Source organism: Vipera ursinii (genome assembly GCF_947247035.1).
Source record: "Vipera ursinii genome assembly, chromosome: 1".
NCBI classification, from domain to species: domain Eukaryota; kingdom Metazoa; phylum Chordata; class Lepidosauria; order Squamata; family Viperidae; genus Vipera; species Vipera ursinii.
The window spans coordinates 100,355,197-100,427,285 of record NC_139512.1 but is presented as its reverse complement, the minus strand read 5'-3'; the positions used below and the strand labels follow the sequence as shown (position 1 = coordinate 100,427,285).

The 72,089-nt window shown below is 39.2% G+C and overlaps 1 protein-coding gene across 1 annotated transcript; it reads right to left on the bottom strand.

Moving 5' to 3' along the window:
* Nucleotides 1-12,708: 12,708 nt before the first annotated feature.
* LMO1 (LIM domain only 1) lies at nucleotides 12,709-70,733 on the bottom strand (the record flags this gene model as incomplete). Its single annotated transcript, XM_083350304.1, has 3 exons — nucleotides 70,522-70,733; nucleotides 32,010-32,135; nucleotides 12,709-12,814 (listed from the first exon to the last, which is right to left on the bottom strand). Exons 1-3 carry the CDS (start codon nucleotides 70,725-70,727, stop codon nucleotides 12,709-12,711), a joined length of 438 nt encoding a protein of 145 aa, XP_083206430.1. The 5' UTR covers nucleotides 70,728-70,733.
* Between the last annotated feature and the right edge of the window lie 1,356 nt (nucleotides 70,734-72,089).

The following is a 72,089-nucleotide window of genomic DNA, read 5'->3' as shown; positions in this document are numbered from 1 at the left end:
TGAAAATCCAGAAAAGATATCGACAACTTGTAAAAAGGAAAAGGTTTCTTATACAACACAGAAGGAACTAGAGGATCTAGAAAAAGAACAGTTGGATGAAAAGACAAATAATTCAGAACAACCACATCAATATGGAAGAAGAGACGACCCACTAGACCTACAAGTCCTCTCAAAAAAAATGGCGACCAGATGATTTTCCCAACATCAATTAATAAACATGATATTACAAGGAGATTGGTTTGATGACCCAAAAACAAGGACATGGAAGGTGATTTGGCAAAGGAAAAAAGCCAGAATAAGACTCAAGAAGAATGGAGTTTTGACCATCTTATTGAAATCTGAAACAGAATGTACTTAAATAGATAAGGTGTGCATGTTGAACACAAGACATTGTTATGAACTGAGATAAAGAAAAAAATTTGGTTATTAAAATTTAGCAGTATAAATATTAATAGCTAATTTGAATATTGATTTGTGCATAAAGGTCATGTAATGGTGAATAATGTAGATAAGCTAACAGCTTATTGTTGAAAGTAATAATTAGGTCTCTATGGACCATTAAAAACGAACATTATCAGTTTAAGCAAGAGATAGCAGATACAAAGAGGAAGAGAGGAAGTATTAAATACTGAAATAAAAAAGAAATTTTGATTACTACTTAAAAAACAAAACTGAAAATTAGCAAAAAGGAAGGATATCATATTGTATCCTTAATTAGTTGACATAGAGGGTGAGAAGTTAAGTAAATGGGATGTGTATTTTGAATATTAGATTTTGTGAGGAATGGTGATAGATGAATTGGGAGTATATTAAAAAATTTGGGAATGATAAATATCAAATGTTAAATCTAAATGTTAGTGGAAATTAAAATTGAAAAATTTATTAGGTCATTGATTGTCTAAAAGATTGTATGTTAAAACAACTAGAATATGTGTAAACTAAAACTATGGCTATATATAAGAAAGTTATTTTTTATGTGATTTATAGGATAAAACTTGTCTTTAAATTTACAAATAGACAGTACATATGAAGGGAAAAAGAGAGGAAATGTTTATGGTAGCAATCTGAAGTCTGTACTAATGATATTTGTATATAATTGAATTACTACTACCCAGCCACCATGCTGCTTTTCAAATATGTAAATGTGATATTAGAAAATCAATAAAATTTGTAAAAAAAGGGAAAAAGAAATCAACAGCACAAGTATGGAATGGATGATGCTTTTTCTGTAATAGCACATGTGTAAAAGGTTTTGGAATTGTGACTGATCAGCTGTAACATAGCTGTTATAAAGTCAAATACAGTTTTAAGCTGCATCAATAGGAAATAATAGATTTAATATACTGAGCATTACATCGAGTTCTAGGAACCACATTTATGAGAGATTTAGAGAAACTGGAGAAAGTGGAACAAAAGGCAATGGGGATGATCAGGGAAATGGGAAGCAAACCACAGGAGGAGATTATGTCAGTGGTGTCCATAACAAGACGGAAAATATTGAAAAGACATGTGCTTCGTGATATCATTATGAAAATGAGGCACTGTAGTGCAGATTTATGTTCTATGACTTTTGCTTCATGACACATATGTGACACGTGTCATCATTTGCTCTTCTGTCTCTCCCAGACCTCCATCAACTTGCTGTGTTGACCTTTGTGATGAGATGACTGAGCTTGACAGAAACTTGATGGCATTTTTCAAGTATCAGAAGATGTGTCACACAAGAAACAGTCAAGATTTGTCCTCCGTTTTCCCAGTATGGTCTTACATGACTAGAAGAGGGATTACAATTTAATATTATGAAAAGCTTCCTAATGATAAGAGCAGTTTGATAATGGAACCACTAACTAAAGACATGAGAAACTGCCTTTTGCTGAATGTGTAAAAGCAGAAGTTACACATCAATTTGTCAATCGTTAATTTGAATTCTTGCATTGAGCTGGGATTTGATTAGATTTCAGAGGGCTTTCCAACTTAATGATTTGATGTTTTATGTTTATGTTAAGATTTATTTCTCATGTTTAGATCTGCTAGTATTGTTGAGTATGCATATGTGAATAACTATTCTAAAGCCAGCAGTCAGTTTTCTATATCTAGACTTGACTAGGGTTCTCCCCAGTGTTAAGTCCAGTGCCTATCTATCAAACCACACTGGCTGGCTATAATATAGGAGTATTAAAGCTAATATACAATTCTTTTATGCTCCCCTGGATTTTCCTTATGAGCTGCTTTATCTCTTAAGTTCTGAATCCAGAAGCCACTGGAATCTAGTGTAAATATCTTGTTAATCAGATTTGCTTTCCTCAATTCTACAAGGTTAGTTCCCCAAATACATCTAACTGTATGTAATGGTGTGGATTGCTCTTGACCAGCTTGCCATATTGAAATGTGCTTAATCATTGAGTGGTGGTGGTAGTGGCAGAACTCTGCCATGATTACTTTAGATGTAGAAAAAGGAACTGATTGTGCAAGAAATGTCTGAAAGTTAATGACATCATGCTAAGGATAGCTCTTTCATATAAGTGGAATGGAGTTTCTTTCACTATCCCAAATGACCATTAAATATGGAATGATTTCCCAGGATGCAGATTTTGTTGAGTTTCTGCCATCCTTTGCAGTTTGCTCAGCTTTGCTGCTACTGCCTGATAAAGTGGGTCACCTGCTCATTAACTTTCATCATTAAATGAAGGTAAAAATAAATCAGTTAATAACTTGAAAAATGTGTTGATAGTTTTCATTTTTAAAATATTTAGTCAACATGACTTCAATTTACTTTTATGAATGGAGGCCCTCAATTTCCTTTGAACAGTAGAATGAGTTTGGCACTGAAGAATCACAACTGATTTGAAAGGGAAAGGTCATTTCCTGCAAAAATGAAATATTAAACCCATCAAACGTCACTGCCACAAATGATGATCTAATTCTCATCAAAATGGTAGACCAATATATACTTTGTGTTATGGAAAATGGCTTGTATGATTCCTGCTGTTCCATGAGAGAAATTTTCTTCAACAGAGAAAACTATTATGGTTAAGGGGGAAAGGCTAAATTTGAAAACTTGTCATTAGCTTCTACTTTTTTTTTAAGGGAAAGACCGGATTTAAAATTTGTTATTAGCATCTAGTTTTCTGATATGCTGTTCCATGAATTTTAAAGTGGTGTAACCTGGGCACCTTTGCCACCTCATTGATATCTAGGCCCATAATATGCATAGAAGCACGACTCTGCACTGTTGGTATGACTGATAAAGGTTCTGGCAACCTATGGAACTAGGCTTTGAAATCAGTGTCTAGCTAGTAGTTAGTAGCTAGCTGACCTTCATTGAATTGGAAAAGGTAAAGTAATTGGGTCTGGTTAGTACTCAGATGGAGGAACCACCTGGAGTAGCAGGGCTGGCAAGTCCAAGAAGAAGACCGTGACCAATTACCTCCATATTTTTGGAAAGGAAACTACAGGAATGTCGCTAGAAGTTAACTTTCATTTTTGAATCTATAATTTTTATTGGAGTAATATTTTTTTTCTGGATATACAAATGAATGCAAATGAAGTAGATTCCTAGGCAACATGAATGAATGAATGAATGAATGAATGAATGAATGAATGAATGAATGAATGAATGAACAAGTTATGGGCTTTTATGGGACAGGGCGCAAGTATGTGGTTCAGTATGAAGATGCTGTGACTTACATTTTCATATCAGATACCAGGATGCAAGTCTGTAAGGAGGGGGGATATGCATGATGATACTATTGTAGCCATGCCATTGTTTTAGCATCATGGTGGCTTGTTTGGTGAAGGCCACAAGGTAATCCAAGAAAAAGGATGGATGGTTTTCAAGCAATATCAACCTTAGCAGCTTCTGTAGATTATGCTAGCATATGAGCTGATGCTGGGACTGATTGCTCCTATTCCAATTACCTCATTGGGAAGTCCAATCCAAATTGTACAGGCTGCCTAATACATCTTGAAAGCTGTATTTCCCCCCCCCCAAAAGTGTCACATATTGACATCAGTTTCTCTGTCCTTTGACAACAAGGTTGCTTTGGTTCAACGAAAGACTGTTGTTAAAAGGACTAGAAAGGATTTTTTCCTCTTTCACCCAAATTGACTTCCAGGAAAGTGAATTGTCATTCCTTGCATCACAGAACTCTTGTGAATATATGAGTTTGGGCTTTGCTTCGGAACTGTCTTGTTGTTTTACCTCAATATCTGTGATCTTCTGTGGCTAAGTTTACAATGCCAGATTCTCATACCTATATTTAATAGAAACAGAAGCTGGAAGCTGACACTGATATGTGGGTTTTGATGAGAGCAGAATTTTATTAGATAGAACTAACTCTGGCCAGCAGGATCACTGGGCCTGGATGGCACAGTGGTTAGAATGCAGCACTGCAGGCTAACTCACTGCTCAATCCAGGAGTTCGATCCTGACCAGCTCAAGGTTGACTCAGCCTTCCATCCTTCCGAGGTCAGTAAAATGAGGCCCCAGATTGTTGGGGAAAACATGCTGATGCTGTAAACTTCTTAGAGAGGGCTGTAAAGCACTGTGAAGTGGTATATAACTCTAAATGCTATTGTTATTGCTAAGAAATCAAGCTGTATGGCTATCCAGTGCCTAGCCATTTAAACTCAGTTCAAGTATGGCTCATTGGCATCAGACGACAGCAATCTTTCTACCATATAAATTCAGTGCAAAGATCTGAAAATGGACTGAAATTGCATTTAGGTGAAATATATATATATATATATATATATATATATATATATATATATATATATATATATATATATATATATATATATATATATATAGAGAGAGAGAGAGAGAGAGAGAGAGAGAGAGAGAGAGAGAGAGAGAGAGAGAGAGAGAGAGAGAGAGAGAGAGAGAGTATCTATGCTTAGAAACGTCAGTGAACCAGGATGGTTTTGGTATAATTTTCAGCAAAGCATGCTTGTATTTCCATTTCAGATATCCATTTAGAAAGTGTAAAGCTCATAACAAACAATTCTCTCTGTGCATGTTGTGTAGCTCTGTACAGCTATGCCTCCAAACTTCCTTAGCACTGCATGCGAGTAAACAAAATATTAGCATATATTTTTGAGCCAAAAAGATGTTGAGACTTTGAATAAACAGACTGTCTCATACACCAACTGTACTTATCAGTAAAATTGTCCACTCCATAGTTCATCAAGGGAAATTATCTTGAGACTGCTCTGAGGCTGATGATGATGAAAGTGAAAAAATATTGAGAGCTACAGTATGAAACACAGAAAAAGAACAAAAATGAACCAGCTGCTCTAAAAAAACTAGCTTTGGATCAGAACTACAATAAAACATTAGATGTTATATTTAGATTATATGTTGGCTCCTAAGTTTGAGTAAGTTGTTTATTATATAATTTTCAGAGTGCTTTGTTGGTGCATATGAATGATGTATTTTAGTATTCCAGTGTTTTGTGATTACAAATATGGCTGTTGATAATGGGAACCAAATGTATTTCTTATGTTTAGTTCACGGATGCCTAACCTTTGCTCATCTGGGCTGCAGGGAGTAACGAAGAATTGTCTTGGGCCATTTATAAAATATATAATAGTGTATATGTATGTGTATTTGTGTGTATCAAACTTCCTTTTTTGGATTGTGTGGTCCCCTTGTGGGGCCACATTATTAGCGCTCCAGAGCCTCGTATGGTCCATGGGCCACAGGTTGAATGCACCTGGTTTAGAAATTACATGCAAAAATTCCAAACGTTACATTGCAAAACCTAGATGAACATGGAGTTCCCCTGGATTTTCACTGCCCAGGTATGGTGTGCTTAAGTTGTATCAATGTATATGTCTCAAAAACTATGAACACCAAATTAAGACCAAGAGGACTTGTGAAAGGACATTTGATGAATTTCTTGTTCATTCAAAAACATTTAACTGAAAGGACAAAGGGATTCTTGTTTAAAGTGCTAATATATATACCATCTTGTTTAGAACCTTGCCAGCACTGTCTTGAAATTTTAGGATACATGCTGATTGAGAGTAATTTTAAAGTAGTGCCATCTGTGGATTAACTTCATAGTCAGCTCCTGATATCATCCTAAACGTATTTAAAACTAATTCTATGCACAAAGAGTGCCAAACCAGCCTCCCAGCATTTTAAAAGACTTTCAAGAGAACTCTTGTGCTTAATATAAGCATTTTAACTCAGCTCTAAGACTGATCTAAACTTCAGCTGACCTCTAAAATTATTCTTAGATTCTTTCTTAATACTATATGTGCTGTATTCATCTTTCTAGTTTTTTTTAAATAGCCAGAGTTCCTTGATCTATTCCTTGAATAATCTAAAGCAGGGCTTTTCAACCAGTGGTACGGGTACCACCTGTGGTACATTGGCACCTGGCAGGTGGTACGCAACCATCCTAGAAAATTGGTAGTGGGGGAGGAGAATGAGCTGAAATGATGGCAGCACCACACAAGCCTGAGCAAGAGACGGTTGGAGATGCAGGGCTGTCAGGGCTCAGAGGAAGCACCAGGATTAGCGCCAGGCTCCAGCTGGAGCTCGGCACTAATCCTGGCGCTTCTGAGTCCAGAAGAAGCGCCAATCAGCTGGAATGCTGCAGCATCTTCAGGGTCTTGTGATTTACATTCAAATGCTTGGCAACTGATTCATGTTTATGACGGTCACAGTGTCCCAGGGTCATGTGAAGTGACCAAAACCTGCTGCAACCACCCAGCAGAGGTGGGGTGGAATAAAAACCAAACACGCCCACCCCTCCCCCGCTGCCAATCTTCAACAGAAATGCTCACAACAATGAAAACCTCGGACAGGAGGAAGAACGCCGCTGGGTGGGCAGGCAGGTGTCTTGCTCAGCTGTGGCTTGGGGGGCACTTTTTTCAGTGCCATTGTAACTCCGAACAGTCACTAAGCCAACTGTTGTAAGTCGAGGACTACCTGTACTTCATCACTTTTTTCCTTTTTTTTTGGTCATCATGTTTTTGACACCTTGCTAGGTGACTGGTGGTACTCGGATGTTGCCATATCCTAAAAGTGGTACAATGGGTGAAAAGGTTGAAAAGCCCTGATCTAAAGAGATGTGTTTCCTTTGTACACAGGGGAAAAAAATCTCTTTTACTTCCAATTGAACCCATACACTTCTTCCTTGTAATTTTAGAATTCTGCAGGAAGTCAGTTCTTATGGACCAGTTCCTAATTCTGCTACTTATAGTGATCAAACAAGGAATGAAGCACATTGAAGAAATGGCTGTCTAGGTGCCAACCCTGCCATTTCTTGGACTTGTTCATATAGCCACATTTATTTCTCAGTAATAACTTAGCAGCATGTTAAGCATATTTTGAATGTCCCATTTAAAGAGGATTATGCTAAAACTGGCATTAGATACAAAAGTTCTATCGCTAAGTCTTTGAAAGCTAAATGGCAGATAAAGGTCCCTCACTGCTTTATGATGCATTCATTTACAGATAAGCAGTCTATGTACACTATATTCAGTTCTCAGAAGTCATCTGCATCATATCATGGATGAATGAATATGGAAGTACTTATGTGTTTTCAATATTTAAATTGCAATGCTAACAAAATAAATTAAGTTCTGGTGATGTCAGTTTGACTATCACTGATTAAGTCATTATTCACGTAATATAAAAGGAGCAGCATCTTATTAAGGTCTTTCTTGGTGCCATTTCTATTGATTCTGCTAGTGAGCATTGGACATAATTTGTAGGGCTGTATAAAAGTTAAATCTGGTAAATCTGACTTGAAAACAATTTAATCAAATTAACTTTCTGAATTTGATTGATGAATATAAATCAAATAATTCCACTGAATCATGTTCATTGAATCATCAAACTGATTTGGAATAGCAATTTGGGTGGGAAAATGGATTTTTGAAAAAAATCAATTAAATCAATTTCCCTGAATTGATTCAAGTAGTTGGATATAAGGCCAAAACAACAATTCAAATGGAATCACTGACTTGAAACTGATTGGAGTAATCTGCACATTCCTGATGCTTAGTATGGGCTTGCTTTTCAAGTCTTGAATGGAACAAGGATATTCAGTAGTGAATGAGAATACCACATAATATCTGAAATATTGATTTTCTTTTTGATTTAAAAAGAAAAAAAAATAACAAATCCCACCTTGAATCTGGTATAGTCAGCAACATAATGACAAATTGGAGATTTATTGTTGTCTTATATAAACCACAGTCAACATTTTAGATTCCTTGTTGAGCTTTTCCACATGTATGAAACTTCTCCATCCATTCCATGTCTTTCTCTTTCCTCCTACAATTTTAAGAACAGAGACTAGGATGAACTGGGGTGGGATATGTGTTTCTGTGTGTGTAACTTTATCTCTCTATGAAGCTTTTCACATGTTGTCATTGGTATCCCTCTTTGTTTTCCCTTCCCAATCTTACAAGAGTTTACTAGCAAAAAAAAAAAGCAGATACTTGTTTTGGCAGTAGATAAATCTCAGCAAACCCTAATGCACATGTTGATGCAGAGCATGGAAGTAGTATACAAATGCATCAGGAATCTGTTTGGGTATTAAGACATGCTTGATGTTGTGCCCATATGTCTGCTTATTTCCATACTAAAGACATTTACTGTATACATTGGCCACCAGGGAGAAGGGCTGCCTACTATTCAGCAGTATTACTGGAAGAGCAGTATTATATTTGTATTTGTTGGAGTCTTCCATTTCCAGTACGTGCACAGATCTTCATTCTGTAGTCTGCATCCCTGAAAGAGTACCTCAGACTATCTTTCACCACCTGGCCAATTACTGAATCCTCCTCTGCAATACGTAACTTGCTACAGTCGAAGCGAAGGGACTGTGGATCGCTCTCAGCAAAGTGAGTGATCATTAACGGCACCGAGACTGGATAAAGCTTACAAATGAACAGCTCTAAGTGGGGCTGCAAATGCAGCAGCTTTTTGTAATTCAAATGAAGTTAATAGCATGGGAACAAATTGTGGTTCATATTAGATTAACTTCTTTGGAAAGATATAAATTGAGGAGAGTTAAGATTGCCTGGAGCTGGTCTGACCAATGAAGCGAATGCTTTGAAATACAGGATATTCCAGGAGGTGGGACTAAGGGGATAGAAAAGCAGGCAGAACAAATTCTTCATTATTCAGGACGGTCACCCAGCTTTGGTTTCCCGCAATTTCTCTAAATTAAGAAAAGGCCAAACACCATCAATTATAACCATACCATCATTTTCCAAAGTATTTCAGACAGAAAATGACTTTGGTCTGGCCTGGCTCTGCATTTGTTTTTCACAAAAAGGTAAGCAGATTGATGTATTCCCCTCTTTCGTAGGCAACCAGTAATAGGATCCCTGTGGATTCTACCTTTCCAAATAAGAAAGTCTAATTAGGGTCTCTTAGTAGTGACAAAAGAAACAGATCCGGGACAGGTTTTCAATTTACAAAGGGGCTGCAGGATTGACAAAGAATCTGCAAAAATCCCAGTAAGTGGATGAAAGAAACAGTACATACTTTACATCCAGAAGGATTTAATGAAATCTGGGGATTCAGCAGATAGTCCTGAGAAAGAATTCTGCCTGAAACCTGATTAGAGAGATTCCTAACTGATCAGTGAGCATATGATTGAATGGAATAATGTAACTTTTTATATTTCAACAAAAGATACTGGGAATGTGGCTTTTATGGGCCCTCCCAATCAAAACAAATTTTATTTATTAGGGCAGCTGCAATTTCCAGGTATCTGATTAAAGAAAATCAACTTGGTTCTCTCATTATGGCCCTTCTACTGGTAGGGAGGGAAAGAGATATTTCTTCAGATAGTTACTCAGTATTTAAACAGGGATGTCTATCAAGATGTTTCTGCATTTTATTGGAAAGGATTGGGGTCTTCATAAAATAAAATGCCCACTTTTTTCTCTCAAAGTTAAATGCGGCATTTAAAGACTCCTAACCTATGTAATTTATCCCAGTAACAAGCCTGTGAAGAAGGTTTGGCTAAGAAAAACTGATTGGCTCAAAGTCATCCAATGGGCTTCTGTGGTTAGCACAGATCCTGTTCCTAATCCAGCTCACTACTATACCACATTTTATTTCCAGCTTTATTTTGCTTGTGTTTTCAATGGATTTAATAGAAGTAATAAAAATTGCATTATTTTTATAACATTTTGTTGCCTTTCCGGCCATTTTTGGTGAAAAGGCAGAGCACAGAGTAGTACATTCAATATATTAAAACACAATCCAACCTTCAGTTTTGCATTATGATAATTTTAAGAGTGGTGTTTTGTTTAAATCAGTTGCCAAAGCTGGATATCTTTCAAAGCTTCATAAAGTCTAGAAATCCTCTCTCACTTTCTCTGGAGTGCTCCATGCATCCAGTCCAGTGACCACTTCAATCAGCCCTGAGAAAGTTAGCAAGGTATGGTTTTCCTTTGTTGGTTTTGCTTGCTGCTAGCAGCATCTATAAATTGACTCTAAAGGAAGATTCATTAAAGCTCAAGCAGAAACCCCAGTGGCAGGTTTTGCTTGTTCTGAATGCAGGATCTGATTCAAAAGCTGAAAGACTACATTACATGCTAGTGGTTACTAAACTGATTAAGAGCTGGTTTATCTTTAGCACTAAAAAGAGCTATCTGCTAATACTAAATACCATTTATCCAGCTCTGATTCCCCGAATGAATATTTATGTCGAGTGATGAGCACAGCACTATCAAATAGGTTTTTGCTCTCTGTTCTTCAGAGCTGCAGCGATTATTCAACCACATTATTCTGGGATTCAATTCTTGTTTCTATTAAGCAAATTTGCAGTGTTCACACAAAAATTCATCATGGCATTTTTATTCTGGATTCTTTTTTTTGGAAAAAAGAATGTCTTTATTTTGTACCTAAGAATGAACAGAAGCTTTAGTCATTACTTTCCCGTATATTTATATTTATATATTTATATAAAGTCTGTTCTGATTTTTTTTGTTAATGTAAAATTCTGGGTGTTTTGTTGCAGCTTCTATAAAAACAGATTATAATTCATTATGATCTCTCTCTCTCCTGTGAAGTTAAAAAACCTTAAGCATTAAAATTATGTTTTAAAAAACCATTAGCACCAGTACAATAGACTGGATTCAGTTCCAAATTGAAAGAGGCAAAGCACAGTAGAATGGAAATGGCATTTGTATAGGAGCTTGTGTGGTACAGATGTTTACAAATGATTGCCTGGACTGTAAGAGAGCTAGAACATAGCTCCAAACTCCAAATGTTTAACTGCTCATGCATGTACTCCAAATCTTCTCTCTTTATTGCTGATGCTTAGGGTTGGAGTTGGGAGAGGAATCTAATAAAACAGCCAAATAGTCTAGAGACAATATATCAATTGCTTGGTGGCTTAAATCTACGGTGTCTAGATTTTGGATTTCCTACCCCTGGCATGACTTGGAACTAGCACAACTTGAGTAGCTGATTCTGAATCAAGAAGATACAGACGCCCAGCAAAGTGCTAAGATTCCCCATCAGATTTTTACTGGTTCAAGAATTTCTATGGCAAAACAGAAGGCTCTTTTTTTTTTCTGGGTAGCTTCATATAGGACACAAATGCTGATTCCATGAATAACTAATTCACACAATTCCTTAAAAAAAGCAATTGGGGACCAGGCAGAAAGTCTTTGGATTGACAGTGTCACTATTATGGCCTTGAACATGGTCCTCTGTTGCTATCTCCCTTCTTTACTGCCCCAGGGTTAAAGCAGTTCCAACCCCTTCAGAATTTAGAAGGCTACTATGATCTGTTGTTCTAGAAGTTTTTGTGGACTAAAGTGGATATTGTGTCCCTTCTATAGGTTTTATTTTCTTTCTTTCGTCAATATCAGAGTGTTTCCTTACTACAATAGGATAAATTACTACTAATGTACTGTTTCAAAGCTTATGATGAAGTTTATGTTGCTTAAAGACTAAAGTGGTTTATTTGCCTGAGTAATGAAGAGAAGAAAATATAAACGTTTAGAAATAAAGAATTCCAAATCCTCAAAGATATTTTCGTCTTCCACATCTGAATGAGGTACACCATCCTTCTACTATGAATGTGGCTTCTAACTGTTCCAAGGTTCTTTTACATCAGCAGTATAATTTAAAAGGTAGTGTGTGTAATCATTGTTGCTCTTGTTAATCAGTTGCAAGTCACCAATTTTTGCAAGTTTACTGAAAATTGCCTGAAGTCTTCCCGTTGTTCTGCCTCTATTGTCTGCCAGCAATTATTCTAGATGGGTAATTAAGGGTGAGCTGTGAATGGTTGTTTTTCTTTCTATATAAAAAAGAGTTTTAAAATGACCAGGAAACATTCATAATTTTTAATTCACACCTGTAATAAAATTGCATTACATTTTTCATAAAATAAATGTTCCAGTTTATATACAGAAAAACAGACTGTACAGAGCTTTTCCCCAGCTTCCCCCCTCCCAACTCACAAACATACAGGCAAATGCAGTGCTCAGCTAAGCAGGCACAACTGTACATCTAAAATTGGAATTGCTGCGTGTTATTTATGTGTGTGTGTGTGTGTGTGTGTGTGTGTGTGTGTGTGTGTGAAGAATACTACAATGTAGATCGTCCTTTGGGGACCAAGGATTAAAAAAATATTGCAGGCAAGCTGAGAGACGCCTTTCACTGCTAGTGTGGCTGAACGTCCATTCCACAGTGTTTCAGCCAAACTGGATTTGCTATTGAACTTGGGGCTCAAAGCTTCCATTCAGTTGCCCCTCCTCATAGTCCATCTGACACAAGATCATGTTGTTCTTCAGGAAAAACTTGTCCCCCACGCAAAATCTACAACAGAATAAACAAACAAGCCATTAGAAGCTACTTTTATCAATTCCAGAGCAGGGGAATGAAAACATCCTGGGTTTTTGCACAGTGTTTGTTTCTCATTCCTATTTGTGAAGAGAGAAAGAGAGAGCGCGAGAAAGAGAGCATTTACATATATCATGTGCAATTCTCCTTTTTTGCTTAATGACAGATTCAGATGATTCTATTTCACCTTCAGTGGTTCAATTATTATTTTTTAATCATTTAAGAAGGCTGTGTAAAACATAACCCACATTTGATTTACCATTTAAGCTGAGTGAGACAGTTTGACTCAGTGGGAAAAAGTGTCAGTTATTTAATTAATTGATAAATATTTATCTCCACAAAAGTGCATGCTTCTTTGCACTGCACCATTTAGCGTTTCTACCTTAGGCATCAAAGGGTTCTGCATCTCGAGTAATAATAATCAGAGAGAGAACATTTACCCTGGAATTTTCACATCTCAAAGTCAGCTTTGCTTAATTTATTTTCCTTTAAAATGTCAGTGTTTTGGATATTTTTGACAAAATATCTTGAACTTCCAATTTAATGAAAACTATCTTACAAAATCATCCTAGTTCAGGCTGAAATCTCGTTAAGAGAAGGCAGCATTGAGTTCTTCAGAAGAACAGGACCATGGACAGTTCTTTATGGATCGGGAAAGATTCTTACCACAAAAAATTCAGGCCAGAATAAGGAGTCACCTAAAGACACTGAAGAAGGAGTGTGATAACTGCCAAGCTCAATTCCACTAAATTTCTTATTTTCCCAATGATAACTTCATTTCTGTCCTGCATCCACTTTAATTTGGGAGTTCACGAGAGAGAAAACATCACGTAAAAATTATATATAAAACATCATGCGTATTTTGCATGTGCATTTATTAAAAGGAAGTATTCCTGTATTTCTTTTTTTCAGTTGTACTGAATTAGTTAATTTCCCTTTAACACTGTGCGTGCTATTTATAGATCAATCTGTGCAATGTAGAAGTTGATGTATTCCAATAAGTGAAAAGAGCAGAAAAATGCACACTAAGTACATTCAGATAAGGTAGCAACTAGTCCTGCTGGCAGAGTTGATATACCTGGCTTTGTCTATTCTGAAAAACCTTCTGGTGCTTAAAATGGATGAACACCTCCTAGAAGAGCCATTTTGCAATGCTGTGAGTTCAAAAGTTAGGAAATCAAAACAGGCAGGGCAATTTTCTCAAATTATGCAAAGCAAAAGCTATGCTGACATTTCTTTTCTCATGAGAGTCATTTACAGGGTGGTATCTTCTGAAATGATTTATAAACCTTATTCCTGCCCCTTGCATTGTCTGAGTAGTATTCTGCAATTGCACACTTGGAAAAGGAGATGTAGAGTCCACTGAGTTCAAACTCATGCTCATTGAAGCAATACAAATTAACATTTTATATATTTTCATAACACCCCTCAGATATATTTTATCAAGGCTAAGCAGAGTCTGTTTTTTTTTAAAAAAAATCTTCTAAATCTCATTTTTCTGTCCCACGATCACCCTCATTGTCATGTGTTGTTTGTTTTAGGTTCGCTGAACCTTTCCTAAAACAAAGTTCCCAAAAATGGGCCCAGGTTTTGAGCTATGGTATGACAAATGCAGACTAAAATACAAAATTTGCTTCATACTATTTGGATGCTATGCTTCTACTTACACCTATTCTATTTCACAGTTGCTCATATTCAGCTCTTTATTCTTTTTACATATACTACTGTAATGTCATGCCTGGTATTTTCTCATTCTATTCCTGTACATTTGAATTCTTTCTTTTTAAATGAAGAACTTTGGGTTTCTCTCTATTAAAATTCTGTTCTGTTCCAACTCATTAACCTATCAATTCAAAAGAAGAAGAAGAAGAAGAAGAAGAAGAAGAAGAAGAAGAAGAAGAAGAAGAAGAAGAAGAAGAAGAAGAAGAAGAAGAAGGTGAAGATGGAAGGGACCTTGGAGGCATCTAGTCCAACCCCCTGCTCAGGCAGGAAACCCTATACCATTTCAGAGAAATGGCTGTCTAGTCTCTTCTTAAAAACTTCCAGTGTGCAAATTTAATAATGGTCTGATTAATAGACAATGACGTGCTCTCTCAGTAAATGAAGATCACACAGACTGACTACAAGCAATGGCATGAAAAAGTAGCAACAATGGTGCATTGCAAAATCTGCAAGAAATATCATTTGCCTGTAAGCAAGAACTGATGGGATCATAAAATAGAGAAAGTCACAGAAAATGATAAAGTTAAACTACTCTGGGACTTCAGAATTCAAACAGACAAGCATTAGTCAATTGCAAAAGGCGGTCTTACTAGGAACTGCTTCCATCCTGTGACAATATCTGTAATACCATCAAAAATCCACATCGGCCTATCTCAGTCCTTGGTAAGGACTCGATAGGTAGACAAAAATGCCAAATCCAGTCTGGACATCTGGCTGACTGTACGATGATCAATAATAACAATGATGATGATGATGAAGTAGCTGGAAGGGACCTTGGAGGCATCTAGTCTAACCCCCTGCTCAGGCAGGAAACCCTATACCATTTCAGAGAAATGGCTGTCCAGTCTCTTCTTAAAAACTTCCAGTGTTGCAGCATTTACAAGCTTCTGGAGGCAGGTTGTTCAACTGATTAACTGTTCTGTTAGGAAATTCCTCCTTAGTTCTAGGTTGCTTCTCTCCTTGACTAGTTTCCATCTGTTGCTTCTTGTCCTGCTTTCAGGTGCTTTGGAGAATACCTTGACTCCCTCTTCTTTGTGGCAGCCCCTGAGATATTGGAACACTGCTATCATGTCACCCCTCACCCTTCTCTTCGTTAAACTACACATACCCAATTCCAGCAACCGTTCCCTATATGTTTTAGCCTCCAGACCTCTAATCATTTTTGTTGCTCTTCTCTGTACTCTTTCTAGAGTCTCAACATCTTTTTTTACATTATGTTGACCCAAACTGGATGCAGTATTCTAAGTGTGAACTTTATTTTTGCTTTTCTATAGTATCATCTTGTTTATGCTGTTGTCTGCCATGTGCAAATTTAATAATGGTCTGATTAAAAGACAATGACTTGCTCTCTCAGTAAATGAAGAACAACTTGAAAACTTATCTTATGTCATCCTGCTAGTAGTGGAACTATGGTTTAAAACTAAAATATCTTCATAATACCACCATCCAATATGACCTAAAACGCATGATATAGTATTACCGAGGCACTGTGAGAGATTTTGTTCAAAGCTTCTTCTGTCTTAGCTCACTCCTTCTTTAAATTTTAATCTATGTCTACATAAATTCTTATGAATAGAGGCTGTTTCACATTATATATTCATTGAATGCTGCACAAACATAAGCATCCTGTCTTGGTTGCCTTCTCTAATTACTTCCTCTGACATCCAGATGTCCATTTAAATGAATGATGGGTTGGAATTAGAGTCCTCTACACTGGCTTCCTCCGTTCTGGCACTTCTAGATGCATTGAAATGGCAACCTCTAAATCTGGAAGGCACCAGATGAGGGAAGAATGCTGGATATATTGTCTCTCAATACTTTAAACAAAGACACACTGTGTGTGTGTGTGTGTGTGTGTGTGTGTGTGTAGGTATTAGAAAGACCAGCCTTGCTCACCCCATTCCCAAATTTGGTGCATCTCATTATATATTTGAGGTGGTATCTAGAAAGGCCCCTAAAATGGACAGGAATGGGTGAATTTAATTCAGATGACCATCAGGTATACTACTGTGGGCAAGAATCCTTCAGAAGAAATGGAGTAGCCTTCATAGTCAATAAAAGAGTAGGAAAAGCAATACTGGGATACAATCCTCAAAATGACAGAATGATCTCAGTTCGAATCCAAGGCAAACCATTCAATATCACAGTAGTCCAAGTCTATGCCCCAACCACCAGTGCTGAAGAGGATGAAACTGACCAGTTCTATGAAGCACTACAGCACCTTATAGAACTAACACCAAAAAATGATGTTCTTATCATCATGGGGGATTGGAATGCTAAAGTAGGAAGCCAAAAGATAACTGGAATAACAGGCAAGTTTGGCCTTGGAGTGCAAAATGAAGCAGGGCACAGGCTGATAGAATTCTGTCAAGAGAATACGATGGTCATAGCAAACACTCTTTTCCAACAACCCAAGAGACGGCTCTACACATGGACATCACCAGATGGTCAACACAGAAATCAGATTGACTATATGCTCTGCAGCCAAAGATGGAGAAGCTCTATACAGTCAGTAAAAACAAGACCAGGAGCTGACTGTGGCTCAGACCATGAGCTTCTCCTTGCAAAGTTTAGGCTTAAACTGAAGAAAGTAGGGAAAAGCACTAGGCCAGTCAGGTATGAATTAAATCATATCCCTGTTGAATATACAGTAGAGGTGACAAATAGATTTAAGGAATTAGATCTGATAGACAGAGTGCCTGAAGAACTATGGACAGAGGTTCGTGACATTGTACAACAGGTAGCAACCAAAACCATCCCAAAGAAAAAGAAATGCAAGAAAGCAAAATGGCTGTCTGAGGAAGCTTTGCAAATAGCTGAGGAAAGGAGGGAAGCGAAAGGCAAGGGAGAAAAAGAAAGATACACCCAATTGAATGCAGAATTCCAGAGAATAGCTAGAAGAGATAAGAATGCCTTCTTAAATGAACAGTGCAAAGAAATAGAAGAAAACAATAGAATAGGGAGGACCAGAGATCTTTTCAAGAAAATTGGAGAAATGAAGGGAACGTTTAATGCAAAAATGGGCATGATAAAGGACCAAAATGGCAGGGACCTAACAGAGGCAGAAGAGATTAAGAAGAGGTGGCAAAATTACACAGAAGAACTATACAAGAATGAGCTTAACGTCCCTGATAATCACAATGAGGTGGTCTCTGACCTCGAGCCAGACATCCTAGAATGTGAAGTGGGCCTTAGAAAAGCTGGGCAACAACAAAGCTAGTGGAGGTGACAGTATTCCAGCTGAGCTATTCAAAATCTTAAAAGACAATGCAGTAAAAGTGCTACACTCAATTTGCCAGCAAATTTGGAAAACTCAACAATGGCCACAGGATTGGAAAAGATCAGTTTACATTCCAATTCCAAAGAAAGGCAGTGCCAAAGAATGTTCAAACTATCGCACCATTGCACTCATTTCTCATGCTAGTAAAGTCATGCTTAAAATCCTACAAGCTAGACTTCAGCAGTATGTGGATCGAGAACTACCAGAAGTGCAGGCAGGATTTCGAAGAGGCAGAGGAACTAGAGATCAAATTGCCAACATACGCTGGATCATGGAGAAAGCTAGGGAGTTCCAGAAAAACATCTACTTCTGCTTCATTGACTATGCTAAAGCCTTTGATTGTGTGGATCATAACAAACTGTGGCAAGTTCTTAAAGAGATGGGAGTACCAGACCATCTTATTTGTCTCTTGAGAAACCTATATGTGGGCCAAGAAGCAACAGTGAGAACTGGACACGGAACCACTGATTGGTTCAAAATTGGGAAAGGAGTCCGGCAAGGCTGTATACTGTCGCCCTGCCTATTTAACTTATATGCAGAGCACATCATGAGAAAGGCAGGGCTAGATGAATCAAAAGTTGGAATTAAGATTGCCGGAAGAAATATGAACAACCTAAGATACGCAGATGATACCACTCTAATGGCAGAAAGTGAAGAAGAACTAAAGAGCCTCTTGTTGCAGGTGAAGAAGGAGAGTGCAAAACTTGGGTTGAAACTTAACATTAAGAAAACCAAGATCATGGCATCTGGCCCTCTCAATTCCTGGCAAATAGATGGGGAAGAAATGGAGGTAGTGACAGATTTTATTTTCCTGGGCTCCAAGATCACTGCAGATGGGGACTGTAGCCAAGAAATTAAAAGACGCTTGCTCCTGGGGAGGAAAGCCATGGCAAATCTAGACAGCACACTAAAAAGCAGAGACATCACCCTGTCAACAAAAGTGCGTATAGTCAAGGCTATGGTCTTCCCAGTTGCAATGTATGGCAGTGAAAGTTGGACCATAAGAAAGGCTGAGCGCCAAAGAATTGAGGCCTTTGAACTGTGGTGCTGGAGAAGACTCCTGCGAGTCCCTTGGACTACAAGGCGATCAAACCGGTCAGTCCTAGAAGAGATCAATCCTGACTGCTCTTTAGAAGGCCAGATCCTGAAGCTAAAACTCAAGTACTTTGGCCACCTAATGAGAAGGAAGGACTCCCTGGAGAAGAGCCTAATGGTGGGGAAGATCGAGGGCAATAGACGAAGGGGACGACAGAGAATGAGGTGGCTGGATGGAGTCACTGAAGCAGTAGGCATGAGCTTAAATGGACTCCAGAAGATGGTAGAGGACAGGAAGGCCTGGAGGAATGTTGTCCATAGGGTCGCGATGGGTCGGACACGACTTCGCAGCTAACAACAACAACAACATCTAGAAAGGGGATGGCTAGGTGTGCATTCCATGGGACCAGTACCGTAACTGTTCACTATTTTAATTTTTTTTCAGCATAAGAAAGGTGATGGTTGAATGAGTGAATGAATGGATGGATGGATGATGGATGGATGGATGATACCAAACCTGTAGTTATTTAAGGAACTGCTAATGAGACATGCAATGGCATTAAAGTATCCCTTCTAATACTAGGGTAAATTTTAGAAGCCCAAACAATGTGTGCATATATCAAAGTACATAGACAAATTTAGTAACATAGCACTATTTCTACTTTGTATCTCATTATGCATGTTTTGGATACCTAAATTTGTCAATGCAAATGAAACCTCTGCCATCAAGCCACATATTTCATTCAAACTAGATTATTTGTCCTAAACTCAAAAGACAATGGACCAGGACTCCCTTGACATCGATGACTTTTTCTTTCAATTTATATTTCAAATGTTTTTGGATCTAAATGGAATTCAGATAAAATTAGTTGAATAATATGTTCTTCCATTCAGTTTACATTGTGCATCCACTTCATTAAAACTAGACTGCTAGAAAATTATTGCCTACCAGATAGACTGATCCTTCCACAACTCTGTGACTCACTGGATTTATGAAGTCCATTTTTGCTACTTTATTTGTAATTCTGAAAGATACATAGACCTTTCTTTGGAAATGTGTCAGCCTTTGACAAAAGTGCAAAATGTTTGATACACGATGTAAACTAAATAGAAGATCATACTATTCAACACATTTTATCTGAATTTCATCCAATAACATTTGAAACATAATTTGAAAAAAAAGTCAGTTGTGTCAAAGGAGTCATTGCCCATTGTCTTTTGAATTTATGACAAATAATCTTTTGTGGAGAAAAACATGTCTCTACAGAGAGGGAGTTGGGGATCCTAATTCTCTTCAAAGTAACTCAAACTGTGCAACAATACATAATGCATGTCAACTGTATGGATTGAATGCATACATTTTTGCAGTTTGATAGATAAGTAATACATTTCTTCTCAGTAAGAGATCAGGAACAACCATATAACCATGAGAAACATGTTTGCTGGCAGCAGGAAGTAACCAAAGATGCTTTGGAAAATGCATTACATTTTGCACACTGAAAGGGATTATATATTATTTCCACCTAAAAAAATTGATAAAGATTAAAATGTTTCTATACTACCAAGGATATGGACTATTTATAAAATAACTACAGGAAACATATGTTCTTTTCTCTCTTAATCCCAGTTTATATATGCAGCTGCTAACTGGGAGCTTCAGTTCCCACAATTTTGAGTTGATTGAAGAACCATTATGGTTTCATTTCACCTGAATGTCTAAAAAAGGCTAATACTGTTATACAGTTTTCCAAATGGAGAAATGGGAAAAAATGCTGATAGTAATAGTTTTGTTTTAAAGCAACAATTACATTTGCCAACGATACATTATTTAGAATGAAGGGGAATAAAGATGCAAATAAAGAGATAGGAAGGGTAGAAAGATTAATTCCAAGGCCATTAAGAGAATGGGTGAATATTTGTTGGCTTGGAAAGGCAAGAAGAAAAAGCACAGAATTTAAACTCTGGAATAGTGACCTAGTATAGAAACTTTGCTTGTGTATTGCAGAAAGAAAACCTTCCTTGTGATGTGGCTTCATTCTTATGCACAATTATTTATTATTAATGTTTTGTGCCCCTGGGACAGATTTTTTTCCCCTCCTAAGGGGAGGGGAATGGATACATCCCTGCAGTTTTCTTGGAAAGGCTTTTTGGAAATATTTTGCCCTTGCCTGCTTTCTAGGGCTGAGAGAGAATGACTGGCCCAAGGTCACCCAGCTGGCTTAGTACCTAAGGCAGGACTAAAACTCATGATCTTTCCATTTCTAGCCTTGTGCCTTAACCACTGCACCAAACCTGCCTTCTTTATGTGCAGTAAAAATATGAATTCAGCCAAGTTGTATCTCTGACTTTCTGCAAGGTAAATCAATATCTGACTATTTATTTATTTATTTTATTGCATTTATATACCGCCCTTTCCCTGAGGACTCAGGGCGGTTTACAGGGAGTTAAAAATCAACCATACAAAAGTTAAAAACCAATTTAAAAAATATTAAATCAACCCTGTACTATTAAAAACCCCAATTAAAATAAATTTCTCCTCAGCCTGGGCCCGAGAGCTCAAAGAGCCAGGTCTTCAGGCCCCGGCGGAATGATCGGAGGTCGGGGGCAGTCCTCAGCTCCACCGGCAGCTGGTTCCAGAGGGCAGGCGCTCCCACTGAGAAGGCCCTATCCCTGGGTTTCACCCGCCGGCAATCTCTTACCGGCGGGATCCTGAGCAGACCCTCCCTGTGGGAGCGCACTGGGCGAAGGGCGTTTGATGCCGGCAGCAGGTGTTCCCTCAAATACCCCGGACCCAGGCCATGTAGGGCTTTATAGGTGATATAGACTAAAAGATGACACGTCGAAAGTACCAAAATGTGATGGAATGTGCAACTGGGAGAGTTTTGGCAATGCAGTTTCCCACGGAGAGGCCCAGATTAAGAGACTTCACACTCCCAAGCTGGGGCGGGGAGGGGGGAGACGTTTAAGGCTGGTCACATCCTAGAATCTCTCAGGGTATATTTAGCAGATTAAAAAGCTATATCTTTAGTTGGGCAAGATTCTGTCCATTAGGTGTAAGCAAAGAAAGGATTGGACTTGACTGCACTTTGCTATGTTGTCTCTGGGCTTAGGCCCAATACAAAATGTACAACTGTGCTTGATGAGAAAACTAACATAACAGAAGAATTCCTAAAGCTGAGGCAATCTATCAAGCTGCTTTTTCTCCATTGCTAAGAGCAGCAAGGAAATAACAGTGTGCTCTTTGTCCCTCAGCTAATAGCTCCTAAGCAATAAAAGTGGATGAGTTCCCCAAAACTCCACAGGTTCCAGCTGATCAACAGTACTCTCAGAAACAATTGGAAAGATTAAGAGCATCTTATGCTACTGTTCTGATACACCTGCTGTTCTTTACAACAAATTGGCAGAATATGCCTATTATGTAACCTGTGAAGAATGCACAATGCAATGACAATTATGCAGAAAAAGCATGAACATTGTAGAATAAGCCCCACTAACTTGTAACATGAAGCATTATCAAATTATCATGATTCTGCCATATACTCTCTAGCTAAGCTCTTGATGACTGAATCAGTGTTTTTTCAGGTTTGAATTTACATTGGAGACACCTCCACAATAATGATACAACTCCAGTTTGAATCTGCACCTTGAAATTTGACTTGCAAGGCCTCTCCAAGCATTCTGCTGGAAGAGAAAGGTTTTCCTTGCTGATTGAAAAATAGACAGATGCTGACTCACTACTTTTTGCTTTAAACCAAGAAGGCAACCCCCCCCCCCCCAGGAGTAGTAATGTAAAATGAAGATCAAAGTTTTGCTACTGACACAAAGACGGTGTGCATGAGACCTGCCTCCAGACAAATCAGCTGGCTAGAGGCTTTAGAGTAGCAGATTTGTCAAGCTCTGTAGTGCATTATGAAGAAATCTTTTATGTATTAGGAATGACCTTTTGGAAACTTTTCACATGGTGTCAAGGCCATTTCACACATGATTGAAAGCAAACCTAGATTTGCCACCAAATGTAAATAGCTCATGCAAGCCCTGATAAGCTTCCTGAACAATATAAAGATTGTAAAACATTCATATACTAGGTTTCTAAGGACAAAGAGCTGTGGTGACGCAGTGGTTGGAATGCAATATTGCAGGCTAATTCTGATGAGTGCCAGCAGTTCAATTCTCATTGGCTCAAGGTTGACTCAACCTTCCTTCCTTCCATGGTGGCACAGTGGTTAGAATGCAGTACTACAGGCTAACTCACTGCTCACTCTAGGAGTTTGATTCTGAATGGCTCAAGGTTGACTCAGCCTTCCGTCCTTCAGAGGTCAGTCAAATGAGGACCCAGATTGTTGCGGGGCAATATGCTGACTCTGTAAACTGCTTAGAGAGGGCTGGAAAGCACAGTGAAGCGTTATATACGTCTAAGTTGCTATTGCTATTTTGATTAAGTCATGAAGAACCAAGCAATTTCCTACCTGAATAAATACATGACTCATGGTCATGTATTCCCTACCTCAGAAAAGGCGGGTTACACTGAGAAGTGTTTTATAATTTTACATGGCAATCCATGGGCTGATTAAGAGTAATAATCTCAAGTTCAACCATGTTTAAAGTATTATCCAGGCATTTTAAAATAGGAACTAAAGAAAACTAAAATCCCATTTGAACTTTTTTACCAAAGAAGAGTCAAATAACTCATTGACTTTCAATGCTGGAAAAGTAACCAAATTCCTACTGTAGTCAAAATTAAAAACTTGTGAGGTGCGTAAAGGTGTTTTCTTGTCCAAATTAAACATAATGAATGAATGACCTCCTTGAAACCAATTATTATAGAATGGCTCTTTGAATTCTGCTCCTTGATTGGAACCTCCAAATATATACTCAATATTATACTTGAAAATGTGTAATAGGCTTCCTTTGATCAAAGCTCATGATGCTACTCAGCTCATTGTTAAAGCATGAGATCTTCATGAGTATGTGAGATGAACAGTAACACAGATTATGCCATACCCAGAAGACCAGATCCACCTCTTTGGTGCATCTTCTCCATGCACTCATTCCTCTAATGATATTACACTATGCCCATCTTCATTCTTCGCAAGCATGGCCATGCTCGTAGCAGGGAATCTGGGCAATCACAGTTCATCACATAAGGCTGAGGGAGGTTGCTGAGTAGAAGGAAAGTTAGTCAGCTCTGCAGCATGAATATGAGAAGAGAGACTGGATGGGAGCACAGGAGATGAGTAAAAAGTAGAGCTTCATTTCACCGAATAGTCCATTACTCAGTCTGAGCTTGGTTCATGGAGACAACTCAACTATTGGCATTCAGCAAGTCTGACCTACATCAGCTGTGGAGGGAGGAATACAGCTGAGAGGTAGAGCACATACAGCATTTTATAAACAGAAAGTCCAGCTAAAGAACTGAATATCGGGGAGAAAGAAAGGTTTCCACAGAAAGCTACCAATTCACAGTGCTGGGTTAGATGAGTAATTAATTTGACCCGATAGCCACTGTAAAGATAAAACATTCATAAATGTAATTGCCATCATCATTATCACCATTATTACCCTCCACCATCCCTGGAATGGCTGTCTCTTGTATTTCATAGCAAGAACTTTCCTTTGCTATCATTTGAGTTGTTTTACATGGTGCTTAACAAGCAAATAATCCAAAATCAGGTAGGTACCTTTAACAATTCCTAAAATGGGATTAAATTACAACGTGCAGACTTCTGTAACTAAACATACATTTTACCCACTAACAGAGAAGGAAGAAAAAAGCTACCCCCAGGGTTTAACCCTCTGGGACAGATGCTTAGGGAGCAGAAGGGGGGGGACAGAACTGGCAAAAATCACGTATTTTCCCTTTAACAAACAGCAGCATCTCTGGCTGGAGTTACGCTCACGGACACTTACAGTCTAAGCCCATATGTTTCAATGAGTAACATTTCATGTGTATTTTTTTTAAAAAAAAAAACAGCAGGTAAATTGCCTTTAAGATTCTTTTAAATGCTGCCCATAAATCTTGAAATGAGTTGAGCATTTAAAAGAAAGAAAGGGGCGGGGGAGAGAAGAGCCCAAATCCAGTTCTCCTTTAACAAATTGCAAAAGAATTATTGCCAGGAAATATTTTAGAAGTAGCAGTTAACGCTGACAGTAACACTAACAGCACACTGCAGCAGATAATGAATGGAAACAAGAGTGCTGAAGTAGTTTTGAATTTGTGCGTGTGCATGTGTTTTTTTTTTTTTTTAAAGCAGTGTGCTAACAGCTCAGACAAGTATCTGGAATGGGTTTAATTTCTGACTGCACATCTGGTGTGACATATTAGAGGAAATAAACCATTCAAAAAAGCACCTTTGGACAGAGGTGGGTGAATGGTGAAATTTCAAAGTCTAAAGAATATTGTCTTAAAAGTTTGTAAATTAACTTTAGCTCAGGGTAAAGAGTAACTGAGTTTGGGGGGTTTTTTCCACCTTTTTCCTGCCAGGTACAAGAAACATATTTATAATGTGGTCATTAAACACATTTTTAGATAATGCTATATAACACGTATATACTGATACTGTCAGTTCATTGTTTTTCCATTTCTGGAAATCAAATTCTACAGATAAATCTAGCTCTTGTTCATTTAGTATATGGAGTGACTGGAAGATTCCTTGTGTACTTGAAAAGGAGGCTTCTGTTCAAACCTACGTGATCTGAAAAATGGTAAAAAATAAATAAATCTGGCTTTATTTTGTTCCGCTTTGTAGCTACTGTATCCAACACACCCAGAGGCATTTTTATCTTTATTGCCAGTTCTTAGAAACTTGACATCTCATAGGCAAAGTGCAAGGACAAGGAGAGAAGGAAAATATTTTCTCCTTTACACCCAACAACTATCATTGAGTCCTTTTCTCCACATGATCCTGGCAAACATAAATATATTTAAAATCAAATTTACTAATTAGATCTTAAAATATTTCTAGAATTTTCCAAGAAAGGTACTTATTGTACCAACTCACTTCCTCACCCAAAAAACCAAAAAACTTAAACCCAACACCCTCTATTTGAACCCACTAGATGTCACTATAGCCTCATCAGAATAGCCTATCAAATTGGACAACTTGATTGATTGTACCTGCCACTTTCAAAATGAAAGGCAGCCTATTCTAAACAAATAACGCCAGCTTTGTGCTTGTTCCAGTACCTTCAATAAAGCCACCCCAAATGACAGCATGTTCTCACTCATGCTCTAACTTCTGGTGTAGTCAGGAAGAAATGACTCTGATCACATTAAAAAGCTAAATCATTCCACAAGAGGGGGCCAGAAGAGATGGAAGCAGAAGACCCATGGCTTCTTAATGGCAGATATGCAATTCTAATGCTCCTTCCTGCATAACAGAGCTATCTAAACAAGAAGAAAAAAAGTTCTTGTTGGCTCCTGTAATTCTAAGCATCCTTCCTGCAAAACAGAGCTATCTAAACAAGAAGAAAAAAAGTTCTTGTTGGCTCCAGACTTGATGTGCCCCACAGATATCAGGACTGTCCTTGTTTGCAGATCCACAACTCAGTTTCCATGTAATACAGGCTCCCACTTGTGTGCAGGGATTGGTATAAGCAGTGACTTGGATAGAGCGGTTGTCTTTGCCAATATGTGACAGGGAGGCATAGGATCATCAGTATAGACCGATTTCTAGTGATTACACAGAGACCGTTCACTTGTCTAATGTGGAAAATAGTCAAGACATTGAATTATTTAGTCTGCTCACTTGTTTTAATTTACTAAATCCTACTTCTCCTGCTGTAAGCAAGCAACAGCGTTCCAAAACAGTGCCCATGTTTGAGATACTGTAAGCATAAACCTGATTATCTGGATTTAAATAACAATTTAAATAAATAAATAATTCCTCAGAATTATGGTATTTCAACAGAAGACTTCGGGAATCCCAAAAGGAGAATGGCAAACTCCTGTTTGGCTTTGCTGGAATGGTAAATGAGAAGCTGACTGCATGTTGGAGGTACAGTCTGTCCTCCATTAATGATGATAACTGGGACTGGGAACTTTGTTGCTAAGCAACACATTTGTAAAGTGTTATGTCACGTGACCATGCCAACTTAATGATGGAAGAACTGGAAGTTCCAGTTTTGGTCATTAGGCAAATCCCGCAGGTTCATTAGGTACCTCATGTGATTGCCATTTGGGATTGGCTTCCCAATTGCCTTTGCTTGTTGGACACTGGCAAATGGTCATAATATGACTGTGGATGGTGCAACCATCAACTGTGAGCCAGTTGCAAAGCACCCGATCATGATCATGTGACTACAGAGACCTTACAATGGCTGCAGCTTCAAGGACTGGCCACAAGCCTCTTTGTTCAGTGCCATAACTTTGAATAGTAATGATGAAATGATCATTAACTAAGGACTATTTGTAATCCCTTACCTTGATTCTAGGCTGAAAAACACCCAAAATTATAACTTTTACTCTTTGGTGAACTGTTTCAGATTAATTATCACTTCTGGTTTCGTCTTCTTTTTTTTGTTATTGTTAATCCTTTCCAAGGCTATAATATTTATTTTTATTTATTTATTAAATTTATGTGCTGCCATCTCACTGACTAGTGACTGGGTCTTTTTAAGGTATGGGGATCAGAGCCATATGTTTAATATTCATGTATGATTACACCACAGATTTATGTAACGTTATGACATTATTAGAAGTTTCCTCTTCCTTGTTCCATTTCTTGTTCTGCCCATCCCACATATAGAATTTGCCTTTTCCAACTACATATTATAATTATTTAGTGCTCAGTTGTTTCTCTGGGGGGTTGAGATGGGGAAGGCTCAAAAGAAGTCAAGAGAGTGGCTGTGACTGCACAATCGAAGCCCTGCCCTTTTGAAAGCGCATGCAATATTCACACCTGTGCAAAAGGACAGAACTTCTATTATGCTTTTGCAATCCCCACCTTGACGTTCTTTGCTCTCCCCTGCAGACATCCCTATAGATGTTCTTTATTTGGAAGGCTCACACAGCATAAAATGCTACAGGCATTCATTAATATCTACAATGAAGTCTTGTTGTCTTTTATACAAACTGGAATTGTGTTATTTCTGGGTCCGGCCTCCTATGGGAAACATCCATTCTATGAAAGATTTACTGTGGCCGGCTCTGTCATTTAAGGCACAGGAGAACCCAACAGCTAATCTTTTAAAATGATATTGGTGAGGGGTGTGTAACTATCCAAAGGACTCACAAGTTGAAGGTTCCAGATAAGGAATGCACAAAGGAGAAGTGTTGTCATCCTTTAGGATTAACTCTGAGGTCATTTCCCTTCTGCTTTGTTCCAGAAAGATGGAGTATCTCTATATTTTATCAATTTGTTCTAATCTGGATGTGAATTTAACCAGTTTATTATTTTATTTTCCATGCGGTTTCATCCAACAACTTTCCTTACTGTATAAATAAATACTGTAAATACTGTATAAAGAGCCTTGGTGGAGCAGTGGGCTAATGCCTCCTTAAGTAACACCAGCTGCCTGCAATTAGTGCAGGTTCGCATCCCACCAGGCTCAAGGTTGACTCAGCCTTCCATCCTTCCGAGGTAGGTAAAATGAGGACCCAGATTGTTGGGGGCAATAAGCTGACTTTGTAATAATGCCGCTTGGGGTGTGTGTGAAAGCCCTAATAAGCAGGCATATACATAGAATGAAGGCTACTGCTAAGTTTGTAAGCCGCCCTGAGTCTTCGGAGAAGGGCGGGATATAAATGGAATTAAAATAAATAAAAAAATAAAATAAATAGTTCCCAACTTTCCATTTCTGTGTCCACATATTCAGAGCCCTCAACTACAAATACCACTACCCAAGAAATAATGTCTGATTTTTAAAAAAACGTCCTCTAAATTGGCTTGAAAATTATAATTAGGGTTATATTCTCTGAAGTGTCAATATCCAAATAATCTTTGGATGAGGACAAAGACCTGCCTTTGAACTCTCCTGCAAGGAAGGACATAGGGAGTGGTATTATAGTAAGCATGAAACAAGAAACACAGGTGTTAGTACTTCTTGTATTTCTTCATTCAATTGCTTGGAAACTCAGCTATATTTTTCTTGGTGAAATGTTGGAAATTAAGAACACCATGCTCCAAGTTAGTATTATTTTCAACTCTAGTTGCCAAAGACACAAAATTTATTTTCAATTTTATGTATGCATAAAGACGAAGAAACATAGAGGGAACTTCTTTTTCTTCCCGCATTGTTTTAAACCTTCCAGAGTAGAAGGAGGGCTGCCATTCTGACAGTAAAATTTTGCATTTCTCTTCAAAGATACTGAATGGGATTTCCTCCTAGATCAGAGGTGTCAAACTACCGGCCGGCGGGCCAGATGCGTCATACCGAAACCACACCCACCCCATTGCCGGCAATGGGAAAGTCGTGATACATCACGACACATCATGTGACGTTATGAGTTTGACACCCTTGTCTTAGATGATTAAATACATGATTGCAGTGTTTAATCTGGCTCTCAATCCTCAACGCATTTATACATAATTAGGTTTGGTCCTGCTTCCAAACATTCTTTTGGATTGTGGCCCCTGGCATGACCTTCAAAGGTCAACAGTCATGCTTGCCAGGAAGAAAGTTCACAACTCTGATCTACAGAAATCATTTTTTCCTCCTCTTTAGATTGTGAGTGCCAGGAAATTCTACTCAGGCTGGGAAAAAAAAGATGAAACATAATTTCAATCTCAATGGGTAGTCACATTTAAGATCCTTTATTAAGGATTGCCTTGTATCGATAAGCATAGTATTTTTCTCTTCTTATCGCCTTCACAGATAGTTGGCTGGGGGACCATATTTTGGATAATTTAATCCCTTCTGGACAAGGAAGGGCAGGAGAATCTCTGCAGAATTGTTGGTAAGGATGGTAATATTTGAGGAATATGTTGAACAAATTTGCTTGGGTTGTGGCTGGCCCATGATCTTGTTCAGTTTTCTGGGGAAACTTTGATTCTATCAGTTCTGAAGAAGTGAACAGGTCCCTAGGGCTTTGATTATTGCTACCTGTGTTTCAAATGTCCCTCCTGGTTGGTTAGGAACTCCTGGAAAGTAGCTGGAGCCAGATGATATTGAATGCTTCCTTTGAGAGGGAATGACTTTGTTCACTCTTACACTCCAGATAGATAGATAGATAGATAGATAGATAGATAGATAGATAGATAGATAGATAGATAGATAGATAGACAGACAGACAGACAGACAGACAGACAGACAGACAGACAGACAGACAGACAGACAGACAACCTTCATTGTCATTTTTTACTGTGGGCACAATGGCACACATTAAAAATGAAATTTAGTTGCTTGCTCTCAAAGTGTACACATACATAACACACTTTTAAACATACTATATACAACATACATATAGACCTACACCCTTTCATATAAGTAACATATAAATATCAATCACTGTCCATCTTGAATACATAACGGAAGGAGGAAGCTTTAGAGTTCACAAGGTTAATACTATATGGAACAAAACTGGATGTTCTACCGCAAAGCCTCCTCCCAGAAGGTAACAAGGAAAACAGGTCGTGAAGAGGATGTGTAGTGTTCCAGACAATCTTGCGGACCCTGCTCAAGCAACACTCATATGCTATGTCCTGGATGGAGGGGAGGGAACTGCCAATGATCTTTTCAGCCATTCTCACCACTCTCTGCACTGCCTTCCTGTCTGAAGCAGTGATGCTTCCAAACATGAGATTCTATATGAATTTGTGGTAGGCTTCCAGGTGCAATTCAAGGTGCTTGTTGTCACCTTTAAAGGACTGCATAACACAGGAACCACCTGTCTTCAATAATGTCTGCCCATCCCATCAAATCGGACCAAATGGGCATGCTGTGGGGCTCTTCAGTGAAACAATGTTGCTTAGTAGGATCCAGAAATAAGCCTCTTCTGTCGTAGCACCTGCCTATGGAACAGTCTCCCTGCTGATGGCTGTTTGGCTCTGCTGGCTTTCCAGAAGTCCTTGATGTTCCTGGCTGAAGAGCAGAGTATTAATGGAGCCTGGTATATGACTTCTGCTCAGTGAAATGGTTTTGTGAAAAGCCTAGGTCATTGATTTATTTATACATTTATATGGCCTTAGGATTTTCATCCACATGCTTGGCCAGCCCAGAGTTACTTGCTTAAGATGCATGGGCATGTAAATTTTCTATATAAATATTAACAGCGATACTTCTGAATTTTTGACTGAAGGCTGAGCAAAGGATTTTGATATGAGTTGGGCTCTGGCAACTGGATGTGAATATACTGCTGCTTGACATGTGAGGTTCTAGGATTCCTGCACTTTATATTTATATGCAGTGTTTTTATAGATGTAAGAGGTCAAAGTATCACTATTTTTCAGTCTACACATTAGGCTTTGAAAGCTTCTACTCCTAGTATCTGTGCAAAACAAAGAAACCAAGCAGATACACGAAAATCTGTGAGGCACCATCATCAATGTTATGGTGATAGAAACTTATCAGAATATTGACTTCATTCTGCCAATGATATCTGCCTTTTAGATGCATATTATATGTTCTACTTAAAAGTTTTGCGGTGAGCAGACATTACTGGGGGCAATCAACAGGTTGATGGGTGAAGGTTCCCTACTGAGGCTATGTCAGACCTTATTTAGAAAAGGGCATTTCCTTTGCTTTGCCTTGATCTAACATCTGCACCTGCCCAGGTGTGTGACTTAAGAAACTTTGATTTTAAAAGTATTTATGCCAATGATCTTTCTAGCAATGGATACTCAGTAGACCGACAAGAAGGTTGGCTTTGAAGCTGCTCACTCTGTTGCCTCTGCTCTGCTTAATACCACCTGCTAGCTTATTTCACAGCAGCCCCAATTCTGGTGGTGGTGGGAGTCCCTTCAACAATCCAGCCTACCAGCAATTCCACACATGAGTCAGAGACCTGAAGGAAAAAGGCTCCAGCATTCAATTAGCAGGTAAAATCATTTTGCCCAGCAGTAACAATCTGAGAGCCTGGGAGAAGGTGATGGAGATCAAACGGTGAAACAAACTTTACTGTTCCACAGAAGTGAAAATAGCTTGCTTAAAAAAAACCAAAACCCAATCCATGTAACCCCCCCACCCCCATGTTCTCACCTCTGGTTGCAAAGCTGGCAGGCAAAGCAGTCCAAATGGTAAACGTTATCTCGGGCCCTCATCACCATCTCAAAGGCAGGGATCAGCTTACTACAGGCAGCACAATTCCCAGTAGTCCCAAAGAGCCTGCCAAGGAAGCACACAATCATTAGAAGCCAGTTTAATTAAATGGTGGAAGGACTAATTAAGTGTAATTAGTAGTATCAAATACTGTGCTGCACCAATCAAGAGAAGTTGCCATCCCCATTTCTCTGACCAGCCAGCATGTGGGAATGGAGGCTGATCCTGCACAGGGAGAGAACTTCTGAGTCCTTTGAAGTTTTGGAGCTGCCAGCTAATTGACTGTCTAATGAAGAAACCCATTCCACATGCAGACAAAGTGCTATTTTGAGGCTCACAATGCTTCCATCAAAAACAATACCATCTTTTCAACACAAATTAACAGTGTCTTAGCAGTACATTTTAAGAGGATTCTAGCAGCCCCTCTGTGTTCTAATTTGCTATTCCTTCATTTTCTACTGATTAGTTAGCTCTCTGGAGAAAATATGCAAGGTTCATTTTGGGGTATACATAGGACTCCTTCAGACCACTTTCCATACATGCTGCTTAGTTGTGCTGTAGTTCTTGGATTGATGTACCTCAACAAATCAAAATAGAAATTACATCAGAATGTTATTTACAAAGAGATCTTAAATCATTTCCAATGGTGGACAAAGTAAGGTTCTACATTTAGGCAGGAAAAAATAAATGCACTGGTATAGTATAGGTGGTACCTTGCTCAACAGTAGTTACTGTAAAAGGGATCTTGGAGTCCTAGTGGACAATCACAATGAGCCAGCAGTATGCTGCAGCTGCCAAAAAAGCCAACACAGTGCTAGGCTGCATTAACAGAGGAATAGAATCAAGATCACATTAAGTATTAATATACTTTACAATGCCTTGGTAAGGCCACACCTGGAATACTGCATCCAGTTTTGGTCACCATGATGTAAAAAAGATGTTGAGACTCTAGAAAGAGTACAGAGAAGAGCAACAAAGGTGGTTAGGGGACTGGAGGCTAAAACATATAAAGAACGGTTGCTGGAATTGGGTATGTGTAGTTTAATGAAGAGAAGGGCGAGGGGTGACATGATAGCAGTCTTCCACTATCTCAGGGGCTGCCACAAAGAAGAGGGAGTCAAGCTATTCTCCAAAGCGCCTGAAGGCAGGACAAGAAGCAATGGATGGAAACTAATCAAGGAGAAAAGCAACCTAGAACTAAGAAGAAATTTCCTGACAGAACAATTAACCAGTGGAACAACCTGCCTCCAGAAGTGGTGAATGCTGCAACACTGGAAGTTTTTAAGAAAAGACTGGACAGCCATTGGTCTAAAATGGTATAGGGTTTCCTGCCTGAGAAGGGGGTTGGACTAGATGACCTCCAAGGTCCCTTCCAACATTATATTATTATTATTATTATTATTATTATTATTATTATTATTATTATTATTATTATTATTATTATTATTAGATTGTAAGACAATTCTATGTGGAAGAACTATTATGAACCATTATTGGCCATAGTACAAATTGATTCCTGGCTCAGTAACACAATATTAACCTGGAAATGCATTTTTTTTCTTTAAAAATGCTAATAAACCACACTTTCTTTCAGATAACTGGTAAAGACAATCCCTCCCTTGAACTATGTTGATTTACTATCTCTTATTACATGACATTCAAACTTTCAGAACCTCCCAGAAATCTTTGAAGTTCATTGCAACATTTCTAATTCAACAGAAAGCACCACACAAGAAATCACAAGAAATCTAGACAGAGGGGTAAGTATCTAGGGTTCCGTAAGAATTTGATGGGTTCCAGAAGGAACTAAGGGCCAAAGAAAGAATTAAAAAAGTCCATTCAGATGCAGACTATTTTCTCTCATGAGAGCTTTTCCTCTTGATCATTCTAACAATGATTTTCTATCATTGTTTTTTTTTAAAAAAAAATCATTGCAAAGCCTGATGAAGTTTGAAAACCTCTGCTCTACTACATCTTAATGGGGTGTATGCAGACATTCCTTATCTCCAGTTAAAGGAAGCATAAATAATTAGATCCGTTAAAATTTCTGCATCTGTCAATCAATATAGCCAATATTGGCCCAGTAGTAAGATTAATATTAAGTTTTACATCAACAATACAGTACATTCACATGATACATTGCTTTACTGAAAAGATAAGGGACAGACTGGGACCAAGATAATTATCTGAACTTAGTTTCTAGTGCAGCGAATCAGATTTCATTTAACGTTTTCCTTTACAGTATAGGATCTAAGTATAACTAACTTAGATCTAATCCAGTATGAAGTGACGTATTATTTTCACAAGTGTGTGAAGGCAATAGTTTGCTGCTTTGGGCCACACACATGTAATCTCTTACCTCTCCAACCTTTTTGAGACCTTGCTGTTACTTTTAAAGCAATGTATGGAATCAGAGTTATTTTAAATTCTGGTATAGGGTTTCTGCCTGAGCAGGGGGTTGGACTAGATGACCTCCAAGGTTTTTTCCAACTATAATAATAATAATAATAATAATAATAATAATAATAATAATAATAATAATAATAATAATAATAACAACAACAACAACAATAATAATAATAATAATAATAATTTGATGATTCAGTAAAGACTGCAATAATCACCCTGTGATAAGATTATGTAAGCTGTTCTTTCAAAGAACCTAGCAAACAAAGTTAGCTGGAAGCAAGTAGGATTTTCATGCCATGCATCTTTAAAAAAAGAAAAAAAGAATCTACCATATTGTATTAGAAACACTGCCCAGTTTCAATCATGTTTAGAAAAAAAGATTTCTACAGAAGAGGAACCAGATCTTGAAGCTGCCTTTGAATGGATGCAGTATTCTACATTAAAGAGAGATACGTTGGACTATCTAAATTCTAGTAATTTAAATAACACCACAAATGTAATATAATCTCAGACCTGAAGCCATGATATATAGGATTTTCGTTTCTTCTCTTAGGGAAACCCTCAGATCTGCCATCTCCAGACTCTGGAACAAATTTTAAGACTGGATAGGAAGTTACCAAGTAGGAGGAGATTCCATTCTTTGGTGAGAAGAATTAACTGACAAAAATGTGCAGAAGGCATACAGATCTCCTACCTAACCTTTTAATCATTTTGTTCCATGAAGCATTTCCTATTTTGTACTGCCTTTGCTTTTGAGTTGATGCTTATGTTACCCGTTAGGCATATGGTGATAGCCTACGTAGTTGGGTTGAAAATATATAAACTATGATGTTGTGTCTTTAAGATGTTAATTGGCTGATGGGTGTGTAAGTGTTCTCATGGCCATAAGAGGGAGCTAGGAATGTAGCTTCTCTCTCTCTGTGAATTCACTGCTCTCTCTACTATTACTGTTTTGCTGTACTGTTGGTTTACTACTGTGATAAACCTGAACAACTGTGTATTGACCTCTGGACCGGTAAGAAGACTTTGTATTTGGAATACTCCTTGGACTGTTGTTATTGTGTATGACCTGGACTGTTTATGTTTGACCATGCATTTTTCTTTTTACACCACCTCAAAATAAAATACTTTTTGCCTTCACAACTCAGTGTGCTCTTGTGGTTACTGTGTAACTCTTACTGCTCTCAGTATTCTTGCTTGTCTGTGCAACCTCTTGCTAGCACAAGGAGACCTCTGCACAATACTTTGCTAACAACCCCTTTTATAAACTAGGATATTTTAAAGAATTTTTAAAACTGTCGAATTGTTTGCCAGGCACGCACTTAAGTTGCTATCTTCTGATTGGTAAGGTGTGTCTGAAATACTTGACATTTCTTTTTGCCCTTGTGAAAATGAATGCAACTGATTGTGAAAAAGAACAAACAGATGGATCTTAAGGCTGTGAGCTTAACCTGCACCAGTTAAATATCCCTGACTTTAGATTGAATCAACAGATATCTAAGTATTCTTGAACTGAAAGAGAATTAGATCTAAAGAGCTATAGGCTCCTTTGAGTTAATTCCTGGTGACATCAAGGATATTTCTACCTTATTTTCTTGCCCACCAAATAGAAATGGTTTCCATTACTTCTTCCAGGACTTCCGAGAGCCCTGATATTCTAATTGCTTTCATTCAAGAAATAACTAGGCCTAATCCTACTTATCTTTCAAATCCAGACCAGATTGTCCTGCTGAAACCACCAACAGAGATCTAATTCTGATAGAAATCTATGTTGATGTATATTGGTTGAAACTGTTTTACACACTCTTACAAGCATGATTGTTACTGAGGTGTGTCCCAAACTATATTTCCCTGAGACAGGAAACTATGTGCAAAGCATGCAAGTGCCATTTCATACCATACTTTCTCATCTGTATGGTGTGGCCAAGTCAGCACAGCCAATTTGCCATAGCCAACTTGCTGCAACTATCTCATTGTGGGACAACTTGTCATGGCCAACTTGCCACAGGACAACTCACCGCAGGACAAGATTTACACTAATATTGAAGAAATGGTGGAATAGAATCATTAAAGAAAGGATGCAAAAGGAGGGACAAAATAAAATGTGAAAGACAAAAATTAAAGTAATTTTTTAATTATTTTAAATATTTAAATTGAATTGTTGAATTGTCCCGCAGTAAGTTGTCCCGCCGTGAGTTCGCTATGGAGAGTTAGCCATATCAAGTTGACTGTCGTGAGTTGACCATGGCGAGTTGTCCTATTGTGAGTTGGCCATGGAGAGTTGGCTATGGTGAGTTGATCATGGAATGTTGTCCTATCATGAGTTGGCCATGGAGAGTTGGCTATGATGAGTTGACTGTGGTGAGTTGGCTATGGAGAGTTATCCCACTGTGAGTTGGCCATGGAGAGTTGGCTATGCCAAGTTGAGTATGGAGAGTTTGCCATGAGAGTTGGCCACACCAAGTTGTCCCATTCCATCTCTGCAACCTGCACAATCACTTCCCTAAAACATTACAAACACCACCACCCCAACTTTGAAGTTGGTTTGTCTTGAAGTTCTTAGTTTTATCAACTCCCAGATTGACTTCTCTCTCTAATCATAATTAAATACAGCCTTGAGCAGTTTTGTCAGGTTCAAAATGGCATATATAAATAACTTTTAGGAATGTGGGTAAAAAATTAATTCTAGAGCTACTAGTATGCAGTTTAATCTTACAAAACAAACCTGCTCTTTTAACTGCCTTTGCTCTTTAACTACATTGAACTACAAGTAGTCCTCAACCACAACTGAGTCCAAAATGTATGTTGCTAAGTGACACAGTGGCTGAGTGAATTTTGCCTCATTTTACAATCTTTCTTGTCAGAGTTGTTAAATGAATCAGTGCACTTGATAAATTAGTAACATGGTTGTTAAGTGTATCTGGCTTCCCCATTGACTTTGCTTGTCAAAAGGTCGCAAAAAATTTATTTATTTATTTATTTATTTATTTATTTATTTATTTATTTATTTATTAGATTTATATACTGCCCTTCTCCTGAAGGACTCAGAGTGGTGTACAGGGCAATTAAAATACAGCATACAAAAGTTAAAATAGATTAAATTAAATTTGGCCCCAAATAAATAAATTAAATTATAAAATTTAAGACCCCAATCCCTCAGTCCAGGCCGGCAAGCTCAAATAACCAGGTTTTCAGGTCATGGCAAAAAGAGCGGAGGTCAGGGGTCATCCGGAGCTCCACAGGCAGCTGATTCCATAGGGCAGGCATGCCCACAGAGAATGCTCTCCACCTGGGGGCTGCCAGCTGGCACTCCCTGACCAACGGCACCCTGAGGAGACCCTCTCTGTGGGAGCGCATGGGGCGATGGGAAGTAGACGCCAGCAGTAGGTGCTCCCGTAAATAATCTGGACCCATGCCATTTAGGGCTTTATAGGTCATCACCAGCACCTTGAATCTCACCCGGAAGACAACTGGAAGCCAATGCAGCTCATGGAGAAGAGGCGTTATATGGGAGTATCGGGAGACCCCCATCACAACTCGCGCGGCCGCATTCTGCACCAGTTGAAGCCGAGTGGTCCTCAAGGGCAGCCCCATGTAAAGAGTGTTGCAGTAGTCTATTCGAGAGGTCACGAGCGCATGAGTGACTGTACGTAGGGCATCTCGGTCCAGATAGGGCCACAACTGGCGCACCAGGCGAACCTGGGCAAAAGCCCCCCTGGCCACAGCTCCTATGTGATCTTCCAAACTTAGCTGTGAGTCAAGGAGGATGCCCAAGTTGTGGGCCCTATCTATGGGGGGTAACACCTCACCCCCCCCATAGTTAAAGATGGAATAGGCTGGATTGCCCAAGATGCCGGTATGTACAACCACTCGGTCTTGTCGGGATTAAGTCGAAGCCTGTTCCTCCCCATCCAGACCCAAACCGCCTCCAGGCAGCGGGACATCACGTCAAGGGCATCACTGGGTTGGTTTGGGGTGGAGATGAAAAGCTGGGTATCATCAGCATACTGTTGACACCTCACCCCAAAACCACGGATGATCTCACCCAGCGGCTTCATATAGATATTGAACAGGAGGGGCAAGAGGACCGGCCCCTGAAGAACTCCACAAACGAGAGGCCTCGAGGCCGACCTCTGCCCTCCTGCCAATACCGATTGTGAATGACCCAGGAGGTAGGATGAGAACCACTGTAAAACAGTGCCACCCACCCCCAACCCCCTGAGGTGCCGCAGTAAGATACCATGGTCGATGGTATCAAAAGTCGCGGAGAGGTCTAATAGGACTAGGACAGAGGAAAAACCCCTGTCCTGAGCCCACCAGAGATCATTCACCAGTGCGACCAATGCCGTCTCCATGCTGTACCCTGGCCTAAAACCCAATTGGTACAGGTCCAGATAATCAGCTTCATCCAGGAACAAAGGGAGCTGATGTGCCACCATGCTCTCAACCTTCGCAAGGAAACGAAGGTTGGAGACCGGACGATAGTTGTTCAAAATAGCCGGGTCCAGGGCAGGCTTCTTGAGGATGGGCCTCACCACCGCCTCCTTCAAGGCGGCAGGGAAGCTACCCTTTCTCAGCGAAGCAGTTATTACTGCCTGGAGCCAGTCTCGTGTCCCCTCCTGAGCTGCATACACCAGCCAGGAGGGGCACGGGTCCAATAAACACGTGGTGGAACTCAGGCTCGCCATGATCCTGTCCACTTCTTCCGGAGTCACAGGGTCGAATTCTTCCCAGATAACATTCCCAAAACCGCTCATCTCCCCCCGTCAGACTCCACCCAGTCGGAGTCCAGACCAGCCCGAATCTGAGCGATTTTGTCCACCAGATGCTGGCTAAACTCCTAGGCACGACCCTGCAAGGGCTCCTCCCTCACCTCCTGATTAAGGAGGGAGCGAGTCACCCTAAACAGGGCAGCCGGGCGATTATCTGCGGACGCGATGAGGGCAGCGAAGTAATTAAACTTCGCTGCCTCCATCGCCGCGAGATAAGACCTCGTAGAGGTTCTTAGCCACAATCGGTCAGATTCAGACTGGCTGGACCTCCAACAGTTCTCTAGGCCCCGTCTCTGACGCTTCATCTCCCAGAGCTCCACGGAGAACCATGGAGCCCACCGGGATCTGCGCCAGGTCAGGGGCTGCATGGGCACAACACGGTCGAGTGCCTCCATGGCTGCCCTTTCCCAGGCCTCCACCAAGGCATCAACCGGGCTGTGAGCGAAGGCGGCAGGCACAGATCCAAGCGCCATCTGGAACCGTTCAGGGTCCATTAGGCGCCTAGGGCGGAACCACCTGGTCAGTTCCGCAGTCCAGTGACGAGGGGTGGCAAAGCGGAAGACCAGCCGCAGGAGATGATGAACAGTCCATGACAGGGGTATAATAGCTGGGAAACCCCCTCCCAGATCATCTAGCCACCGACCAGATAAAAAGACAAGGTCGAGTGTGTGACCCCCTCCATGAGTCAGGCCCTGAATTACTTGGGTCAGGTCCATGGCCGTCATGGAGGCCATAAACTCCCGAGCCAACTCTGACGAGCCTCCCGGGGACGGCAGGTTGAAGTCCCCCAGAACCATAAGTTTGGGGAACTCAACCGCCAATCCTGAGAGCATGTCGAGGAGCTCGGGCAGGGCTGCTGCTACGTGGCTGGGCAAAAGGTACGCCAGTAACAAACCCAACTGAGCCCCAGGGCCGCATCTCAGGAGGAGTGACTCACACCTGAATATCTGGACAACAGTGGCTTCCCGCAGACATAAGGTCTCCCTCACAACTACCGCCACACCCCTGCCCCTACCCTGAGCCCGAGGCCGATGAAGCACACGGAAACCTGGTGGGCAAAGTTCGGTCAGAGGAACACCTCCCTCTGGGCCCAACCAGGTCTCCGTAATGCAAGCCAGATCCGCACGCTCCTCCTTGACCAAATCTCAAATGAGAGGGGCCTTGGTAACTATGGACCTGGCATTAAAGTACACCAGTCTGAGCTCAGGGGCCTGTTCGCCCCCGCTCCAAGAAACATGGGTCAAATCCGGAGGGTCGGAGCGCACCACCACTTGAGGACAGCGGGGACGCAGTCCTCAATGTTGATACGGCCCTCCGTACGGCCCCGATACCACAACCGTCATAAATATGAAACAGTTCCCAAGCATCCACATTTTGATCATGTGACCAAGGGGATGCTGCAATGCTTGTAATGTGGAAAAATAGTCATAAGTCACTTTTTTGCAGTGATGGTGTAACTTTGAACCATCACCAAATGAACTGTTGTAAGTTGAAGACTACCTGTACTAGGTGAGATGGCTTAGTACTGACTCCAATTTATGACTGGGGAGCTGACGAAAGGCCTGAAAGCATGAAATTTGAATAGAAAAATCTGTGAGATGGATCCTTAGTTTCTTTGGGAGCCCAGCTTGTACTTCAGAAGACCTCAAAAGCCATGTATCATTAACTCCTCTATTCAAGGCTGAAAATCTACATCAGACTCTTCCGCTGACCCATTTCCATTATAAGATTTACCATGAGATTTGGGGGAAAGCATTTTTCTTGGCTGTTTTTTTTTAAAAAAAGTTTTAACTAGTTTATAGTCCTGGGATTGTTTTAGTGACTTTCCTTCCAAGTAATAAGCAGTTGCAACCCTGGTTTCAAGGTCAACCAAGTGCTACCACCTGTCAGGTTATGTGAGGGAAGTCAAACTTGGTTTCACTTATCTCCCCCTCCCCAGGGACAATTTACCTTTGGAGAAAAATGTCACATCTCCAAATATCACTCTAAATCATGAAAAACAAAACCTAGAACATTTTGAGTGAGCTGATCTCACTTTTGTACAAGCAGTTTGACCTCAAAACCTTTTACCTTCCAATTACGGGTCAGTGAAGATCTCCCTCACGGTTTTATTAATACAGTTAGTATAACATTATTATTAAGATAATCTTAATGTTTGGGTCTTGAATAAGCGCATGCTTACAAAAATCTCCTCTTTTCTTCCATCTTTTAAGTGTAGTTCACTCCTTTATCTTAAAATGGAACATTTTTGTATTGTATAAATTGCATTATTGATATACTACTATGGAAACAAAAGAAGAGAGCACACATGGCATTTATCTTGTCAGCTGCAAAATTTGTAACTCTTTCATGCAGTTGTCTGGCTCTATAAGACACTGTTGAGAGACAAAGCCTCTTAAAAGGCATAAAAAAGTTGGTCAACGTGCCATCACTCTATTTCCTGTCAAACTTGACAAAGTGTTTCATGTTTAAAATCAAAATACTACCCTTTTGATCTTTAGAGCATCCGTGTAAGTTAGATTACCATTAGCAACTGCTGCCCTATATCCAAATGGGAAAATTAGAAGCAAGCTAATCCCAGATTTGTTCAGACTGCAGTGCCACTCTGTGTGTGAACATTAAAAAAAAAATCCATTATTCATTAGCATCACCGTTGTGTGGAGCTCAATCTAGATTAAACAAAATAAAGAGACCCCCAGACAGCACCATCTGCATTGTTAAACAGGCATTTTTCGTCACCAAGTGAATTAGCGGTTTTTCTAAATGGAAATGAGAAGTTTGGACAGATGTTCACTTAACTATTTAAACAGTTCATCTTAAGAAACACGAAAATGTATTTGATCCTGGATTCACCTGCCTCCTTCCAGGGGTTTTGGAGGTGGGGGAGAGAGAGACAGCATCAAACAGCTTTGAGTGTTTGTATAAGATTTAAGGCTTCTATTCTGTCCAGATTCAATCATGTTACTTTTTTTTTCTTGTTTGTAACAAACGGAGCTCCAAGCTAGTCAAGAGTGCTAATCTTGGCCTTCAGTTTGAACACTGTTTTTCCACCTTTTCACATATGAACATTTCACAATTGTTCATGCACTACCAAGTTCAATGCCTCTTTTCAGAGAAAGCCATAAATGGTGCAGTTCCTGGTATTTAAGGAAGCAGCAACAATATGCAAAGAGAACTGGAGCTGTAGAGGACTTTTGACTTCTTTGTACCCCTCTGTCCCCAGAACAATTCTGATCAGCTAAATGCCTATTAACTAAGCTAGATAGAATAATTCCTCTGGAACAAGTGGATGTGTTCTTTGTTAATTATTCTTGATCCCTCCATATTTAGGAATAATAAATTAAGGACCATAAGTGCCTTCTCCTCACAGAGCCTGAGTTCACATGATGTATTCAGCCCCATTAAATTTAGCCACAGTGGGTGGCTTCACACATTGTGCTAAACCATACATCATGGGTTTTTTTTTAATCCAAACTGGTTGTGCTCAGACAAACCAATCACATTATAGTTTAGTGTGACTTGGATCTTCAGTTATGCTATCTAATGGGAAGAAAATTTTTCTTGGGAATGTTATCTGGGAAGTTCTTGGATTTTTTTTTAAAAAAATCATGCATTTGAGCATTCTGGCCAAGATATTTTAGTAACATGAACATTAGAAATAAAACGGGAGAAGATTGGGTTAAAATAGCCATTTAAAGGCATGCATAATGAATTTTCATATTTTAAAAAATCCATGAATGAGTAAAGAGAGCAGAAAAGATTAATGAATTTGGTGTGCGCAATGGACTTAGACTGAAAACAAACTTAGTTCTACCAATGGCTATAATTATTTGACTGGAACTCCATTTAATAGAAATGTTCTTTCCACAGAATTCTAATAGACTTTCAGAATATGGCTGTCTGAAGGTGGGGGGGTCAAAAATAATGATGGTGCAACCACGGTGCCACGGTGCAACCAAACCTCTGCTTGTCTATGGAGATTCTCTCAATCATCCAGCTCATGGTTGCCCCAAACGTGGTTTTCAAAAGGCAACTGGACTTTCTTCTTCTTTTTTTCCCCCTTGTAAACATTTTGCTTCTCATCCAAGAACTGAAGAAACTTCTTGGATGAGAAGTGAAACATTTTCAAGAAAAAAGTCCAGTTGCCTTTTAAAATGCCCTTTGGGGTCAAATCTCTGCTTGATTTTTTATGTGAACTGCATATATAGAGTTCCAACTGCACTGGCTTTCTTGCCCATACCTTATGGACACCACTATTTCAGAGTATATGCAAAAAGGAATGACCATCACTCATATATTCTGTGATTGTCTTTTGGGAATTAATGGATTACAGCTGGAACCAGAGTCTTGCAGTAGCTTCATCTTGGATGAAAAGAGAAACAGATAAGCCCTTGCTAGCTTCCAATCTTTCCTTTGCTTCTGCTTTTTTCATTTCCCTGCTGTGCTTTAAAGCTTAGACTATAGAACTATCCAGTGCTTTATTTGTCAAAGAAAAAGGTGCCGGAACTCACACATGTCATACAACCCGCCTTGCCTACCCTACAAGGTTCCATCCAAAAAAGGTGCCGGAACTCCATTCTGAGCCCTGGAACTATCTAGAACAGAGACAAAACATTTTAATCTCAGGATTCCTAAACCCAAATTAGAAGAACTCGTTCTGTGGCAAGCTACAGCTTCTACCACCAAGTACTTGTACTTCTGATTCACAGTCAGCTGAGTCTCTTCCTTGAAAGATTTCTAATGGGATATTGGTAGAGAAAAGCTTGATTTATATATATATATATATATATATATATATATATGCTATTAAATTTATGCCATTCCCAAATCAAACTAAAGGGGGGAAATGGAGGGGAAAAAATCCTTAATTCCCATGAGTCATATTTCATAGGACGTTCATCTTGTCATTCCTAAAGCAAAAACATTTTCCTTCAATCTATCATGAAATCCTCAATTCTTAGTGTGATCCCAATAGGAAGGAAATGAGTTGGAGATACGAGTGGCTTTTATTAGCATTTTTAAAAGGTTTTTTTTTGTAAAATAAAAGTTGGCAAGCAGCAATTTTTTAAGAACAGATTTATTTTCTCTTATGTAGCATGAAGGCCTAGCCAGCTTGTAAATAAGCTTAGGCTATGCAGATTTAAAATTTAACACAATTAAACTTTTACCCTGTGGTAGTAATTACGTTTAATGGCTCTTACCCTGAACTTAACCATGTCTATTGTTGTCAGCCAATCTGAAAGCAGGAGTTTAGCCAAGGACAATTTTCTGTAGTTTATAGGCACACTAAAATCCTGCAAGTCCAGAATCTCATTGGCTGCTGATGTCATTGTGTATAGTAGAAATTAAAGCTAATTGGCACAAGGACTGGCAGTGAATACGAATGAATTGATGGGAGAAAATGGAATAAAAGCAAGCACACTTAGTGGCGTGTGACTGTTGAAGGCAGCTTCTCATTTAAAGACTTCTTTGTTGGTAATTATAGCCGCCATCTTCTGTTCAGCACTTCGTCTTTTTCAGGCCAGGGGTACTTTCCAATAGTGGGCCTGCATCTTTGTTCAACATTTTATGCTTTGTCTAAAATGATAGGCCCGTGAGAGCATTTAAAGGAGCTGCTCCTTTATTCCAAGAAAGATGGGCTTCTTACTGAGGTCAAGCAACTTTTCAAACTCCTTTTAACAGGAAAACTGCCTTGCCTTTCTCCTCAGTCTCTTACTTCAATGCAAATTCCCCCTGAGACTATTAATGGGTGAGGGGAAGAAGCACAGGCATGACCAAAGAAAGAAGCTGGCACTGCAGCCACCAAATTTAGTTTCCAACCAGTCTGCCCATATGTTGCATGTGGAATATATAGGAATACTGTGCATGATTGCAGCTCACATCTTGATTTTTTTTAATCCCCTCTGTGGACCCCCTCTGTTTCCTATTTTTCTTCAATTGAACACTTTTTAAATTGAATACATACCTCCCCCCTCGCTCTATATAATCATTTTTTTTCTTTCTCTCTCTATTTCTCCCACCCTCTCTCACATACACAAATGATAAAGTTAAACTGCTCTGGGACTTCAGAATTCAAACAGTCAAGCATCTGCAACATAACATCTTGGACTGAACAATTGTCGATAAGAAATACAAAAAAGTCTGGATAGTGGACGTGGCGGTGCCTGGAGACAGCAGAATAGACGAGAAAGAACTGGAGAAGATAAGAAAATACAAAGACCTACAAATAGAAATAGAAAGACTGTGGCAAAGGCAAGCAAGGGTAGTACCAATATGAATAGGCACGTTGGGTGTAATCCCCAAACAACTGGAGCACCACTTGAACACCATTGGCATTGACAAATTCGCCATTAGTCAATTGCAAAAGGCGGCTTTACTAGGAACTGCTAAGCTTGTAAGCCGCCCTGAGTCCTCGGAGAAGGGTGGGATATAAATGGAATTAAAATAAAATAAATAAATAAATAAATAAATAAATAAAACTGCTTCCATCCTGTGACAATATCTGTAATACCATCAAACATCCACATCTGCCTATCCCAGGTTCTTGGTAAGGACTCGATAGGTAGACAAAAATGTAAAGTCCAGTCTGAACATCTGGCTGACTGTGCGATGATTATTATTATTATTATTATTATTATTATTATTATTATTATTATTATTATTATTATTATTATTATTAATGATAATAATAATAATAATAATAATAATAATAATAATAATAATAATAATAATAATAATAATAATTGGAAGGTACTTTGGAGGCATCTAGTTCAACCCCCTGCTCAGGCAGGAACCCTATGCCATTTCAAACAAATGGCTGTCCAATCTCTTTTTAAAAACTTCCAGTGTTGGAGCATTCACCACTTCTGGAGGCAGGTTGTTCCACTGGTTAATTGTTTTAACTGTCAGGAAGTTTCTCCTTAGTTCTAGGTTGCTTTTCTCCTTGACTAGTTTCCATCCGTTGCTTCTTGTCCTGCTTTCAAGTACTTTGGAGAATAGCTTGACTCCCTCTTCTTTGTGGCAGCACCTGAGATATTAGAATACTACTATCATGTCCCCCCTCGTCCTTCTCTTCATTAAACTAGACATACACAATTCCAGCAATTGTTCCTTGTAAGTTTTAGCCTCCAGTCCCCTAATCGTCTTTGTTGCTCTTCTCTGTACTTCTCTGTACTATTTCTAGAGCCTCAATATCTTTTTTACGTCATGGTGACCAAAACTCGATGCAGTATTCCAAAACTCCCAGTCTTCCAATGAGGGTTGGGAGTTTGTTTACATGAATCATGGGAATTGATGTTGGGATCTATGTGAAGATGATCCTTGTACAAACAAGGCAGAGACAGTGATCACAGGAAACATGGTTACCTCCAAAATGGATTAGAGGGACAAATGACATGTACCTCAATGTGCAGACAAGGCAACCTATTAGATCTAACTCAAGTACCCAGTGGGATACTTTGCATAATGATTTTACTACATACGCTATTTGGACTTCAACAGGGCATTTGTAGGAAACAATTTTTGAAATATCACCTATTCCAGTTCTTCTTAATGTTTCTCCCTGCTCCTTTTAATTTCTATCAAAAATCCAAAGCCACATCCTAAGAAGAGACCTCATGCTCTGCTTTATTCCTTAGCATCCTTCCTCTTGAAAGTTCTCAGCCAAGCTAAGAATCACAGTACAGAAATCCTGACCCTGGAAAATTGCTGCCAGTCGTACCACTGGATACTTGATTCAATTCAAATATTCATTATCATGGTCACTGAGCAGCCTTACAAAAATTAATAATTATAAACAGAGGCATATTAACACAACAGGCAAGGTAACAGGAGATAAGCAACAAGTCGGTTTGCCTTCTCAAACTTCTAATAACCTGCTTCAGCCAAATATAGAACTGCCAGCAAAACAGCATGTGGGAGAGAGTGAGAAAAGAAATGAAATGGGTGTGTGTATGTGGGGTGGGGGATCATTTAACTGTATGCTAGTTGTTGGCAAATTCAGCTTGCTGTCATGGAGAATTTGGCTACACTGACAATCTTAGAGATTCTGTTGCACAAAAGATGCTGTACGTAAAATTCATCCAAGCAAAAAAAATTTTGATAAGAGGAATTATTAAACTGTTGCATAAGCTTCTATATAAAACACTGTATAATAAAACTTTTGACAATCCCCAGAAGGATATAATAATAGTTTTTTAAACACACTTTTGAGATTTGCCGAAAGTAAAATAGTAAAAGTGAAACGCATGCAAGTCCTGTGATGTATAAGTTACCAATCAGTTGGTTCCATAACTGAGCGTTAGGGGAGAATTTTGCAATATTCAGAATGAGATTTCATATCCTCCAATCTTAGTCTGAGCAGTTTGAAAACTACCTTATCCATTTTATACCTGAAGATCAACAGCATAGCCATTTTTCATCAGGTCTCCATATGGAAGAGGTCTGACAGTTTTCCATCATGGTTAGCAGGATTAAACTTTATGGGTGAAAAATTAACTAAAATGGGCTGTATCTTTGTCTCACCCTCGATTTGCATGTATCAATAGAAGAGAATCCCATTTGGTAAACAATGAACCCCCCCCCCACCAAAATTTCTTCAGATATGTACACTACATAGTCTCTTACATAGTAACATTCATGCAGAGGCTTAATTGTATTCCATTTAGAAGCTGGATTAGCACCTTGACCTCAAATAGGACCCAGATTGTTGGGGGCAATAAGTTGACTTTGTAATAATGCCGCTTGGGGCCCCCCCCCGAAAGCCCTAATAAGCAGGCATATACATAGAATGAAGGCTACTGCTAAGCTTGTAAGCCGTCCTGAGTCTTCAGAGAAGGGCGGGATATAAATGGAATTAAAATAAATAAATAAATAAATAAATAAATAAATAAATAAATAAATAAATAAATAAATAAATAAATAATTTTATGATGAAAAAAATAGAGTTTTTTTTTTACTCTTCTGAAATTAATACCCTTACATATTTGGGAGTTCTGAAAAGTATAAGATATATGGCTGCTGCATTTCCCTATGACAGGTGTAGGCAACCTCGGCTCTTTTATGACTCATAGACCTCAACTCCCAGAATTCCTGAGTCAGCATAGGTTGCCTACCCTTGCCCTATGGCACAAAAGCAGTCCCAAACACTCAAAATGTATTTCATGCTGAGTAGTATAACCACCACTTCTCTAAGCCCATTCTTGTTCTTCTCTGGGTGGTCATGATCTACGTCTTGTCACAGTTAATCTGCAGTGAGTACTCTTTGCAGAGGATGATCAATGCTCTTAAGTGCTCTTCTAAACCCTGTTAGTAATCTGGATCCTTCTCCTCTTGGTAGACTCCTTTGTTGGAGAGCTATTTAAACAGAGGCTGGCTATCTGTTGAGGGTGATGTAGTAGTGGATTTCTGCGCCGGGCAAATATTGAACTTGACGATTTCCAAGATCGCTTTCAATCTTCACATTCAATTACTCTAAGAATTGGAGAGAGGAACCATATCCACCTTCAATAGCATGATTTTTTCCCCATTAAAAAACAGTGGAATACCAGCCTCCCACACACTCTGGAAAATGGCACACAGCTAGAGAAGGCTCAGGATTCAATTGTACTATAACCAGGGTTTGCACCAGTTTGGCAGAACCAGTAGCTAATTTTTTGTTTTCCAGGCCCAGAATGGACTTCCGGAAGCAGCATCCACACAGAGAACCGGTTGTTCACATATTTGAATCCCATCACTGACTATACTGTAACTAGTTTCCAAAAAATTGTAGTTGGTTGCCTGCCATTATTAAGTGCTGTCAAGTAGCTTGAACTATTCTTTTTTTACTTTTTTTTGCAGAATTTAAAAATCTCTTTTTATAGGTGTACTCCCTTTTGTTCAAGCATCATCCAGTAAAGAAAATGCACTGAGTCAACATAACAATGGCCTTGTTATGTTGGCACATTTGTGATCAATCCATCATTTTGGTCTATTTATTTGTTCATGTTAATAATTGCTGCATAATCTAAATCAGTCCTTCATATCAGAATACAGAATAACAGAGTTGGAAGGGACTTTGGAGGTCTTCTAGCAGTCCAAACCACCGCTCAAACAGGAACCGAATTCAATTCTGGATAAATTTCTGTCCAATCTCTTCTTAAAAACCTCCAGTGATGGAGTTTTTCAGATAAATCTTTTTGTCTGGTTGCTACCAATATTAGAAGACTGAGAATCGTTCAGAAATGTATTTACTCTCATAGACCACTTTATGTATGACCACATAAACATGACTGACAAAAGGCTCCATAATTTCTAGTAAATCCACCTCAGACTCATTTTAGCTCTCAGTTATGAAACTCACTTGCAAATTTAACACACTATGGGAGTTTTATGTGCAGTCAATATTGCTTACCTTAGCTCCCATCCAATCCCATCTATCAGCCATTAAAAAACAAAAACAAAAACAAAAAACAACTACATTGCTAACTGCTTGCATCACGTGAACATGTAAATAATAATAATAATAATAATAATAATAATAATAATAATAATAATAATAATAATTTGGAAGGGACCTTGGAGGTCATCTAGTCCAACCCCCTACTCAGGCAGGAAACCCTATACCATTTCAGGCAAATGGCTGGCCAGTCTCTTCTTAAAAACCTCCAGTGTTGGAGCATTCGCCGCTTCTGGAGGCAGGTTGTTCCACTGGTTAATTGTTCTGTCAGGAAGTTTCTCCTTAGTTCTAGGTTGCTTCTCTCCTTGATTAGTTTCCATCCGTTGCTTCTTGTCCTGCTTTCAGGTGCTTTGGAGAATAGCTATACTCCCTCTTCTTTGTGGCAGCCCCTGAGATACTGGAACACTGCTATCATGTCACCCCTCACCCTTCTCTTCGTTAAACTACACATACCCAATTCCAGAAACCGTTCCCTATATGTTTTAGCCTCCAGCCCCCTAATCATCTTTGTTGCTCTTCTCTGTACCCTTTCTAGAGTCTTGACATCTTTTTTACATCGTGGTGACCAAAACTGGATGCAGTATTCCAGGTGTGGCCTTACCAAAGCATTGTAAAGTGGTATTAGTACTTCACTTGATCTTGATTCTATCCCTCTGTTAATGCAGGCTAGCACTGTGTTGGCTTTTTTGGCAGCTGCAGCACACTGCTGTGTATAGCTTTATTTCATATCATTTGACTGATAGATTATAAAAAAAAATCAAAAACCAAAAAACCCCCAAATTATCTTGAAGGTATACTTAGCATTTATTATTTGGTCCTTCCCTGGCATTAAAATATTCATTCAGAATCAGCAAAAGACATAATCTGCCAATGTATAAGCATCTTTAATTTGATATACAAAAATTGAAATTTGAAGATAAACATTACAAGGAGCCTGTTTGGTTAGCCCCTTCCCAAACTTAAAACTGTTGCTAAGTGAGAGAAAATAATAGCCATTTCATCTAGCATCCAAACATTGTTCTAAAATGGATGAACATTGAATTCTATCTTGGTCTCTCAGCTTGCAATGTTCCATGAGATCAAAATGAGAATGCTGTATGAGTCTGAATGTCAGTCAGAAGGTAATCACAATTCCTGTATCTCCTTTTGTTGTACACATTTTATTGTCTCTTTACCAGAATCTGTGGATCCTTATAGGATCCTGTTAATTGCCTGCATTAACAGAGGGATAGGAATGTAGATAGAAGATCGTGTGAAGGTGTTAGTACCGCTTTATAAAACCTTAGTAAGAACACACCTGGAATATTGCATCCAGTTTTGGTCACCACAATATAAAAAATATGTTGAGACTCTGGAAAAAGTGCAGAGAAGAGCAACAAGGATGATCAAGGGCCTGGAGGCTAAAACATACAAAGAATGGTTGCAAGAACTGGGCATGGCTAGTCTAGTGAAAAGAAGGACTAGGGATGATGATAGCGGTGTTCCAAAATTTGAGGGGTTGCTGCAAAGAAGAGGGTGGGGGGGTCAACCTATTTTCCAAAGCACTAGAAGGCCAGACAAGAAACTAATCAAGGAGAGATTCAACCTAGAGATAAGGAGAAATTTTCTGACTGTGAGAACAATCAACCAATGGAACAGATTGCCTTCAGAAGTTGTGCTCCATCACAGGAGGCTTTGAAAAAGAGATTGGACAACCATTTGTCTGAAATGGTATGGGGTCTACTGCTTGAGCAGGGGGTTGTACTAACTAGAAGATCTCCAAGGGCCTTCCAACACTGTTATTCTGTTATTCTCTTATGTTTTCTCAGGCTTCTAGTCATACCAGTGAATGGCACTATAGGGAATTTATATCCAACTTTCAATTAGTACTCGATCCATTTGGATCTACTGCAGCATATGTTTAGTCTACATTTATTTATTTATCATTTTATTTACATATCAAACTTCTTAACTGCCCATCTCTCTCATAGAGGGGCTCTGGGCAGTGTTCAATTTAATCAATATAATAGCATATTTTAAAAATGAATAATTTAAGATTTAATTTTAAAAAAATGTAAAACGTTATAAAATTACAAAAAGTGGAGAGTTCTAAGATGGGGAGGCTAGGAGTTGTTAATTGAGGCAGGAAAGTGTTCTCATGGGGCCGGCCAGCTGCATGGCTGTGTGGGCACCTGTGCCTGCTCTGTAAGGCTACATTTCTAGGCTTTGATACCTTTGTGGAAGGCCAAGAGATTGGGGACTTTTCTCAAATCTGAGGGCAAGATGTTCCACAAAGCTGCTTTGTGAAACATCTATATGCTATATGATTTTTGCAAAATATTTGAAATCATCCAAAGTATATATTTGTAATAAAGGCATTACTGTCATCTTCCTGTTATAGTTTTAATTCAGTTATGTCAGAAAACAAAAGACACAGTGCTCGTTCTGTAATAATACAACCAGAAATTCTAAACAACGCAATATTTTCATATCCCCCTCCCTTTTTCTTATGTGCCTTGATGTAGGACAGGAGTAGGCAACCTTGGCTCTTTTATGACTCGTGGACTTCAACTCCCAGAATTCCTGAGTCACCTATGCTGACTCAGGAATTCTGGGAGTTGAAGTTCACGAGTCATAAAAGAGCCAAGATTGCCTACCCCTGATGTAGGTCAAGTCCTGCACTGAGATTCTTCCAGACCTTGGTCTGCTCTATGTAGTAGAACCCAAAGCTCTTGCAATTGGCTGTTTCAGCCCTCCCAGAGAGCAGGAAAGGGAGAGTATGGTAGAGAACTGCAGAAATGACCTTGGAAAAGGAATGAGGCAACAGTTAGCACAACGTGATTTAAGTCCACAACAAAAGGGAACATTAGAAAGAAGCTTTACTTGGCTTTGGCTTAAGTCCCTTTAGTATAAGAGGGAAGGAAGAAAAATGCTCTCAGGCTTTCAAGATAGTGTTGCAACTGCCAATATTAAAAAAAAATAGAGTTCCAGTCATTCTTGAAGAATCTGTTTCCTGGATGGCCTACCTTGAATGGCTGACAGGTATCCGTATTTGTTTCCCCAATTGTCTCTTTCCAGTCATGGTTGACTGGGTGGAATTAATTTAATTCCATGCAGGTGTTGAGTCTGTTTATGAGCTGAATCGAAGCCCGAGGGATAATTGATGGGTCAAGTGAATCCTTTTTAATGTTCCCAACCATATAACAGCTCCCAACCAATTCCCAGCTAATCTCGAAAAAGCTAAGCAGAGTTGGACTTCATAGATATTTGGATAGAGCCCATTAGAAAATGCCAGAGCTAAAGGCAGGATTGGGAAGTTTAAAAAATAGTATCCCAAAAGAAGGAAATGCATATACCTAGCAGGAGCCAATCTTAACTCAAAGGAGACTTTATCCTTTTAAAAAATAAATATAACACTCTAATGCCTGATCTCCCAACTACCCCCTCCTCCTCTACTGAACCAGTTAAACACATGGTGAGAATATGGCCTAAACACAAAATCAATTGAAACCTGGCACACCTTATTATGAAATAAAGCAAAAGTACAGGATTATACGTGCACTGTCCATATAATGTAAAGTTGTCTGCTTCAAAATGCAAACAGGAGGAGCGTATTTTTGAAATAGTTTTAAAAGTGCATGTAGAAATTCCCTCAACAAAACAAAACAAAATCAAAACTCTTGAAATGAGAGATTCATCAAGTTTCACTGCAGTGATATTTTAATATATTTAATATAGGAATAATGTTAAAATTCCTCCCTTCTTTGGTGTGTTCCAGGCATGATACTTGGACACAGTAAACAATCCTGGATACATCTATATCATCTTTTTTAAGGGTAGAATGGGAGATGACCAAAATGCAAAATGAAAGAAATGTATTAATAATTTTAGATAAATGCCTTAATATTTCAAGGACAATAGAGTTTTGGATGAATGGGGATCATATTTAGCATCTAATTATGGAGTATGGAAGAAAACATTATTCTGGGCATGATCTTCCCTCTGCACTCGAGTTTTATTTCTGGTTGGTTGTTTTTTTTTTGAATAACTGAAGAATATACACATTTCCAAGAGGGATTAAATAAATTTGTATAAAATATGTATGTTTCATTTCAATCCAATAATTTTGCTTTTCTCGCCACAGTATTTTTGGTGCCAGATTCCAGATACCTGGGATACAACTCCTCCAACTAACATTAAAATACAACTTGAATTTTGCAGATGCTGTGGAAAAGCACACGAACTGAGTGGAGGTCTCTTTGGAGGGTCTCAAAATTATCTGTAGCAAAGCAGCCAATATGAAAATGCCAGAGGCAGGTTAAAACATCAAATGACTGAAAGATTATAATCCACACAAGCTTTTCACTTAAACAGAAGGCTTTAGGAAATAATAAAAAAGTCAGCTAACAGGCCAAATGCAATCTATTTTTGCCTTCAGATCTTAGAAATTCTCTGAATAGTTAACCTCAGTTAAGGTATCATATTTTAGGAGGATCATTGCTTTGCAGACAATGTACTACAACTTTTCTATCCAAAGTATTATGCAAAAACCAATGTGTCCTAATGGGGTGACTATTGCACTCGGGCACAACAGAATCACCCTTGATTTCTGCTCAGCCTTTTCAAAAAGAGTGAAGATAAAATAGGAAGGAAGGCCTTTGTGTGGACATTAGACAATGCCAGCAGCATTCTGCTTAAGCTCCTATCTTACTGCTGTTATGTCACTGCAATTTTGACCTGGCAAAGTGACATTTGATCCAAGCCTTGCTTATATTGCATGATTCTAGTACTATTTATAATGTCACAACCCCTAAAGTAGATGGCTGGGTAGGAGAATATATTTATTTTGTCCGGATTTTAGAAGTAGTTTTAGCTGCAATTTCAGATTAAATTATATGAGATTAAATTATATGGTATTCTAGAAAGTATTCAACAAAACATAGGCCCTCAAGATCTTATCACGTCCTTGAAATTTAAGGCTGAGCTTGAGGGAGGGGTCAAATCTGTCATCAATCTTGAGTCCCTTTGTGCCCATAAGAGATGTAAGTCCAGCCCATCTTGAATTCCATTCACTCTTATCTACTGCCTGTTTGCTTTGACCATTAGTAGTTCAGATTCTTGTACAGAGCATAAGCTTGTAATAAACCTTTACATTCATTTGAACTGTCGGGACTTCCTGATTTTCCCTGCACTTGATAATCCATCTGTCAAAGATTGTTGAAGATGCTTTGTGGAAATATATCTGATCTTGGGGACTGATTCTGGCAACGGACTTTCTGCTTCATTTTCATCTTCCCAAACTCTGGCATTTGGTTCAGATTTGCTTCTTTTGCAGATCTAAGGACTTCAGCTAGTCATACCTCCAGTTTATGTGTGAAATATGAAAATGGTGGTGATATGGGTAGAAGGAACTGGTTTCATGCTTCATTACTGATTTAGGCCTATTCTCTATCAATAAGTAACCCAGAATAGTATACTTTCTGTGTGCAGTTAATTACTGATAGTTAAATGTTCGATCCCTGATTCTTGACATACTCACTCTGATCAACTTGTGTCCTTACTTTCATCCAATTCCAAATGTGATCAAGCTGTGTCCTAAGTCTGCTTTTTTCTTAAAAATGTTCTCTTAATCTTCACTACAAAAGCAGTGCCATGCATATAAGAAAATGTTATTTCATTTTCTGTGTTATCATCAGTATAAAATAAAAAAATGTGAATTTTGAAATGATTAGGCATAATTGTTATTTTTATTATTACTATGTATTGTGAGAGTTATGGAACCCGAGAAGTATTAATAAATTACACACACACACACACACACACACACACACACACACACAAGCTCCTGCTTGGTGCTTCTTTCCAGGTGTGTTATTTTACAATACTCATCTTTCTCTGCCATCATGGCCCGCATTATGGATTAAGGCAGCACTTTTCAAATCAGAATGTGTATAGCCTGAGGACAGCTGTGAGCAAGGCAAAAGGAAAGAGATATTTTGCAATCATTTTTGGATGACTGGACCAATAAATATTAATTGACATATAGTAGACTGAAAATTTTACAAGAGTCTGGATAATGGAGAAGGCTTGCCAAGGGGAGAACAATGAAAGGTACTATTATAGCTAAAATGATTCTTAGCCAAGAGACACATGGACGTTGTAGATTTCAAATGTGAACATCAGTCCAAACTTGAAAAATGTTAAACCTATTTACACATTATTCAGTCTTATTATTTGCAAACATGGTTCTAATTCTGACAGCCATGGTTCTAATTCTGACATGTTTTTGGACTAACCCTGCTTTCTGTCTATTTAATAGATAGTATGTAAGGTGTACAGCTTTTTCAAACACTCACAATATAAGCTTTTTGAGGTAAAAAACAACAACCAGGAATGCCCTTTATGGTTGTAGGATAGAATAGCCAAATATTGAAAGCCTGGCAGAGTTTCTCTCTGCCCCATCTTATACTATATAAATCAAGGCAGAGTTTTTTGAGCTTCTTCCTCATGCTCTCCTCTTTCTTAGGACTGAATAAACTTTTCCAAAAGTCCTGTCTTAATGGACTATTCCTTCCTTCCCCATTCTCAGCCTATGAAATCCTGAACAATGACTCAGGTGCGGTGGCCATTATTCAGGAGTATATTGCAGGTAATTCCTGGATGTATTGCAGCACTTTGGCACTTGTGAGCCCCACGCTCCTGATCGCTGCTGAAAGAAACCACTATAGGTCAGGAAATTTGTTCAGAAAACATTCCTCTTCATGTGGACATGAGGGATTTGAAGAGAGTGGTAGAAGTAGTAGAATTGTCCCTGCTTAAAGCCACAAATGATCTACACAGGGGATCACAAGGCTAATGGAATAAGAAAAAGTAACAACTCTTTTGCACATTATACAGCAATGCATTTGCCACTGCAAAGTTCTGCAGTCACAAGTTGCCTGGCATGTTCATGTTCTGTATTTCTTTGTGTGTTTTTAAATTTAAGACAAGTGTAGGTGTAGGTGTAACTTAAAACACTGTAAAAATGGTCATATTGGCAGTTTGTTTGGGAAACGTTAAATTCACTGCCATTTCCATGGACATTAATGTGTTTTTATCATAAAATTTATTCTTTTTCTCCAGAAGTTCCATGCACTTGACTAGTGCTCTTTTCTGCAGCAGTTACATGAACATTAATTATTTGGTGAATTCCTCCCCTCCCCATCATCTGTCCTAAAGAAATCTCTCAGCTGTACCTGAACCCAGACACTACAGTCACTTGATTAATCACTCTGACAGATTAGCTCAAGTTTTACAAATGTTGGCACCTACTTTTGATGATGTAGAGTTGACATATAGAGCCGTGGTTGATGACCGTTTAATTTCATTCACCAAGCTTCCTTAGAAATGGTAGCTGAAAGAAGAGCTATTACTGAATGTACTTCCTTTGCAGATTGAAATGATACACTTCAAGAATCAAGGTCTTACTTTGAACCGAAAGCAATCAAAGTGGACGCAGGGGCTACTGTAAATACTTTTCACCCGTAAGGGATGTGAATCTCCCTACAAATTGAAATAGAATGTTGACAGAACTATTAAGGTCAGATGAAGAAAGAAGAAACTAGGCAACTATTGAGGGTAGGCTAGATAGAATAAGGGTTATTTAGCTGAACCATGATGCAGCTTGGGAAATGACATGTTTTCCTCATGTCATCTGGCCAATAACTGCAGTTGCTCTCCCTATGAAACACAGAATCTACGAAAATGAATGCTAATGCATAGCAATTGACTTATCTAGCATTGTCCAAAAGTGACCTTCTGTAAGCTGCTGGACTGTAAGTGCAACAAACCTTGAGAGTATCATGCTACTTCAGAAGATATAAATCATGCCATTTGGCACCAAAGAGCAATTTTTTTTCTATCAAGAGAGGATTTAGGAAAAGCTATTGGGAAGCTATCTAGGCAGTCACTAGGAATCAAAATAAGTTGACCAGTCAATCAGTTGGGGAGCTATACCTTGACGTGAAGCATGTTGGCCCTGTCAGGTGGAAGGGAAATGACCACATGAAATCACATCTGAATTCAGTATCTTCACTGAATACCTGTGTGGTGTAAAGATATACCTAGGTTTAAGAACAGGAACAGCAAGGTTCCAGCCCATCTGCAGCCCTAGAAGCTCCCTAGATAATTTTGAGCCAGTCACTCTCTCTCAACCCAACCTACTTCATAAGACTATTGTGAAGAAGAAGAAAAACATGTCTATTGACATGAGTTCCTCAGTAAAAGAGGGGATATGAATTTAACACATAATAATCTAAATCCAGTGAATAAACAAACTCATCAGCTTAAAACAGGAAAGGAGAAAAGCAATTGCCCAGGGATGCCAGAAAAAAAAAGAGGCCATCCCAAAGGTGCTTTTTCCAAAAAGGCAACTGGACTTCCTTGGAAAGAGAAGCTAGGAGGATCCTACCTGAAACCTCAACTTATCTGTCCCACTTGTAACAAATTGCAGATTTAGAAAGAAATACTGTGGGTAACAGATAGAAAATTCCTGAGGGATTCCTAACTCCCACAAAGGACTCTGAGGTGGTACATACATTTAAGAGGGGGATTTCCACGATTTCTGTCTTGGCTACATTGATTACCTTGCACCCTTATTAAATCTTGCTCAACCTCATCATAAATATAGTATACAACAAGTGTTTTCACCAGCACCAACAATTGCCATATCAAATATTTTCTTAGTGCACTGAAAGTTAGCATCCCTGAATACCAATGATACCACCACCATCCGATTCACAAAATTCTGTCTCAAGCTGCTTGGTGTTTTGTAAATGTCAAAGCCACATTTGTAGTCTTCACATCAGTGATAGTTTTATGCTACCGTAATAGATTGTAACTTAAAAACAGTAGTATATATGCCTGCTTATGTGAATCTTTTACAGTTTGAGAAAACAGACTCGAATTTCATAGGGAAGTCTTCCATTATCATACTGAGTGGGGAACATAAAATGAGGCTCCAGTAAGGTGGCAGTAAAACATTAAAGCATGAGTGCACAGCAACTTTCAGTGCTACAGGAAAAAGCCCATTCCAATAAAATTGGGGGCAGGGGCATCAGTGGTGGGATTCAAATATGTGAACAACCGGTTCTCTGTGTGGATGCCACTTCTGGGCCTGGGCAACAAAAAATTAGCTACCGGTTCACTTTTAATTATTTTAAAACATTGAACAGTTATCATCTATTTAATAATATCATCTTCTGCATTATCAAGGAAATATCTTTTGCTGGCAACTGCTGGAGTTTATAGTGGCCACTTCCTATTGTAAGGGGAGGATTCATAGAGCTCTGAAACAACAAATGTAGATCTCATCAGTCCCCTTCAAAAACCAGAGCATTTCCTCTGTTTTTCTTGACTCCTGGTTATAGCCATCAGCCCTCCAAACAAGGAACATGAAACATAAAATTAAGGTGAAGTGGCCAAAAAAATCTGTTCTGTTGTGTGGGAGGCAGGATGAGCGGGTGGGAGAATATATTTTATTTGTTGAAAAAGCATCTTAAGTGCTTGAACAAAACAAACATTGGCGGCATTCATGAACCCTGTATACATGGTTAAGCTCAAGAACCATTTCAAAAGTGTTTATTTGGGGGAAATGCCTGTGCCAATCTGTGCTAATGTAGTAGACTTGAAAGGCTGATTTTTATGGCCCCTATAAGAAATAGCAAAAAAAATTATTCATAACATTCATAAAGGCACCAGACAGAGTCCAGAAAATGTTTCTTGTGACTAGTGAAATGGGACTAGGTTGTGATTAACGTTTGATGTCGGAGAGTCTCGACTGTGACAAAGTTTGCTGGATTATGCAACCATAGCTAATAATCAACTAACCAGAATTCAATTTAACAGCTAAAACGCTTCGCAAATGATGCACAAATGAAGGGAAAGGAATTGTGAATATTCTGGGTAACAATGGAGTCAGAGCTTACATATCTCACCCAATGGTGTCTTGGGGCATCCTCCTCATAAAGAAAGTATCAAGGAAGGTTTGCTCTTCCTTTCCACTCTTTTGTAATATGCAGAGCTGAGAACCAGCATAATTTAAGACGGCTGTGTGACACTTTGAAGAAATACTTTGCTTTGCACATGGATCTAATGAAAGAGTGTGATCCGTGACATTTCTGTGGAAGAAGTCAGGCCCGGGGTGCATAAAACTGACATCTAAAAGATCAAGCAATAGACAAGGAAGTGGGGATGTATGTCTCTTGAGAAAAAGTGGATACTGGAAGGAATGGGTTTTTTTTTCCCTTCCAATGCAAGCAGAGGGATCAGAAGTGGTGGCAATGTGTTTCTCTTCCATGCTGTGATATAGAAGATAAGTCTCGAGGAATTTTTTTGATATTGTGTTTAAAATGAAATGAAACAGTTTTAATATGACAAAGCTGCGCTGCCTTGGAAAATGATGGTTTTATTCTGGAAACAGACAAAACTATCAACAGCCTACATTGACAGTTGAATTGGTAAAGCCAATATTCCAAGGAAAGAATGTCCAGATAATGAAACAAAGGAACAGGCTGTTTCTATAATCTAGAACACTTGCCTTCTCCCAGGACCCCATGCTGAAAACCTGCCAATAAGAGGGTGGCATGCTTGTGCGCCATCCACAAAGATGGTGATTTTGACTTCTGGTGAGGACATGGTAAATTAGAAATCTCTGAAGGAATGGGGATGGCATTGTGACCAAATTTGGCAACCAGAAGACAGATTCTGGCCAGTGAATTATCTCTGGAGCAAGGAGAGATAATTGTAGGGATTGCCTACATATACTCTGGACGACTGCAACTCATGTGTAGGCTCCAAGAATCAGAGTTTTTGAAGCTGGCTGGTTAGTGGAATAAGTGGAAATCAAGAGAAAAAAGTGAGAAAAAGGGAGAGAAGAGCAACTAAAATGATTAAAGGCCTGGAGAGTAAAACATATGAAGAACGGTTGCAGGATTTGGGTTTGGCTAGTCTAGAGAAAAGAAGGCCTAGGGGTGACATGGTAGCAGTACAGTATTCCAGAATTTGAAGGGCTACTGCAAAGAAGAGGGGGCCCACTTATTTTCCAAAGCACCAGAGGGCAGGACAAGAAACAATGGATGGAAACTAATCAAGGAGAGAAGCAACCTAATCTGTACTTAAACCTTTGATTTTTCCTGCCTAAATGCTTTTCTCACATTAAAACACATATTGTTGGATAGGGCCCATTGTTCAAGTTTGTCAAGATCTTTTTGGATCCTGAGCTTGTCTTCTGGAGTGTTGGCTATTCCTGCCAGTTTGGTGTCATCTGCAAATTTGATGAGTTCCCCTTCTATTCCCTCAATTAAGTCATTAATAAAGATATTGAAGAGTACTGGGCCTAAGACGGAGCCTTGTGGTACCCCACTGCTTCCTTCTCTCCATGTGGATGTAGTACCATTGAGGTCTACTCACTGACTATGGTTTGTCAACCAGCTACAGATCCATCTGATGTTGTTGTTGTCAGACCCACCTTTTTCTAGCTTGGTCTACTTTGTCAAATGTCTTACTGAAGTCTAAGTATACTATGTCCACAGCATTTCGCTGATCTACTAATTTGGTCACTTTATCAAAGAATGAAAGTAAGATTGGTTTGGCATGATCTGTTTTTGACAAACCCATGCTGGCTACTGGTTATAACTTTGTTTGCTTCTGGTTGTTCGTGGATATGTTTTTTAATTATCTTTTCCAAGATCTTCCCAGGTATTGATGTTAGACTGATTGGTCTGTAGTTTCCTGGGTCTGTTTTTCCCCCCCTTTCTTGAAGATGGGAACCAAATCAGCACTTTTCCAATCATCAGGTACTTCCCTGGTGCTCTAGGATTTTTGAAAGATATGCTACAATGGTTCTGAGATAACATCTGCCAGCTCCTTCAGAACTCTGGGATGTAATCTGTCGGGTCCCTGTGATTTATATTCACCATAGTTGGATATGTGTTCTCTTATCATTTTCTTGCTTATTTTAATTTTTGTTTCTAGTTTGTCTTTTGCAGCAGTTTTTTTTTTGGTAGGTTGGGCTATAATTTATTTTTGTGTGAAGACTGATGCAAAGAATGAATTAAGCAGCTCTACTTTTTCTCTACTGCCTGTTACTTCCTTGCCATCTCCTCTCTTTAGTTTCCTTGATTTTTTTCTTGTTATTAATTTGTTGAAAGAATCTTTTTTATTGCCCTTGATTTCTATTGCAGGTCTTCATTCATTCTGAGGCTTTGCTTTCCTGACTTCATCTTTGCATGTTCTGGCTGTCTGCTGATAATCAGCCTTAGTTATGTGTCCCTCTTTCCATTTTTTGTACTTGTCAGCCAAGCGTAATTTCTTAATCACTTCTGGAATTATCTTTTTGCTAATTTTTCAAATTTTAAGAACATTCAGAATGCAAAGTTTGAGGCTTTCATTGGGAAACTTTTCTTCAACCCTGAACAAAATAAGTTTTCAAGTACAAGTGTAAGGATTTAGCAGTTTTGGGGAATAAACAGCAAAAGGGTGATTAGAATGTTGTTTTTGAGAAGTTATAAATGGATTAAAGGTTTAGATTGGCTTGAAATAGGATTTTGAAATTAATTGACAGAATCCTTCCTGTGGGAAATAGCTAATGTTTTGAATTGGGGGGGGATGATAGGATGGGATTTTGAAAATTGAACAGTAGAGGGAGCCAGAAGAAAATAAAAATTATAATTAAAGGAAAAGAATATCTATTTGACCTCTTAACACAAAATAGAGCAAAATGTTTTTGGATATATTTAAGAATATTTATGAACAATGGACTCAGAAGTTAATTTTAAGAATGTCTTTCATCATAGTGTGTGCATTATGTCATGGAAGAGAAACACGTTTACTGCATAAGACGAAAACAGATTTTTAAAAAATGATGCTACAAAAATTATCTGAAAATAAGATGAACTACTGTATATAAAAATAAGAAAAACTGATGTTTTAATAATTAAAAGAGACATGCAAATAACTAACTAGCACAGTGATTTGGATATTTTTTCTATATTGGATTTACAAAGGAGACTTGATAAAGTTTTTAAAGATTTGGTGAGAAAGAAAGAAAAGAAAAGAAATCAACTGTAAGGACATTATTTGAAGAGATTAAAGACTAAGTTTGTTAAAAGTAAATGAAAGGAATATAAAATTGGTATATCTGATCAAGTTTAAAATATACATTGTCATTTCTGGTAGCTTTTAATAGACTTTTGCTGATCAGGATTGAACAAGGTTCTAAAATTTGTCTATATAATATGAGACATAATATTTATTTATTTATTTATTTTCTTAAATTTATATGCCGCCCTTCTCCCTAAGGACTCAGGGCGGCTCACAACAATAAAAATTAAAAAAAGAAAAAACATAGAATGAAAATTTTAAAAGAATTAAACTAGTAAATACAATGATAACATGACAATTTAAAACCCAGTAAAACCTAATTAAAATACGTAGTCAGTCCAGACCCGCTTGTTGAAACAACCAAGTCTTCAGGTCATGGAGGAAGGACCAAAGGTCAGGGGCCATCCGCAGCTCCAGAGGTAGTTCGTTCCAAAGGGTCGGCGTGCCCACAGAGAAGGCTCTCCCCCTGGGGGCTGCCAGCCAGCATTGCCTGGCAGACATCACCCTGAGGAGGCCAATTCTGTGGGAGAGAACTGGGCAATGGGAAGTTGACAATGGCAGCAGGTGGTCTCGCAAATACCCTGGGCCTAAGCCATGTAGGGCTTTAAAGGTTATTACCAGCACCTTGAAATGCACTCGGAGAGCAACCGGAAGCCAATGCAGCTTGTGCAGGAGTGGTATAACATGTGAGTACCGAGATACTCCCATAAGCACCCGCGCGGCCGCATTTTGCACCAGTTGAAGCCTCCGGGTGCCCTCCAAGGGCAGCCCCATGTAAACAGCATTGCAGTAATCTAGACAAGAGGTGATGAGGGCATGAGTAACCGTGCATAGGGCATCTCAGTCCAAGAAGGGGCGCAACTGGTGCACTAGGTGAACCTGTGCGAAGGCCCCCCTGGTCATGGCTGTTAAATGATCTTCCAGGTTGAGCCATGAATCAAGGAGGACACCCAAGTTGTGAGCCCTTTCTGAGGGGGGCAATACCTTCCCCCCATTAAAAGAGATGGAACTTGTTGGACAACACGAGATGCTGGTATCCACAGCCACTCGGTCTTGGAGGGGTTGAGCCTGAGCCTGTTCCTACCCATCCAGACCCGTACTGCCTCCAGGCACCAGGACATCACGTCAAGGGCATCACTGGGTTGGCTCTGGGTGGAGATGAACAACTGGGTATCATCCGCATATTGGTGATACCTCACCCCAAAGCCGCAAATGATCTCACTCAGCAGCTTCATATAGATGTTAAACAGGAGGGGGAAGAGAACCTACCCCTGGGGCACCCCACAAATGAGGGGCCTTGGAGTGGATCTCTGTCCCCCTGCCAATACAAACTGCGAATGGCCCAAGAGGTAGGAGGAGAACCACTGTAAAACAGTGCCTCCCACTCCCAGCCCCCCAAGCCATCGCAGCAGGATACCATGGTCGATGGTATCAAAAGCTGCTGAGAGGTCAAGTAGGACCAGGAGAGAGGAACAGCCCCTGTCCCGGGCCCACCAGAGATCATCCACCAGTGCGACCAATGCCGTTTCCGTGCTGTAGCCGGGCCTGAAACCGGACTGGGTCCATTTGTTGTACCTTAAGAGAAAATGACAAGTTGTTTAAATTTTTTAAGAAGTTACTTCTTTCCCCCCCTTTTCTTTGTTATATTCTTATTTTACTTTTCTTTTCTATGCTTCCATACATAAGCACACATAGACAGAGATGTACTTTTCTGTACTTTTTATTTTTATTTTTTATAATTGTGCTAGTTTTTAATCTTTGTAATTCCAATCCTTAATGCAATTATTATTATTATTATTATTATTATTATTATTATTATTATTATTATTATTATTATTATTATTATTATTTAAAAAACAAAGGCAGGGAGATTCCAAATCCCTACATTTGATATAAAGCTATGCTGCCATTGTGTAACCATATGGGAAACCTAGAGAAATCGGTGATTCTGTGTTAATGAATTACAAATGGGAAGAAGACCTGAACTGAATTTCCAGTGTGCTTCTTTAGTTGCCCTACTCTCAGCTGACCTGTTACTGCAGCAGCCCTTTGCAGCAAGCTGCTAGTTTGAAACACTTTCACAAGATGCTTTTCCTTCTACTAGATTTTATTTAACTCGGTTGTATTTATGCAGCATAATATGGATAATGTTTAATTTTCTATGTTTTTTCCTGTTGTTGTTCTTTTCTCTTTTTATTTATTAGCTTTAGTTTTGTGCCCTGATAATTTTAACCTTCTTGCTGATATGTTTGTTATATGGGTGACCAAAAGGTCCAGGGTATAAATTTAATAAATAAATAATTAAACACTAATCAAGAAGTTCCTGAAATGGCACCTTTGTGAGCACCTAAACAAGAATGCAATAATTAGCAAGGACCAGCATGGCTTTGTCACTCTCCACTCATTCCAAGGTAATCATTCTCTCTTTCTCTCTTTCTTCATCTCTCCTCTCTCTCTCTCTCTCTCTCTCTCTCTCTCTCTCTCTCTCTCTCTCTCTCTGTCTCTCTGTCTCTGTCTCTCTCTCTCTCTCTCTCTCTCTCTGACAGATTTGTTGTTTAAATTGGGATTTGATTTAGATGTTGGTTAAGGTAATTACTGTGTTAGCTGTGAGTAGTGTTAGTGCAGAATTTTACTTTGGGATACAGCAATTTTAAGTGGTTATGGTGGAGAAGAATATGTGGGTGGAAGTTAGAAGCTTAGGAAAAGTAAAAGAGCATTTTGTGTAACTGTGAAGGATACTAATCAGAGAATGGCTTGAGAAGGTTGAGTGGGGGAGTGAGGTTAGGGAAGCTTTGGGCTGGCAGAACTAGAGAACATCACACAGAAAGGCACTCCAGATTAGCTGGAAAGCTGAGGCAGAAGAACCTCTATCCTTAGAAGGTGATAAACTTGGCAGTAGGCACTATGGATAACTGCAAAGTGATGAAGTATGATGGCTGCCATTAATCCCAAAGACCTGACATGGAAGGCAGAGGTTGAGATAGTGTACTGGAATACCAGACACTGCTTCTGGACCACTTGTCATTGCTTTAAATGTTAAGAGGAATAATGCACATTCTGTAAACCACAAACACCAGCTAGGATGGCTGTTAATTTACCATCTGCCTAGCTGATCCTGAACCCCTGGGTCATTTCAATGCTGATACTTGAGTTTCCATAGCTTCTGGTTTTATCTGACTTTCATCTCTATGTTCTGGAGGAGGGTCCACTGTAGTTAATAAATGCATGGCCTCCATGGCAACCAGGGGTTTGTACAAATCAGACAGGCCCAACACAGATAAGCAGGTACATACCTGAACTGGTTTTCCTTTGGCATGGTCAGATTACTTTCTGATCAAACTGAGGATCACAGATCACTCCAGAAGGGCTATAGTCTAATTAAGCTGGTATCCTACTTGAGGAATCAAAAGATATTAAGTGGAAAACTAAAAGTGGACATGACTGAGCATTTGTAACAGAACCTCTTCAAACATACATGAGCAGTGTAGTTTCAATTCCTTGCCATATTTACTATGTCTCATTGGTTGTCCCTATTCAGAGTGGTCCAGACCTTTCTAATGAAGGATGGGTGGGATAAAATGTTTAATCCATCTCTTTCTGGCTGCAGTTGACAACTTTTGTCCAGTCTCCCACACTTCTCATCTTAGAAAATAGATTCTGGTAGGCAAATATCAGCAGGGCAAAGATGTGCTCCTCTTGATCCTAATAAACCTCTTAACAGTATTTGATATCATCATTAAGAGATGGCATGGATTTGTCATTGATGCAGGTCATGCAGATGATACAAAATGTGGCAGATGAACTTCTGATAGTAGATCAGATCTACTATTGGACAATAACAATAAAATTATAATCATCACACTAGTTATCAGTAAGCTTCAAGGCTCAATTCTAAGTGCTAATTATCACCTGAATCTGGGAATGATAGTGGAAGAAAGTGGGAAGAGCCACTTCAGGGCAACAGTCAGGTAGCAGGCAGCTTAGCTTGTAACAGTAAGTTGGGCAAGGCAAATGTCTCAGAAGGGATCTTCCCTAGTTTCTTGCATTGTAAAGTGACAGGGAACAAATGTACTTTCAGACTTGCAAGATTCTGTTAATGTACAATAAAGTCTAATTTCATTCCTTTCTGTCTGGACTACCTTGTAAGGCTGGCACCTATTAAGGGGCTCAGAGGGTGAGGGCATAATTTAGCAGACTGTCATCCTCCAGATTCCATACACAGTCCATCACCTGGGACTGTTCAACTAGCTATCTGTCCGAGCAGGTGAGGGAGGGTGAGGGAGGCATCAGCTTATCAGGGATCTGACCACCCTGGAAGAAGATGGAATCCAAGGACATACTGAAAAACCTGGAGAGCCAAGCAGCCACCAAATGTTCCCCACTTATTGGGAATAACTGCATCAACCTTAGATTCATATTCCTGCTTTATGCTTGTGTGCTCAACCTTGGCTCTTCAACCCTGACTGGCTAACCAACTTCTTGGTAACTAGACAACTGTATGCTTCCATCTCTGAACCCAGGTTTTATTGTGGAGTAATGTTTCTATGTATTTAGCTTTCAGACAAGTCCTTGTTTTACAGTGTATGCACATTCCATCATACTAGCTCTCTCCTTGCCTTATGGGTGACTGCTTTGTTATATAGTAGTTGAACATGTATGATGTAGCTCTTAAAGAGGCAACACTACTTTGAAATGTATTAGTGGGACACAGAGTTCAGATCACAGCACAAAATAGCCTACTCTACTCTCACTTATTAGGGCCTGTTGGAATGCTAGCTACAACTATGGGTACCATCTACAAAGGATATTGAAAAACTAAAATAAGTTCAGAGGACTGCCACCAAGATGATGAGGAAACTAGAAGTCATGTCCTGTGAGGAATAATTAAAGAAATGGAGCAGGGTTGGTTTGCAGAAAAGAAAACCAAGAAGAGATATGATGAAATCTTCAAATATCTAAAGGATGTCAAAAATAAGAGGGGGTTGTTGTTAGTTGCGAACTCGTGTCCGACCCATCACGACCCCATGGACAACATTCCTCCAGGCCTTCCTGTCCTCTACCATCTTCTGGAGTTCATATAGGCTCACGCCTAATGCTTCAGTGACTCCATCCAGCCACCTCATTCTCTGTCGTCCCCTTCTTCTATTGCCCTCAATCTTTCCCAGCATTAGGCTCTTCTCCAGTGAGTCCTTCCTTCTCATTAGGTGGCCAAAGTATTTGAGTTTTAGCTTCAGGATCTGGCCTTCTAAAGAGCAGTCAGGATTGATCTCCTCTAGGACTGACCGGTTTGATCACCTTGCAGTCCAAGGGACTCGCAGGAGTCTTCTCCAACACCATAGTTCAAAGGCCTCAATTCTTTGGCGCTCGGCCTTTCTTATGGTCCAACTTTCACAGTCATACATTGCAACTGGGAAGACCATAGACTTGACTATACGCACTTTCGTTGGCAGGGTGATGTCTCTGCTTTTTAGTGTGCTGTCTAGGTTTGCCATGGCTTTCCTCCCCAGGAGCAAGCGTCTTTTAATTTCTTGGCTGCAGTCCTTGTCTGCGGTGATCTTGGAGCCCAGGAAAATAAAATCTGTCACTACCTCCATTTCTTCCCCATCTATTTGCCAGGAATTGAGAGGGCCAGATGCCATGATCATGGTTTTCTTAATGCTGAGTTTCAACCCAACTTTTGTACTCTCCTTCTTCACTTGCAAAAGAGGGGGTAAACATAAATTTTGATGCCCCAGAAAGTGGACCAGAGCCAATGGATTGGAAATATAGGGAAGTAAATTTGGATTGGATATCAGGAGGAATTTCCTGAGGGCAAAGGCTGTCAAGAGGATGGTTGCCTCATAAAGTGGGTATATTCCCCTTCACTGGATGTCTTCAGAGTCTGAGTTACCAGCTGTTGAAAATGCTTTGGCAGATTCTGCACTGAGCAAAGATTGTTTTATGAACTCTGAGGTCACTTCCAACGACGTAGTGGTGAAATGGATTTTATGGTGCTATTTTAAAAGGTCATTTTATTATCTGGCAAATCTACTCTGTTCCCCTAATGCTTTCACATTTTAATTTTACGTAATTCTAATCAACAGGGCTGAAAAGAATTCCATTATAAATTCTACTGGTAGCCAGCAGATCCATCTGTCCATCTGCGTTACTGTCAGCAGATCCACGACAGGAAAATCTGATAGGAAAAAGAGCTTCTACTTTTCAAAGCATATGTGGCCATCAGAAGTGCACAGATATTTTTGAAAAGATAAACAAAAAAGACCTTTATTAACTTTCTAACTTTTCTGAAAATATTACAAATTTTGTCAGATGCTGGGTCAAACTAATATATTCTTCTATGAATTAAAATAACAAACACATATAAAATTGTCACCCTAAGCAGGTTGTTAATTTTTTCCTGATCTGTTATCGTTCTGCTGAGTTCAATCTGACTTATTCCTAAGTAAATATATTTAGGAATCAATCTTGCTTTTGACCATCAAACAATATGAATATTTTATACATGATTTTCCTTACTTATTATTTGCATTATTGTTTGCATTTCTATCCTGTCTGTCCTAACATAGAAGGACATTCAATATTATTTCATGGCTGAGTTATGGCATTTCCACTGAGGTGTACCTTGATGGACTTTTTTAGTATAACATTTATATGTTTGTTTACTGAATCAGTTGAGTTATTTTTGGTGAAATGGAATAAAAATTCTACTACTGAATCAAAGAAGGGGCAATTGCTATGCTCTAGTGGCACCCCCCCAAAAAAAATCCCATATAAATAGTCCCAGTAAATAGAGAAATTTTCCAAAGCTCTATTAATAAAGCTATTTTCACCAATTTCACAATATTAATTTAAGAGCTTCAGCAAGCCATTGAAGATAGCATTTCTAGGAAAATTCAAGCTACAGTTTAATTAAGAAAGGGATATATTGATTGCTATATAAAAGAGATATTTCTTCACAGAACATGTACATAATTCAATCTTGTTTTAAGGTGTTGAGTTTTGTATTATACTGAAAATAATTTTGTTAACAAACCAATTATTGCAGGAAGACTGCTTCAAGAGTTAATGGTATTGCTCTTTTGCAGAAAAATCTTTTTGATTACCTCCTATAAAGAAATAACAAAACTTGACTCTCGCCCACATAGGGACAGATTAATTACATATTGGCAAGTCTGCACAACACATACATTAGTTTAAAATGGGGCTAGGTAGATTGTGGTTCAGGGTATTGTAGAAATCCAGCTGTCATCATATTATATTGTTGAACCAGGCCATCATCTTAAGCCATAATAGGGTGTATTTGGAGTGGATGATGGCAAAGAGACAGAGGTACAGCATATTAGGCCAACAGAGTAATTGTTTTTATAAGCCAGCTTTAGGGTTTAGGAGTTGTGCAAAGGCCTTTTTGTCCATTCATGAGATGAATATCCAAATAATTTCTCCCCATGGCCCTTCCTGTACTTTCCATCCCCATCGCCCCTTGTTACAGGTGTTTTGTGGCTCGCCAAAAGCTAACAAGCTAAATACCTTCAATCATTTATGTACCTTCCAGTTTGGCTTTGAGAAGATCAAGAACCCACACTGGACACAGGCATCATTTTGCTCACCTCCAACCAGAAGCCTTATTCATAGAGCTAAATCTACTTTATACAGCCAGAGCAAGGAAGCTATGAGAGGGATAATCATAGCCCAACCACATGCACATATATACATTTACCTCAGGTAATCTCTGCGGCAGAGAATGAGATTGGCTTTTGTGTAAAGTGTTGATCCAACCTCTCCCAGGCGGCAGTCGCAGCAGGCACACTTTAAGCAATCCTCGTGCCAGTACTTATCCAAGGCCTTCAGAAGGTAGCGGTCCTTGATCTTACGATTGCAGCCAGCGCATCCCTTCTGCTTTCCTTTTGGTTGCACCGATAACATTGGCACACCTAGGAATCAGGAAAAAAAGAGGGCATATCAAATGAGGACATTGCTGGGAAATTTTCCAAGCTGAAATTGGTGTCCTAAGCAGTCTTTCTAGGCAGTTTTGCTTAACTTTGGCTTTCTTTGCAAAGTGAGTAGAGAACCTGATGCTGGCAGCATGATTAATTGTAGTTACAAGGACATTCATATTTCCCCATCATAAAACTGGGTTATTACTTCCAGATATTAAGGAATCTGTCTATACTACTAAATAAAGGAATTCTTATAGTACTTCCTGTGAAACATTGCTGTCTTATTTTGTAACTTGGTAATAATTCCAACTGTTCCTACTTATCAAAAACCTTGTTATGGATAACTTTTAGCTATATACACACACATGAGAGAGAGAGAGAGAGAGAGAGAGAGAGAGAGAGAGAGAGAGAGAGAGAGAGGCTTTGTATATACTAGATCAGACATGTCAAACACAAGGCCCGGGGGCCGGATGCGGCCCGCGAAGTGGTTTCATGTGGCCCGCGAAGCCATCCTGGAAACAGTGAGGGAACGGCCCCCACTGCCTTGGCCCTGGCCCAGAGACCCTCCTCCTGCCAGAGACCCTCAGATCTGTCCCACTCCTGCCCAGGCCCCCCCATAGGCACCCTTGATGCAAACGATGTAGAGCTGGCGACGCCCACCCAGTAGGCCATACACACTCTAGCCACGCCCACCCAGTAGGTCATGCCCACCCAGGCCACGCCCACCCAGCCCCCTGAGGGCAACCGCAATGCTGATGCGGCCCTCAATGAAACTGAGTTTGACACCCCTGGACTAGATGCTGGTGTATGCTGATTGGACTGATTACCGGTAGTTTATAGAGTCTGCAAATTATGGCCTGCAATTATTCTTCTTAATTGAAAACAATGGAAATTCAAGTTCATAGTAGTCAAGAAAAAGCTAGCGTATTGGAGTAGCAAATGGCTACATTTCAGCTGAATTTATTAGTTCAAAGAAAGAAATTTCAGCGACAGAAACCGACAGTAAAAGCAACTTTCCATAAGAAAGACTATAAAACAGTGGAGCAAGGCCAGTGGGTAAGAGTGACAAGTTGAAAAAGCAGGCATAGAATATATTCTGGAGTGTTAAAATTCAGAAACAATTTTCATCTCCTTGTGAAATGCTTCCCTAAGTGGCAGAGAGGAAAAACTAAAACATGGAAGACAGGGCAGTGATTTCCTAAAGGGCAGAGAGGATGAAAATTTGCCCTGTAAGAAAACAAGGAGAGTAATTAACGAGTAATTGTTGTGAAGAATTGAAGCAAATATATGCCGACCATACTCATAGGCCTGTGAAGCATTCTTCCAAGACTTACCAACTCCCTGGAGA